This window comes from Lolium rigidum, chromosome 1, assembly GCF_022539505.1.
Source record: "Lolium rigidum isolate FL_2022 chromosome 1, APGP_CSIRO_Lrig_0.1, whole genome shotgun sequence".
Taxonomy (NCBI): Eukaryota; Viridiplantae; Streptophyta; class Magnoliopsida; order Poales; family Poaceae; genus Lolium; species Lolium rigidum.
In genome coordinates this window covers 43,762,508-43,834,596 of record NC_061508.1, presented here as the reverse complement: position 1 = coordinate 43,834,596, position 72,089 = coordinate 43,762,508, and the positions used below count along the sequence as shown (strand labels likewise).

The 72,089-nt window shown below is 45.3% G+C and overlaps 2 protein-coding genes across 2 annotated transcripts; one reads left to right on the top strand and one right to left on the bottom strand.

Moving 5' to 3' along the window:
• Window positions 1-16,187: 16,187 nt before the first annotated feature.
• LOC124685261 (probable inorganic phosphate transporter 1-4) lies at window positions 16,188-20,079 on the top strand. Its single transcript, XM_047219595.1, has 2 exons — window positions 16,188-16,323; window positions 18,115-20,079. Exon 2 carries the CDS (start codon window positions 18,173-18,175, stop codon window positions 19,772-19,774), a length of 1,602 nt encoding a protein of 533 aa, XP_047075551.1. The 5' UTR covers window positions 16,188-16,323; window positions 18,115-18,172; the 3' UTR covers window positions 19,775-20,079.
• Window positions 20,080-35,208: 15,129 nt separating this feature from the next.
• Window positions 35,209-40,229, bottom strand: LOC124685260 (nicalin-like). Its single transcript, XM_047219594.1, has 14 exons — window positions 39,962-40,229; window positions 39,121-39,275; window positions 38,543-38,646; window positions 38,350-38,416; window positions 38,045-38,137; window positions 37,803-37,967; window positions 37,567-37,707; window positions 37,404-37,481; window positions 37,136-37,248; window positions 36,986-37,046; window positions 36,165-36,332; window positions 35,989-36,090; window positions 35,727-35,816; window positions 35,209-35,643 (listed from the first exon to the last, which is right to left on the bottom strand). The coding sequence occupies exons 1-14, from the start codon at window positions 40,227-40,229 to the stop codon at window positions 35,581-35,583; spliced, it is 1,668 nt and encodes a 555-aa protein (XP_047075550.1). The 3' UTR covers window positions 35,209-35,580.
• Window positions 40,230-72,089: the final 31,860 nt, after the last annotated feature.

The window sequence follows — 72,089 nt, the reverse complement described above, 5'->3', positions numbered from 1 at the left end:
CCATAAGGCCAAGGTGTTATATCTTTACAAATGTAAACTAGATTATTGACTCTAGTGCAAGTGGGAGACCGAAGGAGATATGCCCTAGAGGCAATAATAAAGTGGTTATTATTTATATCTTTATGTTTATGATAAATGTTTATATATCATGCTATAATTGTATTAACCGAAACATTAGTACATGTGTGATATGTAGACAAACAAAGAGTCCCTAGTATGCCTCTTAACTAGCTTGTTGATTAATGGATGATTAGTTTCATAATCATGAACATTGGATGTTATTAATAACAAGGTTATATCATTGTATGAATGATGTAATGGACACACCCAATTAAGCGTAGCATAAGATCTCGTCATTAAGTTATTTGCTATAAACTTTCAATACATAGTTACCTAGTCCTTATGACCATGAGATCATGTAAATCACTTATACCGGAAAGGTACTTTGATTACACCAAACGCCACTGCGTAAATGGGTGGTTATAAAGGTGGGATTAAGTATCCGGAAAGTATGAGTTGAGGCATATGGATCAACGAGTGGGATTTGTCCATCCCGATGACGGATAGATATACTCTGGGCCCTCTCGGTGGAATGTCGTCTAATGTCTTGCAAGCATATGAATAAGTTCATAAGAGACCACATACCACGGTACGAGTAAAGAGTACTTGTCGGAGACGAGGTTGAACAAGGTATAGAGTGATACCGAAGATCAAACCTCGGACAAGTAAAATATCGCGTGACAAAGGGAATTGGTATTGTATGTGAATGGTTCATTCGATCACTAAAGTCATCGTTGAATATGTGGGAGCCATTATGGATATCCGGATCCCGCTATTGGTTATTGGTCGGAGTAAGTACTCAACCATGTCCGCATAGTTCACGAACCGTAGGGTGACACACTTAAAGTTGGATGTTGAAATGGTAGTACTTGAATATGGAATGGAGTTCGAATATTTGTTCGGAGTCCCGGATGAGATCCAGGACATCACGAGGAGTTCCGGAATGGTCCGGAGAATAAGATTCATATATAGGATGTCATTTTATGTGAATTAAAATGTCGCGGAAGGTTCTATGGAAGGTTATAGAAGGTTCTAGAAAAGTTCGGAAGAAACCACCAAGGAAGGTGGAGTCCACATGGGACTCCACCTCCATGGCCGGCCAACCCTAGTGGGGGAGGAGTCCCAAGTGGACTCCCCCTTAGGGGGCCGGCCACCCCCATATGGGAGGTGGAACTCTCACCTCTAGTGGGAGTCCTAGCTTGGCTAGGTTTCCCCTCCATATGGAAGGTTTTTGGTTCGGGTCTTATTCGAAGACTTGGAGACCAACTCTTGGGGTTCCACCTATATAATGAGGGCCAAGGGGAGGGGGCCGGCCACCTCAAACACCACCAAGGTGGCCGCACCCCATAGTGGCCGGCGCCCCCTCTCCCCAAACCCTAGCCGCCCCGCTCCTCCACTTCCCGCACGCTTAGCGAAGCTCCGCCGGACTTCTCCACCACCACCGACACCACGCCGTCGTGCCTGTCGGATTCAAGAGGAGCTACTACTTCCGCTGCCCGCTCGGAACGGGGAGGTGGACGTCGTCTTCATCAACAACCGAACGTGTGACCGAGTACGGAGGTGCTGCCCGTTCGTGGCGCCGGAACCGATCGTGATCAAGATCTTCTACGCGCTTTCGCAAGCGGCAAGTGAACGTCTACCGCAGCAACAAGAGCCTCATCTTGTAGGCTTTGGAATCTCTTCAAGGGTGAGACTCGATACCCCCTCGTTGCTACCGTCTTCTAGATTGCATCTTGGCTTGGATTGCGTGTTCGCGGTAGGAAAATTTTTGTTTTCTATGCAACGTTATCCTACATGTCCTCGCTGCATATAAGGACCTGTTGCGGTCAGAAACCCACCGGCGGGCAGCGACTGGCAACACCGTAGAGCCGGGAACAACTAGGGCTGCGGCTGGCCCCAGTCCCTCAGAGCGACGGCCCGCAAAGCCTTCTGGTCACACGTCCGATGCTGTCGCAAGGGCGTGCCACCTGACCTATACCTGGTCGGGAAGGTGTTGGATGATGCCTCGCTTAGTTTCTCGCATGGCATACACGTAAACGTTAAATACGAGCCTCGATCGGCTCTCAGGTTGTCTCGTGAATCGGCTCAAAGAGCCGATTCACCCATGATTCGTACGGGGTGTACGAATATATGGTGGTCCTGCTTGATCAAGATAAAGCTAAAGCGATCTACGACGATTTAGGGTTTTCACCGCATAATCGGATCATCCTACTCACGATTGGGCTCGGCGCTCGCGTATGGTGACCGTAAGCCGATCCTAGACAGGGCCTAAAAACCAACACGAGGTTGATCCCCGAACATCCTGTCTAGGGCTAGCAAACTCCACCCTACACGCCGCTGGATCCTCCAACCCTTTGTAAGGCCTAACTATTGCGGATATTAAACTAATCCTTGAAGAACAAGGATGCAACCGTAACGGATCGGATCTACTAAACAATGATCAAGCGGGGTGCCGCCCCTACACCTAAGATAGGTGTAAGGGCGGCTAGATGTATAAGGGTTGCACTACGACAGCATATGATACGAAGAACAATGCTAACCCTAACACATCTAAGATAACTACGTTGCTCGCCATCAAAAAGGCTTCAGCACGAGCAACGCATGAACAACGTGCATAAGCTTATGCTGCCTAGATCGCAAGATGCGATCTAGGCAGCATGGTGCTTACCGGAGAAACCATCGAGACGAAGGAGTTGGCGATGCGCCGAGATTGATTGTGTTGAACGTTGGTTGTTCTTTATTTCATAAACCCTAGATACATATTTATAGTCCAAGGGACTTTCTAATTCAGGCGTGCATCTAACCGTGCACGGTTAAAACTATAACTTCTAAATCGACACGTAATCTAATATGTTACAGATACAGGGCAAACTAGCCCAAACTTTGCATATAAGGCCGATTCACGTATATTCTTCCATGTATAATCTTCAAGTCCATCTTGATCGCGGCCCACTTCTGATCCGGTCAAATTCTGGTGATAACACATGCCCCCCTGGTTTTGGAAATGACATTTCCAAAATCATTATGCTTTCTTTCGTCGGGTCATGTCGTGGCAGAGCAGAAACCGCCGCAGAATCCTTCATCATGATGCCTTGCCCCTTCCACTTCTCCACGTGGCCTGCAAAATTTTTCTGTTGGGCATCATCTCCTCGGAAACTGCTGTGGCATTGAATCTCCCTCATATCCCTTTTATTTAACCGTTCTAAACAGCTTGCTCCTCCTTCGTCCTCCTCGCATTAGCACCCAAAAAACCCTCCTGCGCCACCATGTCTTCTGCCTCCTCTTCCTCTTCCAGCCTCTCCTATGGGTCTTCCTCCTCCCGCGAGACGCCGGAGGACATCCGCGCACCAGAAGAATGGGACCAGGAAGACCACGCCTCCTCCATCTGGTCCGAGGACGACAAGTCCTTGACCAGTGGGGACGAAGATCTCCAGTTCCTCGCCGACGGGGAACTGGAATCGGAGAGCGAGGATGACCAGTTCCCCTGGGACGGCTGTCCCTCATCCGAAGAAGAGGAAGAGGAAGACGATGACGACGACGACGACTCCCTCGAGGGCTACCCGCCGGCGAAACGCCTCCGCATGTGGTGGGACGACGACAGCAGCGACGACGAAGAGGAGGATGAAGCTCCCGTAGAGGGCTACGGGAGCAGCGACGAGGAGCCCATCGGCAGTAGTGCCGATGAGAGCTCCGAGGATGACGACGAGGGCAGCGATGGCCCGTAGATTAGGATCTACTAGTATAGGCCTAGCAGTAGTAGATTGGTCAATAGACCCTTCTTTTGTTCTTCCTCCTTTGAGCAATCGGCTCTTTCTTTGTAAGAAATCCTGTTCATTAATGAAGAAGTTTCCCCAATTTGATCTTGCCGATTTCTTTTAAACCGATTCTCAATGAGCCGATGGCAATGCATCGGTTTCTCATAATCCGCCCTTCATCTCTTCGACCACGGGTGACTGTAATCTTGGTCAAAACTCAATAAGCCGATGGCCACCCAATCGGCTTTCAAAAACAGAGCATCCACCAGGCCAGCTGCCCCCCGAGTCTCAGTCAAGGCGAAACAGAGACGAGGGCACGCCATTCAGACAAATGGATCTGGGCTAAATCATGTCTGAGAGAACTATCATGCAGAGCCAGCCAAAGCCGATCACCCCTCCTCCATCGAAAGTCGATATTGCAGATGATCACACAACGGCTCAGAAGTAGAACTCCTCTGACACAGAGTTAGAGATCCTTGTGTCTTGCACATGCTAAGCTAGAGTCGATGGCTGTGTATATATATATATATATTTTTTACGGGCCGATTTTTCTATCGGCCCCCAATATCTCACTGCACATGTATCGCACATGCTCATCTGATTAGGTGCCTCCCGAGCTGATTCTGCCAGGTAACTGCTGAAATCGGCTTCTGTGATTAGCCAAGGTTTTACTGCGCATGTTCATCCATCAATGTTTGCTTTGTTACACGGTCAAACCGGTGGATAAAACCAGCCTAACCCCGTTCTTTGTCACGTCGATGCGCTCGCAGTCGTCCAAATTGATGCCTGAGAGTGGCTCTTGGCCTGATGTCTCCCAAACGTCCATGCCAGCCATCGAAATCTCGGCTGAATCATCTGCGTGGACGACTTCTACTTCATCTCCATCCCACTGTATTAGGCATTGGTGCATCGTGGATGGAATGCAACAGTTGGCGTGGATCCAATCTCTCCCGGTAGGACAGCATAGGAGCTCTTGCTCGTCGACAATAAAGAACGTCGTAGGGACAGTTTTCCTTCCTACGGTCGGATCCACATTCGGAACACCTTGTGCGTCGGATGCTTGGCCGTTGAAATCGCTCAGTGTTACATTGGTCTTGATTAGATCCGAGCTGGAGCGTCCCAACCGACGTAGCATGGAGTATGGCATAATGTTAACTGCCGCTCCGGTGTCCACCAACATCTTGTTGACAGGCTGCCCATTGATGTATCCTCGCAAGTACAGGGCCTTCAGATGCCTGTAACTTCTTTCTCGTGGCTTCTCAAAGATGATCGGCCGTGGGCCGCAGTCCAGTTGTGCCACAGGTGCTTCGTTTAATCCTGGAGCGCTAAACTCCGTTGGAAGGATGAACACCATATTTGTGCCAGCCGATGTTTCATCATCGGCTTTCCTTTGCTTGGGGCGCCACTCTTTTCTTTGTGGCCGACCTTCTTCGTCCAGGGTTCGCTGAATTTTGGCGGCCAGATCAGGCCGTGCCTTCCTCAACGTGTGCAGGTACAACCTTTCAGCTTCTTCCAACCCACGTAGACGCTGAACCCTTCGTTTTTGGGAACGGCTGAGTCCATTAGGTCACCACCTTGGCCGGTGGTATCTGTCTTCTTCTTCTTCTCCCTCGTCTTTCAAATCCTCAAGATCTTCCATCCGAGGGGGCTCAGCACGTTTGCTTCGAGGCGGGAGAGGCCCTAGGCGTTTGAACACAGACACGTTAGCTGCATCCTTCTTCTTCTGTTTGCATTCTGGGCAGTTGCCGATTGTTGGCAATCGGCTCATTCCTGAATCCCAGCAGTGTCTGAAGAAGGGGCAGTCCCAGTGCCTATCCTCGTCGTCTTGTTCCCTGGACCTTTCCTTGGCGTGGCGCTCATATCGCTCCTCGTCGTGATCATGCCGACGACGTCTCCTGTCGTCCCTAGCCAGACGATCTTTTTCATCATCGTCGTTGTGTCGCCGGCGTTGGTCGTGTTGACCCACATACTTGTTGAGGAGGTGATCAGAGAGAGGTCGTTGATATCTTATGTTCTTCACTTCTCCCTCTGTGACGTAGCGCTTGCCGTCGTGGCGGGGCCGATCGCGTGGAGCGGCTTCCTCTGTGTCTTTGCTATGAGAGCAGCTGCCCTCATCTCCGTCCTTACCAGAGTGGTGCCCAGGTCCCACCATGTTGATATTGCACGAGAAATCTGGCTGGCACCCTCCATGGTAAGTATACTCCACCATGTTAATGGCGGGGAAGGGGTGTGTGTCGACCTTCATGGCGTACTGGTTGAAAATTAATCGCCCTTTCTCTATCGCCATTTGGATCTGCTGACGCCACACCCTGCAGTCGTTAGTGGTGTGGGTGAACGTGTTATGCCACTTGCGGTATGGCTTTCCGTTCAGCTCCTGCACCGTAGGGATTTTGTGGCCTTCGGGTACCTTTATATGCTTCTCCGTGAGTAAGATATCGAAAATCTGCTCGGTTTTGGTCACGTCGAAGTCGAACCCTTTTGGAGGGCCTTGTGGCTTAACCCATTTGCGGGACACGGGGCCTGCCGCTCGAGTCCATTCAGCCATCTGCTACCTCTCGATCTCCCGCAGCACCTTCATCCTCGTCGTGATCCACCGGGGCCCACTGCACGCTTGAATTTGTCCCGGTAAACATCCGGGTGGCGCTGTTCATATGCCGACGGCTTCACGCACCATGTGCGCCAATGAAGGGTAGTATCGCTTGGGAGGCCACGTCCTTGATCGATGATGAGAGACCCACCACCGCCAACTCGACTTGCTTCTTTTCACTTACGTGAAACGAATAGCATCGGTTCCTCACGGTCCTGAAGCGCTGGATGTATTCTGACACTGTTTCCCCGCGCTTCTGTCGTACTTGTGCTAGATCGGCAATGCCAGCCTCGGAAGCCTCTGAGTGATACTGCTCATGGAATTGCTCTTCCAACTGCTTCCAAGTCCGGATTGAGTTCGGTGGCAGCGATGTGTACCATCCGAAAGCCGATCCTGTGAGGGACTGTGCGAAGAACTTCACACGCAGCTCGTCTGATGCTGAGATCGTGCCCAGCTGTGCCAAATATCGGCTCACATGCTCGATGGAGCTGGAACCATCTGATCCACTAAACTTTGTAAAGTCCGGGAGACGATATTTGGGTGGTAGCGGGATCAATTCGTACTCGTTAGGGTACGGCTTGGTGTAGCCGAACGTCTTCCTTTTCGGCATCATGCCGAACTGATCTTTCAGAATTGTACAAATCTGATCCGCGGTGATGGCTGAAGGTGTCGAACCCTGAAGATTCGCCGGGGTGGCATACTTAGCCAGCCATGCTTGCTTTTCCGGTTCTGAGTCAACTGCAGGAGCTGGGCTCTGGAGGTTTGTCGGAGTGGCGTACTTAGCTAACCATGTTTGCTTCTCAAGATCTGCTCCCGACGCTCCCCCTGCTGTTCCAGAGGCCCCTGCTGTTGCGATCTGGTTTGAGAGTGCCCAGTGCTGCAGATCGCGGTACGTATGCGCACGTGTATCCGTGCGGGATCTCCTTGGGCGCCTCAGGTAGGAATTGGTAGTCACTAGGATCACCACCAATCTTGTAGACGACGTATGCCGATGAGTTCGGCACTTCTGGTGCTGCTAACGCGAACGGCAGCGATGGACGGGACTGGAGTGGCATCTCTCCTTTGTAATTCCCAGAGCTGGTCCCGACGAAGAATACTGATGGCTCATGATTTCCTGGATCACGCGCAGAGCGACACGCTCCAAAGTGTTCACCAGGCTCTCAGAGTGGCGGTGCAGCGAATGAGCCACCATGGAGTTGATCTCCTGACGCAGCGACCTGGTGCGTTCTTCTGACGGGGCGGACAAGTCCACTCCATCGAGCGCGCCTTCAGGTGAGAAACCCTTCCATCTGATGCCATGGGAGCGGGTTCTGTGGAAAGAGCCGATGAGTTCGGCTTCGAGGACTGCCTTGATCTCGTCATGCTTCTTCTTGAGCTCGTCAGTCAGATCCTCGTACTTGACCGGAGTGCTTTCCGCTGTAACGGCCCCGGGTAGTACCCCTAATAGATTTTGCTTGTTCTTTTTCTTTTGTGCATCATCATGTCATATGCATCATCACATCCATGTTTTCAATAAAATAAAACTATTTTATAAACCCAAATATATTTTTGTTCTCCCTCTCATATGGTTTTTATAATAAACCTACCCTTTTCTATCCTTTAACAAAACCCTAAAATAAAAAGATTTATATCTTATTATAAACCTTTGGATCTTATTTTTACCTTATCTCCAACCTGTATTCAAATTCAAACTCTTGTTGTTGTGGTTCAAATCTGTCTACTAAAACAGGTTTCTAAAAATAAAATAAAGGAGAGAAGTTTTTAAAAGAAAAAAAATCAATCCCTAACTCCTCTAACAGGCCGCAGCCCCCTCTGGCCCTTTTCCCTTCTCCCCAGCGGCCCGTCTCCTTCTCCCCTCTTCCGGCCCAGCCCAACACCACCCGGCCCGTACCTTTTCGCTCTTCTTTTCCACGACGTTGTCGTCTTCTTCGTCCCAGCACGCACGGCGCGTGAGGCCGTGGTCCTCCCGACGCCACCTCCACACTCAACCACTCCCCCCTCCCTTTTTGATCCCCACCGAGGCTCTCCTGAAACCCAAGTTTCCTTTTCTCCCCTCTCGCACCGCCGCCACTTTCCTCTCCCTTCTCTCTGTGAAGAACGGAGGCACCACCGCCTCGGGTTCACCATGGTGCCGCCATCTCCGACCACCCCCTTCCAATCTAAGACCACCACGAGCTTCGCCTCCCTCTCCTCGTTCTCCTCGTGCAAGGAATCGCCGCAGGACCCCCTCAATCGACGCTAGTTTCGCCGTTTCTGCGCCACGGCCGCCGCACTCCGGCGATGATTCCGGCCGCGTTGGACCTCCTCCGTCCCTTCGAGCGCACCACCGGGCTCTGGTGAGCTCGCCTTCCTCCTGGACATCCTCCCTGCCCCGTTGCTTCCCCGTTTCCCCTATCGTCCCCGATGCCGGCCGCTCCTCCGCAGATCCTCGATGCCGGCGGCCTTCCGACGACCATCCCCGGCGGCGCCGCCCTCCCCGAGGTCCACGTAGACGAGGGCGCCGAACGCCCGCACCCGCGCTCCCTGGGAACCTCTGCAACGCCGGCGCGCGCGACGCCCCGCCCGCGGTGACCGCCTCCCTGGGAACGCGAGCGGCATTCCTTTGCAGCCAAGCTTCTCCACGTCAGCTCCGCCACGTCGCCCGCCGGGTCCCACCTATCAGCGGCCGCGGGTCAAACCATACCCGGTGAGAAACCCCACCCTCAGATCCAGATCTGCAAATCTTGCATCTAGGCCCCTGCAAGTTTTCCATGCTCAACCCGCCGTCCCTAGCGCCTGCTCTTTACACCATAACCCCCTGTAACTTTCAGTAATAAAGCCGGGGTCCTTCCCCTTTTTCGAAAATTGTTTCTGGGTCCTTCCCATTTAAAATAAATCTGTTTAATTACTTTTTAAATAACAAATACCAATCTGCTAATAACTTTTAAATGATAATTCATATGAAAATGTTTTCTACATGAAAATTGATCAGAAAAATGTGCTGAACATGAATATGCCATCCATTCATCTGTTTGCATCTTGCATCATGTCACGCGTTGATAGTTATGCATGTCCACCTTACATATATGCGGAGTATTTCGGACACCGACTAGGGTTTTCCCCGCTCCGCTTAAATTTGAAGTAGTGCACCCCTGCCATGATATGCCATGCTAATCAACATTTAACTTTGGCGGTAGAAATGCAACTCCAACTATAAATTGTTTGTCCGGGGTTCTGACTCCGATTAATTTGGATAAGTGCATCGTCATCCTTGCCATGTCATGCATGCATATCTGGAGCATGCCGATTCTTCTCCGTAGTTGTAAGAATTGCATCCGTTGTTTGTTGTAGCACTTTGCTTCTTCCCGGATAGGATCACGAAGTGGTGTGTGAGATACGACGAGTTCTCCGACAAGTTCTTCTGCAGCTTTTCACAGGCGAGCCCTCTCTCTTCACCTATTTTACTCTCCCCCACGCACTGCTATCCTTATGTTGCGGTTCTTTATCGAGTCACGTGTCCTATTCCACTTGTTAACCATAATAATCCTATATGTATCATTCCTTACCCACAGCCGTTGCTTGATGTTTGAGCCTTGCGAGTCGTAGGCGTGTTTAGGTTCTGTTGTTTATCTCGATCTGTTATCGGGATATGTTGGGTTGTTGGGAGGTTATCACATGCTATATCAGTTGTTGGAGATACACATGCTTTACTTAATTGTTAACAACTAAAATTGTAAGCGAGAGGCATCCGTGAGCCCCTTTGCGAAAGCATCGGAACTTTGACTTGCTAATGTCCCCTAGGACCCGAGTTACGGTTATCCGTTCCGAGATTGAGCGCTCTACCCATGCGTGGGGACGATTATTGGGACCCCCCTCACCCATTACCTTTTCTCAAGTCAGTTGAAAAGGGGGCCACAACCTTGGTTTTATTTGCCTATGCCATGTATGCCATGCTTTACTTACTGTTGCCTTCGGGTGTTTACTTCCTGTTGCCTTCGGGTGTTTATATTATGTACTGTACCTTGCGGGACGTTTAGCGAAGCGTGTGGTTTGCACGCCTAGCCGCCGGCGCAAACCTCTGAGTCCGCTTCGGAGTACGGCCGGACTTCGTTACGGGTAGCTTAGGCGGGTGGCCCCCCTAGACTTTCTTGTTGAACTGGGAACGGTCTTGCTGTGAGACATCGCCTGTAAGAAGCGGGTCGAGCATGCGTATGGTTACATTTGGGCAACCCCTGCAGGGTGTACATCTTATCGATAAGCCGTGTCCGCGGTTATGGACGACTTGGAATTGTATAGCTTGATCATAGAACAACTTACACCTTATACTTGTTGTTAATAATTTGCTAATAACTTGCGTAGTAATATAGCATTACTACAACCGATACCTAATAAAACTTGTCCACCGTTGAGTGCCTTTTACATTGCCTCTTCGCAATTGTTGGAGGGGATATGTGTATTTGGCTGGGTTATGTTTGTGTAGTATTTATCTGTTACCTTATGCGCTCTCTTATCTTATCTGAGTAGACGGACGTTGTAGCGTGTCTCTATTGGTTATAGTTTTGCTGCCGCTAAACCTACCATATAGCCCCAGGCGATATATATTTATACTCGCTCGGCGAGCATAGCCATTTCTAGTCTCGCTAAGTACGTGCCGGAGTTCGTTCCTTGGTACTTACTCTCGCCTTTTCCCTTTCTCTTTTGCTTCCTCCCTCTTGTCGGCAACCGATGGCCCGACTTTGACAGGTACGAGATGACGACGTTAGCAAGGTTACCCTTCCGGCTTGGCCTGGGCAGGGTTATGGACGCCACTGGTTATCTTCAGGACTCTTAGTCCAATTTGTATCTTGTCCGTACTCGGACGTATTTGATCTTCTGTATGATTCGGATCTTTGTATTGTATATTTGTATCTTGACTCGTTGGAGTCGTTGTTGTAATATATCTGTTTCTTGTGGGCTCTATTGTAATCCTGTTGTAATGTTATCGCTCGTGTTAATTCCTCTGGCATCACGTGTGTGATTCGTCGCGCACGTCGTGTCGGAGGGCGTCTCTGAATCGATATCGTGCGGATTTCGGCGGGTTCGCTGGGATCCTCATGGTACCGGTTCCGGGGCGTCACATCCGCCATCTCGGATGTAGATGGCGATGCGGTGGATGTCGAAGACCGCAACCCACCGGGCGTGCCAGAATGTGTTGCGGTCAGAAACCCACCGGCGGGCAGCGACTGGCAACACCGTAGAGCCGGGAACAACTAGGGCTGCGGCTGGCCCCAGTCCCTCAGATCGACGGTCCGCAAAGCCTTCTGGTCACACGTCCGATGTTGTCGCAAGGGCGTGCCACCTGACCTATACCTGGTCAGGAAGGTGTTGGATGATGCCTCGCTTAGTTTCCTGCATGGCATACACGTAAACGTTAAATACGAGCCTCGATCGGCTCTCAGATTGTCCTGTGAATCGGCTCAAAGAGCCGATTCACCCATGATTCGTACGGGGTGTACGAATATATGGTGGTCCTGCTTGATCAAGATAAAGCTAAAGCGATCTACGACGATTTAGGGTTTTCACCGCATAATCGGATCATCCTACTCACGATTGGGCCTCGCGCTCGCGTACGGTGACCGTAAGCCGATCCTAGACAGGGCCTAAAAACCAACACGAGGTTGATCCCAGGAACCTCCTGTCTAGGGCTAGCAAACTCCACCCTACACGCCGCTGGATCCTCCAACCCTTTGTAAGGCCTAACTATTGCGGATATTAAACTAATCCTTGAAGAACAAGGATGCAACCGTAACGGATCGGATCTACTAAACAATGATCAAGAGGGGTGCCGCCCCTACACCTAAGATAGGTGTAAGGGCGGCTAGATGTATAAGGGTTGCACTACGACGAGCATATGATACGAAGAACAATGCTAACCCTAACACATCTAAGATAACTACGTTGCTCGCCATCAAAAAGGCTTCGACACGAGCAACGCATGAACAACGTGCATAAGCTTATGTCTGCCTAGATCGCAAGATGCGATCTAGGCAGCATGGTGCTTACCGGAGAAACCCTCGAGACGAAGGAGTTGGCGATGCGCCGAGATTGATTGTGTTGAACGTTGGTTGTTCTTTATTTCATAAACCCTAGATACATATTTATAGTCCAAGGGACTTTCTAATTCAGGCGTGCATTCAATCGTGCACGGGTAAAACTCTAACTTCTAAATCGACACGTAATCTAATATGTTACAGATACAGGGCAAACTAGCCCAAACTTTGCATATAAGGCCGATTCACGTATATTCTTCCATGTATAATCTTCAAGTCCATCTTGATCGCGGCCCACTTCTGATCCGGTCAAATTCTGGTGATAACAGGACCGCACCCACTCCCCGCTTGCAAGCGTCTGTTTCCACGGTGAATGGAAATTGAAAATCTGGTAGTGCCAGTACTGGGGCCTCCTGTAAGAGTTTCTTCAAGTGTTCAAAGGCAGCCTGATGAGTTTGTGTCCATTGGAATAAGGTGTCCTTTTTCAGTAAATCTGAGAGTGTGCGACTGATCAGGCTGTACCCTTGGATGAACTTCCTGTAATACCCTGTGAGTCCATGGAACCCACGAACTTGTTTCGTGTTTGTTGGTGTAGGCCATTGTTGGACAGCTTGCACCTTGCTGGGGTCAGTGGCTACCCCTTGGTTGCTGATTATGTGCCCCAGATACTCCAGTTTCTGTTGCGCAAAGGAGCATTTACTCTGCTTGACCGATAATTGATGTTGCTGCAGAAGCGAGAACACTTGTTGCAGATGCTTCAGGTGATCACCCAAGCTAGGACTGTATATCAGGATGTCATCCATGAATACGAGGATGCATCTGCGTAGCAGAGTAGCAAAGATGGAATTCATTGCCGGCTGAAACGTCGCAGGAGCGTTTGTAAGCCCAAATGGCATGACTTTGAACTCATACAGCCCAAGATGAGTTTTAAAAGCCGTTTTGTGTTCATCTGGGGGTACCAGCCGAATCTGATGGTATCCCGCTCGAAGATCTGTCTTCGTGAACCATTGAGAGCCTGCCAATTCATCAAGGAGTTCATCTACTATTGGCATGGGGTATTTGTTTTTGACTGTCAACCTGTTGAGTCCCCTATAAAGCTGGACTTGCACATGAAGCTGGACTTGCGCTGGGCACTTATGGCCAGGAGCATATTTCTCCCCACACTTGAAGCATTCCCCTCTAGCACGGCGTTGAGCACGCAGAGAGTCAAACTTGCTGACAGTTGCAACGGCTGGTTTATCTCCTGCTTTCTTTTCTTCAGGAGGAGCCCCCAAAAATCCCGACAGTTGCCCATGCTATTTGAATTTGACCCGTAGGGCATCTCGCTGAGTGTATTTGTTTGAACTTGGAGTCGTATCTTCCACCAATAGAGTTTCATGCGTTTGAGCCAAGGAATACGCCAGATCAACAGTTCCAGGATTTTGCAAAGCAATAGCTCTACGAATGTCATGTTTAAGACCAGCGATGAACCTTCTCACAAAGAAAGTCTCATCATAAGAGTGGTTATATATCAGAATCTTGTGCATCAACTCCTCAAATTTGTGTGCATATTCATCTACTGAACCCGTTTGTTTATGTGCAAAGAATAAATCCATGAATTTGGCATACTTGTCCCTATTGAATTTTGAAAAGACCCCTACACATAACTCTGGCCAAGTGCCAACACTATGCAAAGCCTCATAGGTTTGTAGCCATAATGCAGCGTTACCTCTAAAGTGCATATTAGCAAAATCTACCCACAAATTACTTTGCACATGATAAAGCTTAAAGTATTTTTCGCAACTCTTTTTCCACCATTTTGGGTTATCTCCATCAAACTGTGGAAAATCTGACCTAAGCAGCCTAGGACCTGAGTGACTACGGTGATGTGGTGTGTATGTGTTCTCAGTTTCAGCGATTTCATCATCTTCATCGGACACCACATAATTTTCAGGGTTTGTACCAGTGAGCTCACCCCTGACCAAGGCACGACTGGAGGTGCGATCCTCTCCAGTACAAGCACCCTGGTGATTGTGTTGTTGATGGCGCCGTTCCGGCCGAAGCGAGCCCGGTCCAAATCGATGGTGCCCGGGGTCGAGAGCGTAGTCCTCGCCTTCTCCATGATGTCGAGGCGCGACGCCACCAGCTCCATCGACTGCTTCAAGTCGACGACGGAGCGATCCAGGGCTGTGTTGGCCTGAATCACCCGGTCCAGAGTTATGTCGACCTTGGTGGTGTTGCGGACGATCTCCTGTTGGGAGAGCGCCAACTTGTCGAGCACGGCGTTGATGTCGGAGATGCGGGCGGCGTTGGTTGCCCCGCTTCCGCCGTCGCCTTATTGGCTTCCGCCGTCGCCGCAATCAGTTGCCGAAGATCGGCGACCGACAGCTCCGCCATCTCCACTCGGTCCGTGAGGTTCAATCGACCGGATCTCGTCGTCGTGACTCACTCGACTCCCGTCGGACCGATCTAGGGTACACCAAAGGTGTTTTGCGCGAATTCACAAGGAATCCACACCCGTCGTTCGGATTTATCAACAGAGAATCAGCGAATTCGCGATTTGGGAAAAAATTTCCGGGATCGAAACTGCTCTAGATACCACTTGCTATGTACTAGATCGCGGACCTCGCGTCACGCACAGGTATCAGGATCATAGTCTCGAATTCGATTACACTTTGGAAGAGTTTGTGCGGAAGAGGAGATCTAAGGAGGAAGGGAAGGAGCGAGTCTGCTCAGTACATTCAACGATCCTCTCTCGTGTCGATCCTCAGGCAGAGATAACGTGCTATGCCGTTGTGTCGTTAGCAGGCTGGGCTTGTTCTCCCTTGGGCCTTGCCTTGTGCTCCTGGGCCCGCCTGATGTCCCGTTAACGATGTCTCCTACGGTCTGGTGTCGTAGCAAAATTGGTCTATTTTCACCTGATGCATAGTTTCTCGGCGAAGTGTGATGCGTTCCGCATGCAATTCGCTCTTCTCAAGTGTGTGCAGATTGCAAGGCGCATTTGATGCATTTTTAATCTTGAGTTCTACAGTACCGACCCTTTTTTTTTTTGAAAAAGAACTCTCCAATGATGTACTTCCTCTGTCCGTATTAGGTGTCGCTGATTTGGTATAGTAGCGGCCTTTCCAAAAAATAATAACTTTCTAGTGATGTACTCCACCGGTTTGTCACTGATTTAATAAAAATTTATACTAAATCGTACGTGTAACAGAAGGAGAGGTTAAGATTGGTGTGTTCATAACCTCGGTACAGAGGCAAGGCCGTTGTATCTACAACATCCGTTTTAAATAAGTGTCTTAGTTTTATCTAAAAGATACTACAATTTAGTTGTAGATACATCTGTAAGTAAAGGAGTAGATACATCCGTTCTAAAAACTGAGACACTTAGTTTAGAATGAAGAAAATATCAAATATGCAAGGGAAGAAGTAGTTAAGATTGATGTGTTCATAATCTCAATACAAAGGCGCGGTCGTCGTACCTATCTTGAACCATTTGATATAGAGACGGGACAGGAGTTGAAGAGTGGACGCCGGTGACCGGAGGAGTGGACTCGAGAGCCTTATTAATTGGTAGCCGGGACCAAATTTCCGGCCACATACGGCGCCTAGGAAGCTACCTAGCTAGTCATCGTCGTCGTCGTCGTAGTTGACTGCTAATACAACGGGAATAGCGAGCGAATATTCCGGTATACGTGTACATGTGCCAATGTACTTCAACGACTCCTATCATACGCGATGTGGGCCATGTAGCTCCTCTACTTGCTCTCCTTCTCTTAAGATAAATAGAGGCTTCCCGCCAGCAAGCATCCTCATAGCAATCCGGAGTAGCATGATCATAGTCTTCTTCTTCCTCTAGCTCGCTGCAACTCCTAACAAAGCTCTTCTTCTCCATTGCTCCCTTCATGCAAGCTACTACTAGCTTTTCTCCCGCTTGGTGAGTCCTCAATAGACTTAATGTTTTATCTCTCAATATTTGACGTTTACTTTTGCAAATCTCCATGCAAATCATGATATTGATTTCAATAATTACCTGTTGGTGTATGCTTTGCGGCCGATCAACTTTCCTCTTTCGCGATAGGGTATATATGTGATAATTACTCATCAACTAGTCATGCGGTACTATTACTCACCATTTACCCACAAGACGGAAAGTGTTTTTGGCTCCGGAGCTGCGGTAAGGTCGTTATGTCTGAAATTCAAAAAACGTGATTTTATATCTCAAAAACCATTGTCTGGTATGTACAACCAAATTTACATCGAAATATCTTTATATGTGGTATATGAATAAAAAGGAGTCAATAGCATAAATCCGGTGCTCTCCCATTTTTTATTTTTCATATTTTTATTTATTTTTATTTTGGCCTGATATGTGGGACCTAGCTCCACATCAGCAAGTTCACTAATTGTGATGCCACCTCAGCCCTGGCAATGTGCCCCACCCGCAAGATCTACTGTCAATTCGTTTTAAATCGACGTTTAGCGCAGTCCGTAAAAAACCTGGCAAAATCTGGTGGTTTTTTGTTCCGCGAACGTAAAGTGGTGGTACATGGTAAATTTCACCATCAAAGTGGTGGTTTTATGTTATTGACTCAATAAAAAGACAAATATTTAAAGCAAAATAGACTCTTTTTTTTTTTGCCTTTTCCCAGCCACAATTTTGTGATCTCCGTGTAGCAAAAAAAAAATGTAATGTATTATTTAGCAAAATTGCGCAAACAGGTAGAGAACATGTGCATGTTGTATCCACAAAACTTATTTTTCAGAATCTTTTGAAATTTTAAATATCATTTTCAAATTTTTATAGATACCAAGTTCACCGAGGTCGGGAGAATTCACGCCAGGGGTCCCATTTGATTTGTACTAAATGGCATCACATGACGAGCCAGATGGCCAGGCAAATCCAAAAGAATCTTCCAAATTTAGCCTTTCTCTTTAGCTGTAGGAGTTTGTGTGAGTGGAGGCGGTATCCCAAACTAAAAAAGGCGCATGAGATCGACGAAACCTATGATTTTGATTTGCTCACCCATCCTCTCCTCATGTAACAAGTCGCATCTGTCCCCACCATCGCCAAGCATCACGGAACTGTTTCGCGAAAAAAGAAAAATAAAAAACATCACGGAACTCGATTTCCATGGAGCTTTTTTGTTTTCTTTTGGGAGGTCTTGACTACATTGTCACTGTCGCCTCCCCAACTAACGGAGACCTGCGTGTCTCCTTGATGGTGACACCTTTGTTTCCTCGTTTCACAACTTTTTTTAAAAAATTCTTTCCTCGTTTTACAACTAACCTCAATAATAACTGCACAAGATTTTTCTCACGATTGAATCGTATGCGTAAGAAACTACTCCCGGAACGAATACAAAAGAATATCCTCTCGGAATATTTTTAAGAGTGTGGAAATATTTTTAAGGCACTATTACTCGAAATTATGAATTGCATGCGATATTATGAATACAAAAGAATATCCTCCCGGGATATTTTCTATCTCAACCCAATGTAAACGAAAAAGAGCTGGCGCCTTTTAAACCTTGCCATTAAATCGGAACAAATACGCGTACTAGTAAACGGTTTATTCTCTTCTTCTTTCAAAGATGTAAACGGTTTATTCTCCATGAGCAGTCAACAACCTGGAGCCTATTTATCCTGCCTCTTAACTCACGGCTCGATCCATCGGGCTACCCCAAACAAAATCTCATCTTTAACCGACCCCTCGTCCTCTCAGCAGAAACCACCAGTAGGAGCTCTCGACCGATCTCGGGGACGACACCCGGCCGCCGGCAGCCATGGCGCGGGAGCAGCTGGAGGTGCTGTCGGCCCTGGACACGGCCAAGACGCAGTGGTACCACTTCACGGCGATCGTGATCGCCGGCATGGGCTTCTTCACCGACGCCTACGACCTCTTCTGCATCTCCCTCGTCACCAAGCTCCTCGGCCGCGTCTACTACTACCGCGCCGGCTCCCTCGACCCAGGCTCCCTGCCGCCCAACGTCGCCGCCGCCGTCAACGGGGTCGCCTTCTGCGGCACGCTCTCCGGCCAGCTCTTCTTCGGCTGGCTCGGCGACCGGATGGGACGCAAGAAGGTCTACGGCATGACCCTCATGTGCATGGTGCTCTGCTCCCTCGCGTCCGGGCTGTCCTTCGGGTCCACGCCCGCCAGCGTCATGGCCACGCTCTGCTTCTTCCGCTTCTGGCTCGGCTTCGGCATCGGCGGCGACTACCCGCTCTCCGCCACCATCATGTCCGAGTACGCCAACAAGAAGACCCGCGGCGCCTTCATCGCCGCGGTGTTCGCCATGCAGGGGTTCGGGATCCTCACGGGCGGGGTGGTCACGCTCATCGTCTCCGCCGCCTTCCGCGCCGCGTTCGACGCGCCCGCGTACCAGGACGGCGCCGTCGCATCCACCCCGCCTCAGGCCGACTACGTGTGGCGCATCATCCTCATGTTCGGCGCCATCCCGGCGCTGCTCACCTACTACTGGCGGATGAAGATGCCCGAGACGGCGCGCTACACGGCGCTCGTCGCCAAGAACGCCAAGCAGGCCGCCGCCGACATGTCCAAGGTCCTCCAGGTCGACATCGCCGCCGACTCCAAGGACCCCGCCGACGACGGCAGCCCGGACCGCAACTCGTTCGGCCTCTTCTCCAGCGAGTTCCTGCACCGCCACGGCCTCCACCTGCTCGGCACCGCCACCTGCTGGTTCCTCCTCGACATCGCCTTCTACTCGCAGAACCTCTTCCAGAAGGACATCTTCACGGCCATCCACTGGATTCCCAAGGCCAAGACCATGAGCGCCCTCGAGGAGGTGCACCGCATCGCGCGCGCGCAGACCCTCATCGCGCTCTGCGGCACGGTCCCGGGGTACTGGTTCACGGTGGCGCTCATCGACCGGATCGGCCGCTTCTGGATCCAGCTCGGCGGCTTCTTCTTCATGGCCGTCTTCATGCTGGGCCTCGCCTTCCCGTACCACCACTGGACCACACCGGGCAACCACATCGGCTTCGTCGTCCTCTACGGCCTCACCTTCTTCTTCGCCAACTTCGGGCCCAACTCCACCACCTTCATCGTCCCCGCCGAGATATTCCCGGCCAGGCTCCGCTCCACGTGCCACGGCATCTCCGCCGCGGCCGGCAAGCTCGGCGCCATCATCGGCTCCTTCGGGTTCCTCTACCTCGCGCAGAACCAGGATCAGAAGCTCGTGGACCATGGCTACAAGGCCGGGATCGGGGTCAGGAACTCGCTATTCATCCTCGCGGCCTGCAACTTCCTCGGGATGGGCTTCACCTTCCTCGCGCCCGAGTCCAACGGCATCTCGCTCGAGGAGCTCTCCGGCGAGAACGACGACGAGACGACGGCGCCGGCGCACGCCAGGACGGTGCCCGTGTGATCAGAGAAGATCACTTCGGAATCAGTTGCGTATCTGTTCGGATGGATGGTTGTATCGGCGGGCTACACGTGTACGCGTACACGTAGGAGTCCAACGAAGGTTACAATAATTTTCCATGTTAATTAAGCTAGAGTCGGTAATAGCCCATCAAGATGCGATGGATCCATGCTGCCAGTCTATACTCTATAGTAGTAGTAGTACACTTGTGTTAGACAGAATGAGTTGAGTGGGTGGTGATATGTTTACAGTCAAGGACGTGATTTTGTATCGACATGAAGAACAAATATATTACTCCCAGATCTACCCGACCCGGAGGATTGGAACCTGGGTACGCGCGCACCCATTTACGAAAAGTTCAAAAAAATGCTATTTAAAAGTTTCCAAAAAATGTGAAGTAAAATTTTGCATGTACATATTATATTGATACTTACTCGTGTGAGTTTTCACGAAAAATTACCATTGTGTGTGGCCTGTATAAAAATGACAAAATGTCCAAATGAGAATAGTGAACAGGAATTTGTACTATTCACAGGAATAGGAATTTGCATTTTGTCATTTTTGTGTAGGTCACACACAATGGTATTTTTCCGTGAAAACACACATGAGTAAGTATCAACATAATATCTACATGCAAAAATTTACTTCACATTTTTTGAAAACTTTTAAATAGCAATTTTTTGAACTTTTCGTAAATGGGTGCGCGCGCACCCAGGTTCCATTCACCATTTTCGCAGATCTACCTACCTATCTTCCGACTATGATTTTTTTAAAATTTTTTGCTGCATGTCATCTCTCATTGCAAGTAATAAAATATATAAATAATACATTGGACCATCTAACGATGACTACAAGCACTACAATACGATGCCATGGTCATCCTTCTATCACTGGAGCCGGTTAAACCTTGGCGTACTAGAGCTGGTTGTATTAAACAGAAGTGAAGTCATCTTGCTAAGAGTTTAAAGGACAAGGTTGTATTAAACAGAAGTGAAGTTATCTTGCTAAGAGTTTAAAGGATCAACACACCGGAGCAACAATCATCATAAGATTTGTCGGACACACAACTCCATGTACCATTCGTTGACGCTAGACACACACCAGTGGAGCGAGGATAGGACGGTAGGAACCTTATGTTGATTTTAGGATGTTGCCGCCGTCTCACCATTTCAAAGAAAACACTAAAACTGCAAAAAAAAAAAACTTCATCTGGGCTGGGACGAGGCCGAGCACGCCAACGAGCACCATCTGCTTGTCAATTAGAAAATGGTGTCCAAACCAAAGGCGTCCAACGGCCTCATAATGCCTAATCTAGAAAGACAAGGTCATGCTCTTAGGCTGCGTTGGCCTTGGCTTCAGTGGGCGGACCTTCAGCTCTCTTGGGTGGGCTCCAAGCTGCTCCATGAAGAAGCATACATGGCCCTTTTCAGAGTCTCCACAAAGATGCCTCCCGGCAATGGGGAATCGACATATTTTTGGCATGAGAGTTGGTGTGATTGTGGCCCCCTTTTGTCTATGGGCATCGAACCTCTTCAAAATCTCGTTGCCAGGGAAAACCGTTGCGTCGCAAGATGATACATGGATTATTTCCATCGCCATACTTACCATGCATGTACAACTTTCATAGTATATTGAGATATGGGACATCGTGACGACCTACTAGTCGACCCCTGATCTTCCGGACTACATCGCCTGGTCTTTGACCTTGAATGGGCCCTATTGCGTCATCTCGCATATCATGTTCAATTCCTTGGTAGCCACCGCAGCACCGCCTCGAAGATCCGGAACACCCACATCGAGCCTAAACGCAAGCTCTCCGCTTGGCCCAAACTTCATGGGAAACTGTTGATGGTTGACGTGCTCGCCATTAGAGGATGGCTCCATGATCCTATTTGGCCCCTTTGCTCTATGCCCCGAAAACGGCAAGCCACCTCTGCAAAGACTTCCCTTTCACCTCCGCGATTTGGAATCATGTCCAATCATGGGACAACCAGAGTGCTAGAGCCCCCGGCCATAATTTCCCCACCATCCCCGAGGGTTGGGATGACCTCTTTGCTGGAAAGCCGATAAAAGAGTGATGAAGCACAAATGGTTGGCTCATATACGTTCTCGAGAATGCATGGAACGAACGGAACCGTAGAATCTTCACTGGATGGCTTCTAACCTACCTGGGGACTGGAGGTCGCTTCTATTGCTAGAGAGGACATTCTTCAAAGATAACACACTTTCGTTGTGTCCGCACTGCAATCCCGGCCAAGCCAGACTCGGTTTTTTCCTTTCTCTTTTAATTTGTTTGCGTGCTTTATATCATATTCCCTCCCTAATATAAACATGCCATTCTTGTGCAGTGTTCGTGATTTTTCCTCTTCTATATGAAAAGCTAGTCCTCCTGCCGATTGCTCAAAAAAAAAGTTAACAGCAAAAAAACAAGGATAAAATCCCTCTTGCTAGAGAGGGGTAGTTCGCCGCAGCTCCAACACTCCGAAGGGCCGCCGGAAGCACAACAGACCAACGGCGTTGCCAACGAGAGGAGTGGAAAACCTAGATCGTCTCCTCTCTCTCTCTCTCTCCCTATAGGGCTGTATTGGTCCGTACGTCATCTCTATCACTGTCGAGCATAGTTTTAAAAATCAGACTGATTAGGCGCACAAGATATTATATATATTGTTTTTTTTCCTACATGCACATGTGTCGTGTATACAGCTGATACATGAAAACAAAAGAGAAAAAAATCTATCGATGCGGAGGCCCGGATCGTTCCCCTTTTCTTAAAAAAATGAACATTGGAGCTCGCCTTTTCTACATCGATCACAAGATATATAGACTGGTCTCTGCTGTCAAAGAAAAAAAAGATGGACTGGTCTCGTGGCGGACGGATCACGGGAAATTCGAGAGTGAGAGTGAGAGAGACCGATGATGTTTGAAAAATCACGGGAGCTGCTCGATTTCCTCCCTGCCGCTCTGCTGCCACACAAGGAACGGAACAGCGTACTAGCTGCGACGCTGCTGACAAGTGACTGCCTACTACTGAGCGAAACGTATCGGAGAAAAAACGAGCTGAATATACTAACCAGATCGTGATAGCTTCTCTCTCTCTCTCTCTCTCTCTCTCTCTCTCAAAAACAAAAGATCGTAATAGCTAGGATCAGAATTTCCGAATGGAAGGACGAACCACTGGTTGGCGAGGCCTAGACTAATTGCGCGACGTATCAGCGGCGGATCGGCCGGAGTCCACATGCACTTGCCCATCACACCGGGGTACGACGGCGACGCCGGCTTGTCGGCCTACCAATGTTGAACACTTGAATTACAGCTCCATCGGCTGCTGCTGCTGCTGCCGGCGGCCGGTCAAACTCACACACATTGCTCCCTCTCTGTCTTTCTCGTGCTGAGCTGGGCTGATGCGTGCGTGACTGGGCTACACTGGAGTAGTACGATGATGGCTCAGTCAGGTACAGTACTGGTACACAAGTTGCCGACTGGCCACAGCCGCATAAATACATGAGAGAAACAACCGAGTGAGTCCATCAGATATGTACCGCAGATATGTACTGTGTATTAGTAGTCGTTGATTTAGTGCAACTTCAGCAACGGAAGGAAAATTACGTGCTCTCACTTGTAAATAATCTAGTAGCAGTACAATTCACTCGGCTACTAAAGACCGTGAACTCTCTCTAGTCTGGATATACTAGCACTGAACAAACACAATCGATTTCTCTAGCAAGCATAAAAGTACTGCTGCATCTGCATGCCAAGAACCGAGAGGTGCAGATGTGGTCAACTTGCTTGCCACCTGTGTAAACAGGGTAGGGCTTAACTCTGCTTCCTGTACACGCGTGCACTTGTGCCCTGTGGTCAACCCTTTTTTTTTTGTACAAACAATAACATACCGAGTAATATCTTTACTATTAAATGTGAGTTGGTCGTTTGACACTCAACGCACTTTGGTGGTCGTCATTGAAAAGATCCTGGCCATCCAATCAATCTCACGGTCTGTGTTTCGTCCGATCTAATTAGGAAACAATCTCACGCGCGATATCAATCTGTTGGCACAAGCATTAAAATACTTGCCGAAAAATCATTTAACGCTTCACCAATCTCCACCGTACATTATGAAAAATGTTTTAACGGGCATTCAACACATTTGCACGGTACAATTGCTCTAAAAACGCTAACTAAACATTGAAGGAATTGACACCGTTCGATTGGACTGTGCCAGTTTAGGAAGGAAGCAATCAGGAAATCGAGCGCACTATTCTCTACCCAAACACTAATATCCCTACCAAATTGCCGCTCTCTTTCCTACGGTAGCAAACATATATTTGATTTCTTTCCTTGTTAGCTGTAATCTAGCTTCCAAATTCATTAGAAAAATCCATCTGATTTATATATTTGATTTCTTTCCTTGTTAGCTGTAATCTAGCTTCCAAATTCATTAGAAAAATCCATCTGATTTCCATTGCATCTCCAACCAACACGTTCGACTCTTCAGTCTCCCACGATGGCTCGACGCTGCTAGCGACTGGTGGCGGCTGCAATGGTACCCTCCCCCTTCATCTTTCTCTCCATGTGCAGGCCTCCCTCCTCGCTCTACCTCGGTGCACAACGCAAGGTTCATCCCTCATCTATCTCTCCGTGCGACAGGGAAAGACGATCTAACCTGCGCCCACGGCTTGGACTGGTACACGTCGGCTGGGAGCCGGATGCGCAGCACACGGGCACTGGCCTCCTTTATACTCACGCTCTTTGTCTCTTCATCCCTCTCTCTATCCTATCTCTTACCGGAATGCCTCTCATATTTGCAGATCCCGTGGTTGATGTCTACGGGAGCTTCTATTCTTGTAGACAGTGTTGGGCCTCCAAGAGCAGAGGTTTGTAGAACAGCAGCAAGTTTCCCTTAAGTGACTCACCCAAGGTTTATCGAACTCAGGGAGGAAGAAGTCAAAGATATCCCTCTCAAGCAACCCTGCAACCACAAAGCAAGAAGTCTCTTGTGTCCCCAACACACCTAATAGGTGCACTAGTTCGGCGAAGAGATAGTGAAATACAGGTGGTATGAATATATATGAGCAGTAGCAACGGTGCCAGAAAATAGCTTGCTGGCGTGTAGTTGATGGTGGTAGTATTGCAGCAGTAGTAACACAGTAAAAACAGTAAACAAGCAGCGATAGCAGTATTTAGGAACAAGGCCTAGGGATCTGATGAAGCACGAACTAGAGAACGGTAGAATTCGTGCGAAAAGGCGGCCCGATCTTTCACGGTACTCAAAGAAATAGCAAGAACTCGATGAACAATCGCCGTAATAGCAGCAGTATACGTAGTAGTAGTAAATCGGATCTTCGGATCAAGAAAATTACAAGAAGGCCGAAGAACAAAACTCGAGCAAGAGATCGATAAGATCAATCCCACGCACAGCAGCAACAATTCCCTCAAGGATAAGCAGAAAACACATGTATTTTGGTGCCTCCCGACATGAGGCTTTTCTCTGTATATTTCTTAATCTCACAAAATATTCGACCCCCTATTACATTGCCATATGGCCTTTATTTAAAGGGCACGCAGACCCCAAACCGACTTAAAACACTTCAATATTTCCTACCAGATCCTGACTCTTAGTTTTAAGGAATAACAAACTACGTAAGAAAAGTTTAACTAACAAAGACAAAACGTGTAGATGCAGGAAAGCTATTTCTGTATGGACACATAGACTCTGACGCAAATAAAATATCTCACGATGCATGCTTGAAACATAACAAGCTTTAGACTGTACTAGGTATCATTTTTTATGCAATGCATATAGGAAGCGAGCCAATATTAATCCATCTTGGAGGCGTCCTGAAGTTTGGCTTGATCTCCATCGGCTTGGGATCAGACGACGGAATACGAAGCTGTATTTTACCGATCATAAGATACTCCTCTAGCTTAGATTTGACTGTTGGTTCTGTCACCAGTATTTTCTCATGAACTGATTTTACACGAGTAATTTCCTGATGCGAACAAATGGCGTTGATGGCCACATCAGGATCATACTTTCACTAGTGGACAATCTCAACATTGATCACATAACAGAATAGATAAATGCATACTCTACACTTTTATTGGATGATGAACACATTGCGTAGGATTACACGAACCCTCAATGCCGGAGTTAACAAGCTCCACAATAATGCTCATATTTTAGTAACCTTTAGTGTAAGATAGATCAAAAGACTAAACCAAGTACTAGCCTAGCATGCACACTGTCACCTTCATGCATATGTAGGAGGAATAGATCACATCAATATTATCATAGCAATAGTTAACTTCATAATCTACAAGAGATCATAATCATAGCATAAACCAAGTACTAACACGGTGCACACACTCGTCACCTTTACACACGTGCGGGAGGAATAGAACTACTTTAATAACTTTGCTAGAGTAGCACATAGATAAATTGTGATACAAACACATTGCAATCATAAAGAGATATAAATAAGCACCTCACTATGCCATTCATCGGTGAATAAGTATTCTGTGAAATATAGCCTAAGAGACCCACATGGTGCACACACTTGTCACCTTTACACACGTGGGACAAGGAGTCTCCGGAGATCACATAGGTAAAACTCACTTGACTAGCATAATGACATCTAGATTACAAGCATCATCATATGAATCTCAATCATGTAAGGCAGCTCATGAGATTATTGTATTGAAGCACATAGGAGAGAGATGAACCACATAGCTACCGGTACAGCCCCGAGCCTCGATGGAGAACTACTCCCTCCTCATGGGAGCAGCAGCGGTGATGAAGATGGCGGTGGAGATGGCAGCGGTGTCGATGGAGAAGCCTTCAGGGGGCACTTCCCCGCTCCGGCAGGGTGCCGGAACAGAGACTCCTGTCCCCCAGATCTTGGCTTCGCGATGGCGGCGGCTCTGGAAGATTTTCCGTATCGTGGTTTTTCGCCTCAGGGTTTTCGCGATGGAGGCTTTAAATAGGCGGAAGGGCAGCCTCGGAGGGGGCCTGGGGGGCCCACACCATAGGGCGGCGCGGCCCCCTCTGGCCGCGCCAGGGTGTGGTGTGGGGCCCCCGTGGCTTCCCTCCGGCGGCTCTCGGGTGTTCTGGATGGTTCCGGGAAAAATAGGAACCCGGGTCTTGATTTCGTCCGATTCCGAGAATATTTCGTTACTAGGATTTCTGAAACCAAAAACAGCGAGAAAACAGGAACCGGCACTTCGGCATCTTGTTAATAGGTTAGTTCCAGAAAACGCACGAATATGACATAAAGTGTGCATAAAACATGTAGATAACATCAATAATGTGGCATGGAACATAAGAAATTATCGATACGTCGGAGACGTATCAGCATCCCCAAGCTTAGTTCTGCTCGTCCCGAGCAGGTAAAACGATAACAAAGATAATTTCTGAAGTGACATGCCATCATAACCTTGATCATACTGTTTGTAAACATATGTAGTGGATGCAGCGATCAAAAACAATGGTAATGACATGAGTAAACAAGTGAATCATAAAGCAAAGACTTTTCATGAATAGTACTTCAAGACAAGTATTAATAAGTCTTGCATAAGAGTTAACTCATAAAACAATAAATCAAAGTAAAGGTATTGAAGCAACACAAAGGAAGATTAAGTTTCAGCGGTTGCTTTCAACTTGTAACATGTATATCTCATGGACAATTGTCAACATAGAGTAATATAACAAGTACAATATGCAAGTATGTAGGAATCAATGCACATTTCACACAAGTGTTTGCTTCTTGAGGTGGAGAGAGATATGTGAACTGACTCAACATAAAAGTAAAGAGAATGGTCCTTCAAAGAGGAAAGAATCGATTGCTATATTTGTGCTAGAGCTTTTATTTTGAAAACATGAAACAATTTTGTCAACGGTAGTAATAAAGCATATGAGTTATGAAAATTATATCTTACAAGTTGCAAGCCTCATGCATAGTATACTAATAGTGCCCGCACCTTGTCCTAATTAGCTTGGACTACCGGATCTTTGCAATGCACATGTTTTAACCAAGTGTCACAATGGGGTACCTCCATGCTGCCTGTACAAAGGTCTAAGGAGAAAGCTCGCATTTTGAATTTCTCGCTTTTGATTATTCTCAACTTAGACATCCATACCGGGACAACATGGACAACAGATAATGGACTCCTCTTTAATGCATAACCATGTGGCAACAATTATTATTCTCATATGAGATTGAGGATGAATGTCCAAAACTGAAACTTCCACCATGAATCATGGCTTTAGTTAGCGGCCCAAAGTTCTTCTCTAACAATATGCATGCTCCAACCATAAAGGTGGTAGATCTCTCTTACTTCAGACAAGACGGACATGCATAGCAACTCACATGATATTCAACAAAGAATAGTTGATGGCGTCCCCGAAACATGGTTATCGCACAACAAGCAACTTAATAAGAGATAAAGTGCATAAGTACATATTCAATACCACAATAGTTTTTAGGCTATTTGTCCCATGAGCTATATATTGCAAAGGTGAATGATGGAATTTTAAAGGTAGCACTCAAGCAATTTACTTTGAAATGACGGATAAATACCATGTAGTAGGTAGGTATGGTGGACAGAAATGGCATAGTGGTTGGCTCAAGGATTTTGGATGCATGAGAAGTATTCCCTCTCGATACAAGGTTTAGGCTAGCAAGGTTATTTGAAACAAACACAAGGATGAACGGTACAACAAAACTCACATAAAAGACATATTGTAAACATTATAAGACTCCATACCGTCTTCCTTGTTGTTCAAAACTCAATACTAGATGTTATCTAGACTCTAGAGAAACCAAATATGCAAACCAAATTAGCAAGCTCTAAGTATTTCTTCATTAATGGGTGCAAAGTATATGATGCAAGAGCTTAAACATGAGCACGACAATTTCCAAGTATCAAATTATCCAAGACATTTTAGAATTACTACATGTAGCATTTCCCAATTCCAACCATATAACAATTTAACGAAGAAGAAACTTCGCCATGAATACTATGAGTAGAGCCTAAGGACATACTTGTCCATATGCTACAGCGGAGCGTGTCTCTCTCCCACAAAGTGAATGCTAGGATCCATTTTATTCAAATAAAACAAAAACAAAAACAAACCGACGCTCCAAGCAAAGTACATAAGATGTGACGGAATAAAAATATAGTTTCAGGGGAGGAACCTGATAATGTTGTCGATGAAGAAGGGGATGCCCTGGGCATCCCCAAGCTTAGACGCTTGAGTCTTCTTAGAATATGCAGGGGTGAACCACCGGGGCATCCCCAAGCTTAGAGCTTTCACTCTCCTTGATCATATTGCATCATACTCCTCTCTTGATCCTTGAAAACTTCCTCCACACCAAACTCGAAACAACTCATTAGAGGGTTAGTGCATAATAAAAATTCACATGTTCAGAGGTGACACAATCATTCTTAATACTTCTGGACATTGCATAAAGCTACTGGACATTAATGGATCAAAGAAATTCATCCAACATAGCAAAAGAGGCAATGCAAAATAAAAGACAGAATCTGTCAAAACAGAACAGTCCGTAAAGATGGATTTTATTAGGCCACCAGACTTGCTCAAATGAAAATGCTCAAATTGAATGAAAGTTGCGTACATATCTGAGGATCATGCACGTAAATTGGCTTAATTTTCTGAGCTACCTACAGGGAGGTAGACCCAGATTCGTGACAGCAAAGAAATCTGGAACTGCGCAGTAATCCAAATCTAGTATTCACTTTACTATCAAAGACTTTACTTGGCACAACAAAACACAAAACTAAGATAAGGAGAGGTTGCTACAGTAGTAAACAACTTCCAAGATACAAATATAAAATAAAGTACTGTAGCAAAATAACACATGGGTTATCTCCCAAGAAGTTCTTTCTTTATAGCCGTTAAGATGGGCTCAACAGTTTTAATGATGCACTCGCAAAAGATAGTATGTGAAGCAAAAGAGAGCATCAAGAGGCAAATTCAAAACATATTTAAGTCTAACATGCTTCCTATGCATAGGAATCTTGTAAATAAACAAGTTCAAGAAGCATAACGCAACAAGCATAGAAAAACTAGACAAGCTCAACTTCAAGATTTTAAGCATATAGAGAGGTGTTTTAGTAACATGAAAATTTCTACTACCATATTTTCCTCTCTCATAATAACTTTCAGTAGTGTCATGAGAAAACTCAACAATATAACTATCACATAAAGCATTCTTATCATGAGTCTCATGCATAAAATTATTACTCTCCACATAGGCATAATCAATTTTATTAGTAATAGTGGGAGCAAATTCAACAAAGTAGCTATCATTATTATTCTCATCAAGTGTAGGAGGCATAGTATAATCACAATAAAATTCACTCTCCATAGTAGGTTGTACCAAAAGACCACTATTATAATCATCATAAATAGGAGGCAAAGTATCATCAAAGAAAATTTTCTCCTCAATGCTTGGGGGACTAAAAAGATCATGAAAACCAGCTTCCCCAAGCTTAGAACTTTCTATATCATTATCAACAATGGTGTTCAAAGCGTTCATACTAATATTACTACCGAGCATGCAAATAAGATTTCATAGGTTTTTTAATTTTCGCATCAAACAATCCATGTTTTAAATCAGGAAATAGAATAAGAAGCTCATTGTTGTCCATTATGCCAAACTAGTGTAAACAAGAAACAAAAAGATGCAATTGCAGGATCTAAAGGAAATAGCTTCGAGCACAAACACAATGGCGCCGGAAAAGTACTGTTACCTGGAACCGGAGTATGAGTGCCTTTTACCTTTCCTCCCCGGCAACGGCGCCAGAAAAGTGCTTGATGTCTACGGGAGCTTCTATTCTTGTAGACAGTGTTGGGCCTCCAAGAGCAGAGGTTTGTAGAACAACAGCAAGTTTCCCTTAAGTGGATCACCCATGGTTTATCGAACTCAGGGAGGAAGAGGTCAAAGATATCCCTCTCAAGCAACCCTGCAACCACAAAGCAAGAAGTCTCTTCTGTCCCCAACACACCTAATAGGTGCACTAGTTCGGCGAAGAGATAGTGAAATACGAGGTGGTATGAATATATATGAGCAGTAGCAACGGTGCCAGAAAATAGCTTGCTGGCGTGTAGTTGATGGTGGTAGTATTGCAGCAGTAGTAACACAGTAAAAACAGTAAACAAGCAGCGATAGCAATATTTAGGAACAAGGCCTAGGGATCATACTTTCACTAGTGGACACTCTCAACATTGATCACATAACAGAATAGATAAATGCATACTCTACACTTTTGTTGGATGATGAACACATTGCGTAGGATTACACGAACCCTCAATGCCGGAGTTAACAAGCTCCACAATAATGCTCATATTTTAGTAACCTTTAGTGTAAGATAGATCAAAAGACTAAACCAAGTACTAGCATAGCATGCACACTGTCACCTTCATGCATATGTAGGAGGAATAGATCACATCAATATTATCATAGCAATAGTTAACTTCATAATCTACAAGAGATCATAATCATAGCATAAACCAAGTACTAACACTGTGCACACACTTGTCACCTTTACACACGTGCGGGAGGAATAGAACTACTTTAATAACTTTGCTAGAGTAGCACATAGATAAATTGTGATACAAACACATTGCAATCATAAAGAGATATAAATAAGCACCTCACTATGCCATTCATCGGTGAATAAGTATTCTGTGAAATATAGCCTAAGAGACCCACATGGTGCACACACTCGTCACCTTTACACACGTGGGACAAGGAGTCTCCGGAGATCACATAGGTAAAACTCACTTGACTAGCATAATGACATCTAGATTACAAGCATCATCATATGAATCTCAATCATGTAAGGCAGCTCATGAGATTATTGTATTGAAGCACATAGGAGAGAGATGAACCACATAGCTACCGGTACAGCCCCGAGCCTCGATGGAGAACTACTCCCTCCTCATGGGAGCAGCAGCGGTGATGAAGATGGCGGTGGAGATGGCAGCGGTGTCGATGGAGAAGCCTTCCGGGGCACTTCCCCGCTCCGGCGGGGTGCCGGAACAGAGACTCCTGTCCCCCGGATCTTGGCTTCGCGATGGCGGCGGCTCCGGAAGGTTTTCCGTATCGTGGTTTTTCGCCTCAGGGTTTTCGCGACGGAGGCTTTAAATAGGCGGAAGGGCAGCCTCGGAGGGGGCCTGGGGGCCCACACCATAGGGCGGCGCGGCCCCCCTCCGGCCGCGCCGGGGCGTGGTGTGGGGCCCCCGGGGCTTCCCTCCGGCGGCTCTCGGGTGTTCGGATGGTTCCGGGAAAAATAGGAACCTGTGTCTTGATTTCGTCCGATTCGAGAATATTTCGTTACTAGGATTTACTGAAACCAAAAACAGCAGAAAACGGAAGCGGCACTTCGGCATCTTGTTAATAGGTTAGTTCCAGAAAACGCACGAATATGACATAAAGTGTGCATAAAACATGTAGATAACATCAATAATGTGGCATGGAACATAAGAAATTATCGATACGTCGGAGACGTATCAGTGGCCAATGATTTATGTAGGAGGGACAAACATGATAGGAGAGGAGCTATTCCCCGTCGGAGGGGACAAGAAAGACTAGACCAAATAGATAGGAATCTCGCAATTTTGGTAAATAGCACGACCAGCGGAGGAGCTTAGCCACCAGTGACATGATCCTTGCGAGAAGACAATCTTTAGTGATCGATGCATTTTTCTTTCTCTTTTGCCGTTTATGTTAGCTAATTATTTCTTTTCATCTTGCTTGCATAATATGGACAAGCAAATCCATAGGTTTGTGTTTATCTTTTTGAGGTATATTCTGTACCTCTTGATGCATCAGCTGTTTACTGCATTCATATATTGGTACACCAAGGCAGGAACAAATAAAGGGAGTAAGGTAAATTCGTTGTGAAGCCCAAATGTTCCACTCTGTATTTAAATTATGATTCATGAATGATTATACTTGTAATGTCGCGTAATAGTCCTAATTAAATTAACCATCTGAAAAAAACTAAGGCATTGAATTTAGTGCATTTGTTAGTCCATAATATTTTTTCGAAAGATATGTTGCTATTAATACTTCTTAGATAAAAATGCTTATGCATTTCTTACTGATTACGAGATGCAAATTTTGCCGATTGATGGCGTTTTTAGTGTTTTGAAAAACGAAATGCACGGTTACTTGTTATGAATTATTTATGAATTATTTTCAAGATAACGCAAAAGAATTTATGTTTCATTGATTGGAAACAAGACATTAGGGGTACAACCTCCACGGGAGGACACACAAAATACGCATGCACACGTCCGCACGCACACGCACGCACACACACACATACATACATACACACACACAAAGTCGTGCCCTCAAGGACGACACTAAGATGCCTCAGCTGACCAGTCCGGCAATGTAGACCTAGGGTTTTCCCTTGTGCTCGAGGAGGGAGTCCAGTCAGTGTCATGACAACGCCTCAAAGGAGGTAACGACGTCCTCGAGCGTCGTCGTTGACAACACAGGTCATTGCCGCGCGAGTATTTCGCCACGACCTAAGTTATTTCGGGATGTAGGGAGTATTCTTTTTACATATGTTTACGTCCCGAGGAATTATTTCTTTGGTACGCCTACTTATCTACCATTAAAATAAAGTTGGCGAAATATACGAAACATATACCAGCATCGATGCGGGACATGTTCGTGTATGAGTTTGACAACCTGACTTTGGCGGGCGGCGGAGGAAGTTGCGGATGGCGGTTGAGCTGCAGTGTCAACACCCTCTTAGAGGAGGAGTGGCGGGTCGTCCCCGATGCGAAGAAAGATGAATATTTGAATCGGATATGTTTTCAAAACATTCAGAATTAAGAAGTTTTTTTTTTTGTAAAAATGAATTACTATACATGTTAGACATGTTATTTCAGGACCTAGAGAGTATTTTTTTACTGGATTTTTACGAGCCGAGGAAGAACATTTGGTACGTTTGTTTAAGTACTATGACAATGAAGTAGAAAAAATATATGTAACATATATCTAAGGAGCATCGAAGAATATATACTTATTCATATAAAAAAATAGTCGAGTGTTTATTGCATATTCAAAGATGTCAATTATATTGTTATCAAAATATATTTTAAACGATGTAGATCTTATAGTCTCTTAGTTTGTTACAAAAGAAGATGCTCAAGTCAAGTTTTTCTAAATACCGCTAGACATATTTTCAGTGTGTAGCTACATCCATATCTAGAAAAAATTATGTAGCTTAGTTTTAGAACAAAGGAAGTAAGTTCTTTAAATATATTGTGGCGGTTTTCATGCACGTAATTTTTACAGGTATTGTATTGACATGCTCCGAGGAAATATATAGTAGCCGTAGCAACGCACGGGCATTCAACTAGTATTTATAGTAGGGAAGATATATCAGTTGACTCTGGCGCTTACGAGTATAGAAGAAACGGAGAACCAACCTATGATTGGATGGTTATAAGGGTAGTGGCACCCCAAACCACTAGAGTTGAAATCTCGAATTTGACACTTTGGTGTCTCATAAAGGCGGAGTATTCTTCAGTGGGAGGCGACGTTTCCGTCGACAGCGAGGCGTCTGTGGTGATTCGTCAATCTCAAGACCCGTTGAATCAGATCTTCGACACAGTCTCTCGAAGGTGCTCATAGGGGTAGGATATGCGTGCGTTCATAGGGGTGAGTGTGTGCGCGTATGTGTGAGCGTCTTTAATTGTACTGTGTTTCGCAAAAAAAAAGTATAGAAAAAACAAGGAAATCTTTAAAGTCTTCAAACTCTTTTTTCAAAACACTGTCTTGTAATACTTTTCTAAATTAAGGCACCCCTAGAAAAGTGACATAGATACCAAATCACATAGCAACGAGGGCTCTCCCAGAATTTTGTGCACCAATAGAAGTAATCAAGCACATACTAACACCAAAGCCTGGTCGACGTCGTTGGGGAGTCGAAAGTACGAATCACCATTGCCAGGATAAATATTGCAAAGGCAATCATCCTTATCGGTAACCATGAGAAAAAAAACTCCAAAACCAATCTAAGTAAGCATGATCTCGAAGACCACCACATCAAGAAGCTCTCATCATCCAATGAAAGACAGCTACCAAAACTCTAACCTAATCTACTAAAAACACTACTTTTATTAAAATCTTCATGCATAGATCAGATTCTCACACCCCTGCGACCTCAAAAAGACCAGCCATACGAGAGGGAACTAACGAACGGAGGAAGCAGAGGTAGAGTATGTCGCTATCTGGTTTACCTGAGAGTCATGACTACACAAACATGACCAAGATCAGCAGAAGATATTTATTAATCAAATCTCGAGTAATAATAGCACAGGACGTGACGTTTTTTTGTGGTGGAACAACAATCTCATGTCCACAGCAGTTGTGCTTTGACAGTATTCAAAAGATACCTTTCACTGTGTCCAAGTACATGCTTACGAGTACAGCGTTGGTGTTTTATCCATACATAACACGGCAAGACACTGTCATGATGATTGTTCTTGTGCAGATAGGCCTTCAACTTCACAGTAGCCAAAACTGCTAGAACCACGAAAATAGAAAAAATATAACACACAGCAAAATTCCTCGTGTGCAAAAGAAATAATGTTTTTTGCCTAGCAGAATCTGAAGCCACTCACATTGGCTAGAGAACAACAGTAAAATTTTGAAATTATAGGTCTATCTGCTGTGAAAGCTAGCTTGTCATCCTGGGGTGTCTAGCTCTTCTAACTAGGCCTGCGATCCTCCTCGTTACTAGTACACGAAAACCAATCTATCCTACGCTCCCTTGACTTTACGTGATGGAGGCCGTCTGAATATGTTAATGAGATCATCGAGGCCCTGATCAAGAGAAAAATGTGATCTCAGTTACATAGGGAAAGGAAAGCTTCAGATTACGTATAGAGAAATTAATCGAACCATACCCGTGTAGTGATTACAAGGAAACTGAAGAGAACGATTAGATAGGAACCAAGCACCAGAAGGAACAACAGATCAAAAGTAACACTTGCAACCTGTATATTGAATAATCAGAAACTGAATGAGGTAACTTCAATGCAGTACATATCTCGAAAGCAACTTATAAAGTGAGATAAAACATAAAAACTGAAGCAAGTAATCAGTGATTAACCAGTGAAATGACACATCACAAGACATGAAGAAGTGACATGAGGCTTACACCCTTACCTGATATACATTTAAAGTTGATTTTGTTGCATCGTAGAAAGTGAACATGCCATCAAGGACGTCATTTTGAACATGCACATCAGCAGTATGCTCCGATAGTTCCTGCACCAAAACATGGTGTCATGGATCCAATAAAACTGTGAACAAAGTGAACTAGATGGAAGCAGGTATGCAACCTTTTTAAGTGCTGCGATAAAGGGATCATTCTTCTGAAGAAAAGGTGCAACTCGTGGTGTCCGTGAAAACAGATCCAGCCAGGATCGGATGTAGTGAGGACTGATAGCTAAGCTGCTGTCCTCAGCGAAAACATCAATGTTCCTTCCTCTCAATCCATAGATGTGTCTCTGCAGAGAGGTACTATTAGTATATTAGACTTCATAATTATAGAAGTACTGGTTCAGAAAGAGCAAGAGGCAACAAGTAACTTTAGTTCTTCCAATCACTCATCATGGCAGCATTTTGTATACCTAATGTTTTTTTTGCATCCCATTCAAACTGCTAGCTAAATAATATGAAACCATTGTAACATGGATAAATAGCAGAATCTCCTAAAGTGGCATCTCTACTCAGTTAGACAATTGAGTGTAACTGATGCACCAATACAATTACATGAACTTTTCTGTTGGCATATTTCACAACGCTACACCTAAAAATAAAAGCTTCATGCTAAGTGAAAAATCAGTTGAACAGTTATATCAACATACAGGCTACTGCTGTCAATATTTAAACCAAATTTGTAACCAAGCTAAAAAATTAATTGGTCTGTACTTACACCTTTTCCTAGACAAATAAATATTAAATGAATATTTTTTGAAGCATTGAGAATACATGTATAACGGATGTGACCACTTGCCAGCTTTGAAGATTCTTACATGCAACAGACAAATTATACGAAACATCAACACATCCAACTCTGAAGAAACCATTACTTCATCAACATTATCTAACTAGTGTATAAAAAAGTAATAATAATTTCCAGCGTAGATGATGAGCTTACCGCGAGACTCTCAGAAACTAATCTGACAGTCTTCATTACTGACTCAACATCAGCTGATTCTCTGTGACAACAAAACATACAAGTAAAACATTAAAAGCTAGGACGGAGAAAAGAGAATTAGGATGCATGAGAACTTGAGAAGTAACTTGCCTAGTGTCAGCCAGACCACCAGTGCTTTCTAAAAATTCAGGAGGGGTAGACAATTCTGAAAGTGTTAGTGCAGTCACCCTAAACCTCGAGAATTGCTCATGTTCCCATGCTACCTGTAAGATTAGCATGCAGTTTCAGCAATAAATATACGAAATACCATAATGCTAGTGCAGATGATAGGTTGATGTCAGATTGATTATCTGAAATACTAATGGGATACAAAACTACTCATGGATGGTATACAATCCTTCTAAAAGCAAGAACATACTCTAGAGTTTGACACATTAATCTTCTTGTGCTTGATGCCAACTGAAATGCCCATTTCCTTGGAGACATCTGAAAAATCCTGAAAGCAAACAAATTCGGAGTTGTAAATGAAATTTGCAGAGAGCTGAGGTTATGGACCAAAAAGCTTGGAAAAGGCATCATACCTCAAAGATTTGCTTGATGTAAGGATTCTCTGGAGGCTTTGATACATGCATCCAGAGATCACTGCTCCAAGAACCAACACTATTCAAGCAAATTGCATAGTCGATGCTCTCGCGCACACGCTGATCGAAACTTCTAAGCCACTGTAACCAATTCAAAAAACATAGAGCTCTGTGAGTTGAGTAATTGGCGAAGAATATGCAAAAGATTTCCATCATGGCACAAGATGAGCACTAACCTTGCTAGTCCCATTGTAATTGTAGGGTCCACCAGATGTTAAGCCAAAGAGAAGATTAAACTTGCCTCTGGTCTTAGGATTTGAATAGAGGCGTGAAAAAATTCGTGAAATTTCCAGGAGAGCCACTGCTCCACTTCCATTGCTGTCGCTTCCCACAGAAAGTGCCTGAGAAAATATGTATTATAAAAAATATATAACAGAATATCAAAGAAGATTCTCAAAACATTTTTTGGGTGACATACAGGTGCAGCACCAAAAGTATCATAGTTTGCAACTATGGCAATAGTTGGAAGCTGTTCAGCATCACCCTCTCCTTTCAATCCAGGTAACCATCCCTGCAACTCAAAGATACTCAACTCAGGCATGTTGACATCTCATGAAACAGCACGGCACACACTACTAATTTGCTAAATCAGGTAAAGTGTAACAATCACTTCCAGCATATAGCAGCCAATTGTCGTGGTGTATATTGTTTCACAAAGTATCTATGTTACAGTGGATTATAAATAGATTCTGAAGTAGACAGTAAATTTCACATACAGTTTACCTGGATATTTGAAATGGTTGGAGATGACACCTTTTTAGGTTCCGCCGATGGTACTATAAGCTTGTATCTACAAGTCACATGAAGACAATTAAGACCATGCAGGAGGTGGACAATTTAAGTCAACTGTTACAATGCTTATAGTGCAACATGCTGGAAACTCGAGAGTATGATCAGTTTCTATTTCAAGTATTACCCTCCTGTCGATGCAGAGGCCGGCTGGCCAGAAGAGGCAATTTTACGGATATCTGCCAATAGGTCATCCATATTGTCGTCATGGAAAGCGAAATACACTGGAAACTGCATGGAGTAATGCACATGATTTAGGGAAAATATTATATCATATTACAGAAGTAGATCACTGAACAAAGAGGGGGACAGGACATATTTCGACTGGAAACAACAAATAGCAGGAGCAAATCTGAAAGAAAAATGAGGAAACATTATATAATATAAATGAGAGCAAAGCTTCTGATGATGTACCAGTAGCAAGTTAAAGGGTGCATGTTCCAAAACAAAGGATAAATTTGGTTAACAGCTAAGAGTATACTACTCAAGAATTCAAATGCAATACATTTATGTTGAACGACGTAGCCAATTGTCATATAGATTGCAGAAGCTGTATGCACATTTATTGTGTTAAAGCTGACTGTTTGCACTTTGAAGTGCTATATCTGTGGAGCTATATGATATAACTAACTAGCTATTGTAACGGATCATATAAAAATTTCAAGCAAAGGTAGAGACATAGACGGTGAGAAATTCACGACTTACTGGGACTTCTGCATGCACGAGCAGTTTTTCCAGCTCAGCCAGCACGCTCTTTGGTTGCCCCTTGTCATCGCCGTTTACGTCAGCATTCTTAGCGCCGAGGTTTGTCGGGAGCAGAATGAGCAACCCTCCAAGATGCTTTTTCTCCGCCAGGTACTCTGAGAAGTAGGTAATGAAAACGACAATCCGTCAGCAGTACAGACAGAAACCGTGCTATTAATTCAAGCAATTTCCACGTGGCAAACAATTAATACCGTAGGCCAACAATTGAATAAACGTGCTATTTTTTCAGGTGGCTAATAATGAGCATGACGGAACACCATCGTTGACTCATGGCTGCTGCTGTTTAGATGTCACGATTCGACAATTGTAATGCCGCACGAGCGAGTGCTTAAAATTTGGCGAGAGTATGTAACAAGCAAGCCAGGTGATATAACTTAAGGCATACTCCTTGAAGATGATCCGGCGATTGTGATGGCACATGAGTTAGTGCGTAAAATTTGGCATGAGTAAGTAGCAAGCAAGGCAGATCATTACTTAAGGAATGCTTGAAGGGTAAGCATAGAGCTTATCCTGGATATCGTCGAGTTGCTGTAACTAAACAAGCAGAATGTAGCAGCATGGTACAAACCAAAATGCGCCAATACACACCGGCATCTTACGTACGAGATCGGAAAGGACATCGGCAACACTTAGTACGCATCTCGATCCAGCAGGTAGGTATCTAGGCAATGCGAAGCGGCGGCGCGTAGATCGCGCGCAATTCTAGCTAGAGCAGGGCAGAGCTCGTCCGCTACAGCGTTGCTGGTACGACGAGGGGGAGTCGGGGAGTAGGGTTGGGTACCTCGGAGGAAGGAGAGCGGGAGGTCGAGCAGCGGCGCGACGAGCGCGGAGCGGGAGAGGTCGGCGCCGGCGGGGAGCGGGAGCGCGGCGGCGTGGTGGTTGAGCGCGGCGGCGCGCGAGCCGAGCGGGGCGCCGGCGAGGTCGTACTGGATGAGGCGGTAGACGCCGACGGCGGCGGCGGCGTCGCCGAGCTCGACGCAGGCGAGGAGGAGGAGCAGCACGGCGAGCGCGGAGGAGACGGAGGCGAGCACCTCGCCGGAGGGAGGCATGGCCGGCGGCCGGCGGCGGTGGGGTTCTGGAGTCGGGGGCGGAGATGCAGATGCAGCCCGCTGCCGCTGCTGCGTGCTGCCGATCTGATTGGTGTCAGACTCGTCAATCAAACCAAGTCCTCTTCGAGACCTCACCTCTCGACTGGTAGCAGAGGTGGCGGCGTGGGCTGCCTTGGTATTTTGTTTCGCTTCTGGGGGTCGTTTGCATAAAATTTACCATGTGCGATCTGATCGTGGATTTGTATTGATGACATTTTGCATACAACATGTGCGGGTTGCCATAGTTTTTTCTGAAACCGGTTGCCATAGTTGTGATGCGGTGCTTCAACTAATTATTATGGCCGATCTCATGGAACCATATCATGGAGTAACTTAATTTGTAATGTTATTGTCATACTCTCTAATCATGGATGTATCTATATATTAAATCGCGTCTAAATACATTTAAATTTAGTTAAAATTAAGATATCTTGTGTTGGACGCAGAGAGTAGTATCATTTTTTACGCTGATCAAGAGGCATATATTTGTGAGGCCAAATCCAAACGGGAGGATCAAATTCTGAATTCTACGGAAGCGCTAGAAGTCCATAGCGGCACAAAGCATATTATCTAGGCCGTGCCTAATTGTAGTCGAGGTGTCCATCAACTCGTTGGCTTCTCATTATCACCACTACTCTATCTTTACGCAGGATGTATTCTAATCCAAGCGGAGTTATGGGTATTATCCGTCTCGAAGCGAACGCGGGAAAATTGTGCCTAACAATTCACGGTGAGTCGGTGACCCAAGCGTACATCCACAACCAAACAAAGCACGTACAAACATGATGCCATTAAATTCATATTATTAATTTTGCAAGATTAGAACATATCTCGGCCAAAAGTGCTTTTCTAGTTGCAACATTGTTGCTAGGCATAAGTAAATTTTGTAATGCAATATCTTCTTTTCCATGAACTTTTTTTAGATATTTGAATGGCCGATCTCGCATAATTCACGGTATTTTTGTCATTCACTCCTAAACCACCTCCTCCCCTCCCTCGAAAGACCAGAGCTAAGCACCGGATTTTTGGATTCGTATGGGAGGTGATGGATTGGAGGCACGCGAGGCGGCGGCAAAGACATCGAGGATGGAGATGAGGGGGAGAATACAAAGGCCACAATTTGATCAAAGGGTACAAGCGGGAAGGATGAATTTGGTGGGCGTTCGAATCATGAATACTTAGGCAAAGAGATAGTAGCATCTTAGAGTAATGGATGCATGTTCTATGGTGTGACTTTGTGGAGGTCGAGCACTCTTGTAATCGAAAAAAGAGGGCTTTCGTCTCCCAAGATATCTATGTGTTCACATCGTGATGGTGTGTGTTTGCATAAGATCTTATGCAACTATAGATAATAATGCATAAAACTAAACTAGTTAGCAATTACTCTTTTGGATTGAGCATATTTTGGCAGATCTTTTGGGGTTCAATCTATTTAAATTCCCATATAGATGATGGTGGTTCAAGGTAACAAGACTATTAAAGAATAAATAAAGTATTGAACTACACTATAATTTCTAGAGGGAGGTTTATGACATGTATGTACTATTAATTCTCTACATAAAATATTTTATCTTTTTTGCAAAAATAATAATTTTATTGTAGCAAAATAAACTTCTACTACTAGTCGTTGTATTCTTTCGCGAAAAGGATGTCATTAAAAGAAACATCGAACAATACAAAACACCTCAACAAAAACAAAAATTACAATAAAATTCTTAAGATGTCCTTCATCTTCAACCTCCAAACCGTGTCCATGGCACGTCGTCGTTGCCGCTCCTACTGAGCCATCCTGGCATTGTTGGTCGCGGACGAGAAGTAGCCGAACAGGTCAAGAAGACCACATCCGTCCCGAAGACAAATAAGAAGAAACATCTGTCGATGAAGCTCCTTGACGACCTTGAGATCCCCACAGCCATAAGAAGTCCTTGAGAACCACACCACTCCCACATGCTTCTCGACGTCGCCACCGAGATGAGGCTGAAGCTAGGACACTTTATTGGAGAAGACGTCACCGTCACCACCTAAGCGCCACCCCACCAAACTTAAACCCTTAAACCAGGAGAAAGGGGCCCTCGATCTCGCCTCCATGGCCTGAATGCCACACACGAATTACTAGTTAGTGTATTTTGATTTCGTTGGATTCATAGTTAAAAATATATTGTCATTGTTCATGTGTTTATACAGAGGTGTGCTCCGGTGTCCCCCTTCGACTAATCAAGTTGATAGAATAAATAAGTTCATAAAAGAAGATCTTGACTAAGGATGGCAATTTTACCCACGGGTACGGGTACCCGCGGGTACCGTACCCGCATGTGAAGGTCATGGGTACACTTTTATGCCCATGGGTAGTACCCATATCCTACTAGTTCAGTCGAGGGTAGGGTACGGGTATAGCCTCATACCAGCAAGTATATTTATACCCTGTCAGTTTCCTGTCAATTTCTTACGTGACACGTGGTACCCAATGGGTACGGTTATCTGTCGGGTATGGGTAAAATTTTATACCCATGGGCACTGGCGGAGCTATGTAGGGGCCGAACTGGGCCACGGCCCGCCCAGGATTTTGGCGAAAAAAATATTAACTATTATGAACGATAGGCCCAGCCCACCAGAACACCCCATCTGCTCTGGTAGTTGCCTATGTTCTTCCTCGCACGAGTCGTTCTTGGTCGACAAAGAGTGCCGCCAGACAAGCTGAATCCATGGAGGCGCCCCCTGCTAGGTTTAGGAATTTAGGAAGGGAAACTGGGGGAAGAAGAAGAGGCGAAGCAGGGCAGCACAGCAGCAGCTCGCGGCCAAGGGTCGCCGGCTCGCCGCAGCCCGCAAACATGGCCGCAACCGGGCACATACCGGCGGTGCTGTCCGGAGGTCCAACAGCCGACGCTGGGACGGCTACCAAATCAAGCACGTTCTCTTCCCTAATGTCTCCATCCAGCATGTCCCTAGATTTAGCAATTTCACAATTTTATAGTGTGGATTCATATTGGAATGTTAAATTTGATTTCAGTTTTACAAATTGCCATGGGGAAAGCCACAAGAAAACGATATTTCTTAAAAAGAAAAGGAGATGATAAAGTGAAGTTAGTCAATCAGATCATTAAACAATGAAAACAAAAGATTTGAGTAACACTAATGTTTAGTGGGGTGGTATGTTTGAGAATGATTTTTTTGTGTTCTCTTCTAACCTGGCCCGTCCAAGAATTTCTTCGTAGCTCCACCACTACCCATGGGTACGGGTATGGGCAGAAGTTTGTACCGTTAAATATGATATTACTCTATCATGTTCATATCCTATCCATTGCCATCGTCAATCCTGACCATCAGTTAAGTAGGCTAAAGTTTGAAGAGGAAGGGCACGGAAGCAAACGGCTCTCTTGTTCTTGAGAGCAACACTGGTAGAAAAAGAGGCTTCCGTCCAGCCCCATTAGTCGCGAAAATATAGGAACCGCGACTAATGGAGTCTTTAGTCGCGGTTCGGGAGGCGAACCGCTACCAAAGGCCTGGGCCCAGGGCGCTCGGTGGCCAGCTGGTGCACGTGAGGGGCTTTAGTCGCGGTTGGCCACGCCAACCGCGACTAAAGGTTCCCGAAGGCCTTTAGTCGCGGTTGGCCAGGCCAACCGCGACTAAAGCCCAACCCCTGCATATACCGTTCAGCCCACTGCACTTAGCCATTTGGTGCCACTTCTCTTCACAAACTTCACAAGGGGGTGTTAGGTTTGCTTTTGGCTCCTCTTATGCACACAAAGTGTTTGATGAAATGCCCCAAGAGCATGAAACAAACATGATATGAAGTGTCGGAGCCACACTTGAGCTTCCTCATTTATTTTTTCCTCCTCGATCGCGGTTAGCAACTTGAACCTTTCATATGTGTCATTGATAAAATATGCATGTGTGTAGTTCATTGTTTAATTTCTATTGTTTGTAGCTAGTTAGTTTAACAAATGCATGATGGTTAATTATATATTTTATATTATAATAATGCAGATGAATCGGCAATGGATGTACGGTAACCGACTCTCCGGCGAGTTCACTACGGGTTTGAAAGATTTCCTCGTAGTGGCTAATGCGAACAAGCGAAGGGTTTTGTTATCTGTCCATGTGTTGATCGTAAGAATCGAAGGGTTACTCTTCCTCAAGAGAAGTTCACCTACACCTGCTTCGGCACGGTTTCATGCCAAGCTATAATTATTGGACCAAGCATGGAGAAAGAGGGGTTATAATGGAAGAAGATGAAGAAGGGGATGATTTCATCGATGAAAACTATCTTGATCATTTCGGTGATACTTTCATGGAGGATGCTGAAGGTGAAGGGGAAGGTGAAGGGGAAGAAGAGGCACGTGATGAGCCCGTTGATGATCTTGGTCGGACCATTGCTGATGCACGGAGACGTTGCGAAACTGAAAAGGAGAGGGAGAATTTGGATCGCATGTTAGAGGATCACAAAAAGTCGATGTACCCCGGATACGATAATGGTCTGAAAAAGCTGGGCTGCACACTGGATTTGCTGAAATGGAAGGCACGAGCGGGTGTAGCTGACTCGGCATTTGAAAACTTGCTGAAAATGTTGAAGAATATGTTTCCAAAGAATAACGAGTTGTCCGCTAGTACGTACGAAGCAAAAAGGTTGTCCGCCCTCTAGGTTTAGAGGTTCCGAAGATACATGCATGCATCAACGATCGCATCCTCTACCGCGGTGAATACGAGAATTTGAATGAATGTCCGGTATGCACCGCATTGCGTTATAAGATCGTAGGCGATGACCCTGGTGACAATGTTGAGGGCGAGAAACCCGGGAAGAGGGTTCCCGCCAAGGTGATGTGGTATGCTCCTATAATACCACGGTTGAAACGTCCGTTCGGGAACAAAGAGCATGCCAAGTTGTTGCGATGGCACAAAGAGGACCGTAAGTCGGACGGGGAGTTGAGACACCCCGCGGATGGAACGCAATGGAGAAAGATCGACGAGAGAGTTCAAAGATTTTGCAGCCGACGCAAGGAACATAAGATTTGGTCTAAGTATAGATGGCATGAATCCTTTTGGTGAGCAGAGCTCCAGCCATAGCACCTGGCCCGTGACTCTATGCATCTACAACCTTCCTCCTTGGTTGTGCATGAAGCGGAAGTTCATTATGATGCCAGTGCTCATCCAAGGTCCGAAGCAACCCGGCAACGACATCGATGTGTACCTAAGGCCATTAGTTGATGAACTTTTACAGTTGTGGGGCAGACCTGGTGTCCGTGTGTGGGATGAGCACAAAGAAGAGGAATTTGACCTACGAGCGTTGCTTTTCGTAACCATCAATGATTGGCCTGCTCTTAGTAACCTTTCGGGACTGTCAAATAAAGGATACAATGCATGCACGCATTGCTTACATGAGACTGAAAGTGTACATTTGCCAAATTGTAAGAAGAACGTGTACCTTGGGCATCGTCGATTTCTTCCGAAAATTCATCCAGTAAGAAAGAAAGGCAAGCATTACAACGGCAAGGCGGATCACCGGCCGAAGCCTGCGGAACGCACTCGGTGCTGAGGTATTTGATATGGTCAAGGATTTGAAAGTCATCTTTGGAAAGGGTCCCGGCGGACAATCGGTTCCGAAGGGAGCCGACGAGCACGCAGCCATGTGGAAGAAGAAATCTATATTCGGGAGCTAGAATATTGGGAAGTCCTAGATGTCCGCTCCGCAATCGACGTGATGCATGTTACGAAGAATATTTGCGTGAACCTCCTAAGCTTCTTGGGCGTGTATGGGAAGACAAATGATACAAAGGAAGCACGGCGAGGACCGAGCAACGTTTGAAAGACCACGATGACCGGCATCCGGAATGGTTTCAAGGTCGTGCGAGCTACGCTCCGACCAAAGAAGAGAAGGTCATCTTTTTTGAATGCCCGAGCGAGTATGAAGGTCCCGTCCGGATTCTCGTCCAATATAAAGGGAATAATAAACATGGCGGAGAAAAAGTTCCAAAACCCGAAGTCTCACGACCGCCACGTGATTATGACGCAATTGCTTCCGATTGCTTTGAGGGGCTCCTGCCGGAAAATGTTCGAGTAGCCATTGTGAAGCTATGTGCATTCCTCAATGCAATCTCTCAGAAGGTAATCAATCCAGAAGTTCTACCACGGTTACAGAACGATGTGGTCCAATGTCTTGTGAGTTTCGAGTTGGTGTTCCCGCCATCCTTCTTCAATATTATGACGCACCTCCTGGTTCACCTAGTCGAAGAGATTTCCATTCTCGGTCCTGTATTTCTACACAATATGTTCCCCTTCGAGAGGTTCATGGGAGTATTAAAGAAATATGTTCGTAACCGTGCTTGGGCCGGAAGGAAGCATCGCCAAGGGCTATGGAAATGAGGAGGTAATTGAGTTTTGTGTTGACTTTGTTCCTGACCTTAAGCCGATTGGTCTTCCTCGATCGCGGCACGAGGGGAGACTAAGTGGAAAAGGCACGATCGGAAGGAAATCAACGATATGTATGGACGGCCATTCTATGACTGAAGCACACCACACAGTTCGACCAATTCCAGCTTGGTGGCTCCGTACTTTGAGAAACACAAGAATATTTTACGCTCGGACAACCCGGGGAAGCCTGAATCCTGGATTAGGAAGGCCCACATGGAGACTTTCGGCAGTTGGTTGAGAAAACATTTAATGAATGACAATGATGTTGTACATCAGTTGTACATGTTCGCCAAGACACCATCTTCGACTATAACGACTTTCCAAGGGTACGAGATAAGTGGGAATACATTTTACACGATCGCCCAAGATAAAAAGAGCACCAACCAAAACAGTGGTGTCCGCTTTGATGCAGCAACCGAGAATGGGCAAAAGGTCACATATTATGGTTACATAGAGGAGATATGGGAACTTGACTATGGACCCTCCTTTAAGGTCCCTTTGTTCCGGTGCAAATGGTTCAAGCTAACAGGAGGTGGGGTAAAGGTGGACCAGCAATACGGAATGACAATGGTGGATTTCAACAATCTTGGTTACCTTGACGAACCATTCGTCCTAGCCAAAGATGTCGCTCGGGTTTTCTATGTGAAGGACATGAGTAGCAAACCGAGGAAACGGAAAGATAAGAAAACGATCGAGTACATCATGCGATGATCCAAATTGCCACATTGTTCTTTCGGGGAAAAGAAACATCGTGGGAGTGGAGGACAAGACGGACATGTCGGAAGATTATAATATGTTTGCTGAAATTCCGCACTTCAAAGTGAACACCGACCCAAGCATTAAGTTAAATGATGAGGATGCTCCATGGATACGGCACAATCGTAAGCAAGCGGGGACACAAGGGAAGAAATGATGTGTAATAATTTATTGTACCAAACTTTATTGAATGGATCATGTGAATTATATTACCCGTGATGTGTTTGGTGTCCATTTTCGAATGATTCGATTGATTCCAGAAACCACACTGATGATACATGAAATTTGGAGTGATTTAGTCATACTCATGCCTAGGCGTATAATATGCATACTCGTAGTCTTCATAGCCGCCGCCGTTGTCCTGGTAGTCGTCGCCTTCTAAGTTGCTGCCGTCGTCGTCGTCTGCTTGTCGTCGGCCGTCGTCGGGCGGTGCTCGTGGCTCGAACCGAGGGTAGCGCAGGCGGGGGATATCGCCGGCCGTGATGTAGTCCATGACGCTCTGCAGAGTCCGGCCGTACCACCACGGCCCGACGGCCGGCCTCGTGGAAGTTCCCGGGAGGCGGACCGTCCTCCTCATACCCGGCGAGCGCCCTCTCACGCCGATTGATGAAGAAGGCGTCCCAAGTATGCTGGTTATCGGGATGCCGGCGGGGATTCATCCGCTCGCTCCGGCGTGAGGTCGAGGTAGTAGTGGTTCGTGATGGCCGCCCGGCGCGCGGTACCACGAGGGACGGGAGGGACCGGCACGCCGCCGGCGCTAGGCTCCGGCCCGGCGGGGACGCGGTAGCCCGGTGGGCAAGGGTAGTTCGAGGCGCAAAGCTCCTCCACCTGCTGGTAGGTTAGAGTGGGTGCGGTGGAAGCCATGAGAGAGTGCTGAGAGATTGTAGAGATGTGATAATGCTGGCCAAGCCGGGCTACATATATGTAGTGAGAAATGGCGGGAAAAATGGGAACGGGAAGACAGGAGGCGGGAAGAAAGTGGCGAGAAGAAAGAGGCGGGAAGAAAGTGGCGGGAAGAAAGAGGCGGGAAGAAAGAGGCGGGAAGAAAAAGGCGGGAAGAGGGGGCCGGCGGAAAGACAGAGGCGGCCGGGAAGAACTGGTGGGAAGAGGGAGGCAGAAAGATTTTGATATATTAATTGCATTTTTTACATTTTTAAATGAATTAGTTTTATTTTTCTGAATTTTTTGATATATTAATTGCATTTTTAACATTTTTAAATGAATTAGTTTTATTTTTCTGAATTTTTTGATATATTAATTGCATTTTTAACATTTTTTAATGAATTAGTTTCATTTTTCTGAATTTTTTAATATATTATTTGTATTTTTAAGATTTTTAAATGAATTAGTTTTATTTTTCTGAATTTTTTAATATATTATTTGAATTTTTAAGATTTTGAAATGAATTAGTTTTATTTTTCTAAATTTTTTGATATATTAATTGCATTTTTAACATTCAGAAATTAAAAGAATTTTGAAAAAATACCTTTAGTCGCGGTTGGGCTGGCCTACTGCGACTAAAGGGTGTTTTCGACGGAACCGCCGGAATGGGGCGAAAATACCTTTGGTCGCGGTTGGTGATACCAACCGCGACTAGAGGTACCTTTAGTCGCGGTTGGTATCACCAACCGCGACCAAAGGTCTCCACCTATAAATTTCGCGGCGCGGAACCGCCGCGCGCATTCTCTTCTCCATCGCAGACGACAGACCCGCCGCGCGCCGAAGACACCGCCGTCAGGCTGCCCTGCCGCCCGCCGCCGTCCCTCGCCGCCCTCGCATCGATCAACGCCGATGCCCGTCGTCGTAGAGGTCTCTCCTTCGCCCGCCGCCGTCCCTCGCCGGCCGCCCTCTCGCATCGATGAACCGCCGGCCGCATGCCGCGCGCTCGCGCTCGCCGTCCCTGCGCCGCCGCCGGCCGCCATCCTTTTCATCCGACCGCATCGCGCCGTCGCGCGTGCCTCGCCGCGCCGACCCCCGGCACCCGCGTCGATCGGCCGGCTCCGGTGGCCCCGGCCTCGCGCGTGCGCTGCCGCGCGTGAGAAGACGAAGAGAGAGAGAGCAGAGGAGGGAGAGAGAAGGGTCAGGGGGCGCTAGCCGTCCCACTTTTTTTTTGTTTTTTTTAATTTGTAACTATAAGTACGTAACAAAAAATTACTTAACAAAAAAAGTACTTGACAAAAAAAGTACTTAACAAAAAAAGTACTTAACAAAAAAAGTACTTAACAAAAACAAAAAATGTACGTACCGCCGGGGAGGGAAATAGAGAGAGGGAGAGGAGAGAGATATCGAGGGGGCGGCGAGGGGGCGGCGCCACCGCCACCGCCGCCCCCCTTTCGCCACCGCCACCGCCCTCTCTCCTTTTGCCACCGCCGCCCCCCTTTCTGTAGGGATACGATGCATAGAAAACAAAAAATTTCCTACCGCGAACATGCAATCCAAGCCAAGATGCAATCTAGAAGACGGTAGCAACGAGGGGATGATCGAGACTCACCCTTGAAGATTTCCAAAGCCTACAAGATGAGGCTCTTGTTGCTGCGGTAGACGTTCACTTGCCGCTTGCAAAAGTGCGTAGAAGATCTTGATCACGGCGCCACGAACGGGCAGCACCTCCGTACTCGGTCACACGTTCGGTGTTGATGAAGTCGACGTCCACCTCCCCGTTCCAGCGGGCAGCGGAAGTAGTAGATCCTCTTGAATCCGGCAGCACGACGGCGTGGTGGCGGTGGTGGTGGAGAACTCCGGCGGAGCTTCGCTAAGCGTGCGAGAGAGAAGGAGGAGTGGGGCGGCTAGGATTTGGGGAGAGGGGGGCGCCGGCCACTTAAGGGGTGCGGCCACCTTGTGGTGTTGGGGTGGCCGGCCCCCTCCCCTTGGCCCTCATTATATAGGTGGAACACCCAAGAGTTGGTCTACAAGTTTTCGAATAAGACCCCAAACCAAAACCTTCCATATGACATGAAACCTACCCAAGCTAGGACTCCCACTAGAGGTGGGATTCCCACCTTCCCTTGGGAGGGGGTGGCCGGCCACCTTAGGTGGAGTCCACCTGGGACTCCACCCCCTAGGGTTGGCCGGCCATGGTGGTGGAGTTCCTTCGGGACTCCATGATGGCGTGTAACTCACACGTTCGTTGGGAACCCCAAGAGGAAGGTATGATGCGCACAGCAGCAAGTTTTCCCTCAGAAAGAAACCAAGGTTTATCGAACCAGGAGGAGCCAATAAGCACGTTGAAGGTTGATGGCGGCGGGATGTAGTGCGACGCAACACCAGGGATTCCGGCGCCAACGTGGAACCTGCACAACACAACCAAAGTACTTTGCCCCAACGAAACAGTGAGGTTGTCAATCTCACCGGCTTGCTGTAACAAAGGATTAGATGTATAGTGTGGATGATGATTGTTTGCAGAAAACAGTAGAACAAGTATTGCAGATTGTATTCGATGTAAAAGAATAGGACCGGGGTCCACAGTTCACTAGAGGTGTCTCTCCCATAAGATAAATAGCATGTTGGGTGAACAAATTACAGTCGGGCAATTGACAAATAGAGAGGGCATGACAATGCACATACATGATATGATGAATATTGTGAGATTTAATTGGGCATTACGACAAAGTACATAGACCGCTATCCAACATGCATCTATGCCTAAAAAGTCCACCTTGAGGTTATCATCCGAACCCCTTCCAGTATTAAGTTGTAAAACAACAGACAATTGCATTAAGTATGGTGCGTAATGTAATCAATAACTACATCCTCGGGCATAGCATCAATGTTTTATCCCTAGTGGCAACAAGCACATCCACAACCTTAGAACTTTCTGTCATCGTCCCGGATTTAATGGAGGCATGAACCCACTATCGAGCATAAATACTCCCTCTTGGAGTTAAGAGCAAAAACTTGGCCGAGCCTCTACTAATAACGGAGAGCATGCAAGATCATAAACAACACATAGGTAATAGATTGATAATCAACATAACATAGTATTCTCTATCCATCGGATCCCGACAAATACAACATATAGAATTACAGATAGATGATCTTGATCATGTTAGGCAGCTCACAAGATCCGAAAATGAAGCACATGAGGAGAAGACAACCATCTAGCTACTGCTATGGACCCATAGTCCAGGGGTGAACTACTCACTCATCACTCCGGAGGCGACCATGGCGGTGAAGAGTCCTCCGGGAGATGATTCCCCTCTCCGGCAGGGTGCCGGAGGCGATCTCCGGAATCCCCCGAGATGGGATTGGCGGCGGCGGCGTCTCGGTAAGGTTTTCCGTATCCGGCTCTCGATGCGGGGGTTTCGCGACGAAGGCTTTAAGTAGGCGGAAGGGCAACGCGGGGGGCCACACGAGGGCCCCACACGCCAGGGCCGCGCGGCCAGGGCATGGGCCGCGCCGCCCTGTTGTGGCGGCGCCTCGTGGCCCCACTTCCTTTCCCCCTCGGTCTTTTGGAAGCTTCGTGCAAAAATAGGACCCTGGGTGTTGATTTCGTCCAATTCCGAGAATATTTCCTTTGTAGGATTTCTGAAACCAAAAACAGCAGAAAATAGCAACTGGCTCTTCGGCATCTCGTTAATAGGTTAGTGCCGGAAAATGCATAAATACGACATATAATGTGTATAAAACATGTAGATATCATCAATAATGTGGCATGGAACATAAGAAATTATCGATACGTCGGAGACGTATCGGCATCCCCAAGCTTAGTTCTGCTCGTCCCGAGCAGGTAAACGATAACAAAGATAATTTACGGAGTGACATGCCATCATAACCTTGATCATACTATTGTAAGCATATGTAATGAATGCAGCGATCAAAACAATGGTAATGACATGAGTAAACAAATGAATCATAAAGCAAAGACTTTTCATGAATAGTACTTCAAGACAAGCATCAATAAGTCTTGCATAAGAGTTAACTCATAAAGCAATAAATCAAAGTAAAGGTATTGAAGCAACACAAAGGAAGATTAAGTTTCAGCGGTTGCTTTCAACTTGTAACATGTGTATCTCATGGATATTGTCAACATAGAGTAATATAACAAGTGCAATATGCAAGTATGTAGGAATCAATGCACGAGTTCACACAAGTGTTTGCTTCTTGAGGTGGAGAGAAATAGGTGAACTGACTCAACATTAAAAGTAAAAGAAAGGTCCTTCAAAGAGGAAAGCATCGATTGCTATATTTGTGCTAGAGCTTTTATTTTGAAAACAAGAAACAATTTTGTCAACGGTAGTAATAAAGCATATGTATCATGTAAATTATATCTTACAAGTTGCAAGCCTCATGCATAGTATACTAATAGTGCCCGCCCCTTGTCCTAATTAGCTTGGACTACCGGGATCATCGCAATACACATGTTTTAACCAAGTGTCACAAAGGGGTACCTCCATGCCGCCTGTACAAAGGTCTAAGGAGAAAGCTCGCATTTTGGATTTCTCGCTTTTGATTATTCTCAACTTAGACATCCATACCGGGAAAACATGGACAACAGATAATGGACTCCTCTTTAATGCATAAGCATGTAGCAACAATTAGTGTTCTCATATGAGATTGAAGATATATGTCCAAAACTGAAACTTCCACCATGATTCATGGCTTTAGTTAGCGGCCCAATGGTCTTCTCTAACAATATGCATGCTCTAACCAATAAAGTGGTAGCTATCCCTTACTTCAGACAAGACGGACATGCATAGCAACTCACATGATATTCAACAAAGAGTAGTTGATGGCGTCCCCAGAAAACATGGTTATCGCGCAACAAGCAACTTAATAAGAGATAAAGTGCATAAGTACATATTCAATACCACAATAGTTTTTAAGCTATTTGTCCCATGAGCTATATATTGTAAAGGTAAAGAATGGAAATTTTAAAGGTAGCACTCAAGCAATTTACTTTGGAATGGCGGAGAAATACCATGTAGTAGGTAGGTATGGTGGACACAAATGGCATAGTGGTTGGCTCAAGGATTTTGGATGCATGAGAAGTATTCCCTCTCGATACAAGGTTTAGGCTAGCAAGGTTATTTGAAACAAACACAAGGATGAACCGGTGCAGCAAAACTCACATAAAAGACATATTGTAAACATTATAAGACTCTACACCGTCTTCCTTGTTGTTCAAACTCAATACTAGAAATTATCTAGACTTTAGAGAGACCAAATATGCAAACCAAATTTTAGCAAGCTCTATGTATTTCTTCATTAATAGATGCAAAGTATATGATGCAAGAGCTTAAACATGAGCACAACAATTTCCAAGTATCAAATTATTCAAGACATTTTAGAATTACTACATGTAGCATTTCCCGATTCCAACCATATAACAATTTAACGAAGAAGATTCAACCTTCGCCATGAATACTATGAGTAAAGCCTAAGGACATATTTGTCCATATGCAACAACGGAGCGTGTCTCTCTCCCACACAATGAATGCTAGGATCCATTTTATTCAAACAAAAACAAAAACAAAAACAAACCGACGCTCCAAGCAAAGTACATAAGATGTGATGGAATAAAAATATAGTTTCAGTGGAGGAACTCGATAATGTTGTTGATGAAGAAGGGGATGCCTTGGGCATCCCCAAGCTTAAATGCTTGAGTCTTCTTGAAATATGCAGGGATGAACCACGGGGCATCCCCAAGCTTAGAGCTTTCACTCTTCTTGATCATATTGCATCATTTCCCGCTCTTGATCCTTGAAAACTTCCTCCACACCAAACTCGAAACAACTCATTAGAGGGTTAGTGTACAATAAAAATTAACATGTTCAGAGGTGACACAATCATTCTTAACACTTCGGACATTGCATAAAGCTACTGGACATTAATGGATCAAAGAAATTCATCCAACATAGCAAAAGAGGCAATGCGAAATAAAAGGCAGAATCTGTCAAAACGAACAGTCCGTAAAGATGGATTTTATTGAGGCACCAGACTTGCTCAAATGAAAATGCCCAAATTTAATGAAAGTTGCGTACATATCTGAGGATCACGCACGTAAATTGGCATATTTTTCTGAGCTACCTACAGAGAGGCAGGTCGAAATTCGTGACAGCAAAGAACTGCGCACTAATCCAAATCTAGTATGAACCTTACTATCAAAGACTTTACTTGGCACAACAAAGCACAAAACTAAGATAAGGAGAGGTTGCTACAGTAGAAACAACTTCCAAGCCTCAAATATAAAACAAAAATACTGTAGTAAAAACATGGGTTGTCTCCCATAAGCGCTTTTCTTTAACGCCTTTCAGCTAGGCGCAGAAAGTGTATATCAAGTGTTATCAAGAGATGGAGCATCGATATCATAAGCTCCCCCATCTGTAGTGGTACTAAGAGCTTTGTCAATTTTAGGCCTATAATAATATTTTTTTGGTTTAGGCACTTTAGAGGCATACATAAACTTTTGCTCCTTACCCACATAAGCTTTCTCCTTATATTTAAGAGAAGAAAAAGTTGAACCCAAGGTTCCCATAGCTTTTTCAAGTTCACTAATCCTTTGGGTTCGATTATCATAGTTAGCACAAGATTCTAAGATGGTGATTCTCTCATTCATTCCACCTAGAGATTTATCAAGTTTATCAGTGCTATCAAGTAGTGCTCCCACAGTAGTATCAATACTTGGAAGGTTTTGCTCTATGGTTTCCAACTTTTTCATGACATCTTCAAGAGAGGTTTCAATTTTAACTTCATTAACAGGTGGTGTTCCAAATAGACTCTCAATAATGCAACTAGCTTCTAAAGCGAGGAGCGCCTAGGAAGTTACCTCCTGCGAGACAATCAAGAACATACCTATTCCAGCTAGAGATACCAACATAAAAATTCCTGAGTAGGATAGTGGTGGAGTGTTTCTTAGTGCACCTATTATGGGCATCACTAATTCTATACCAAGCATATTTTAAACATTCTCTCCCTTGTTGCTTAAACGAACGAACTTCAACTTCAGGATTACTCATTTTAGCAGTAGTAAATAAAACAAACTAGATAAAATAAATGCAAGTAACTAATTTTTTTGTGTTTTTAATATAGAGTGCAAGACAGTAAATAAAGTAAAACTAGCAACTAATTTTTTTGTATTTTGATATAATGCAGCAAACAAAGTAGTAAATAAAATAAAGCAAGACAAAAACAAAGTAAAGAGATTGGATTGTGGAGACTCCCCTTGCAGCGCGTCTTCATCTCCCCGGCAACGGCGCCAGAAAATATGCTTGATGGCGTGTAACTCACACGTTCGTTGGGAACCCCAAGAGGAAGGTATGATGCGCACGGCAGCAAGTTTTCCCTCGAAAAGAAACCAAGGTTTATCGAACCGGGAGGAGCCAAGAAGCACGTTGAAGGTTGATGGCGGCGGGATGTAGTGCGGCGCAACACCGGGGATTCGGCGCCAACGTGGAACCTGCACAACACAACCAAAGTACTTTGCCCCAACGAAACGAGTGAGGTTGTCAATCTCACCGGCTTGCTGTAACAAAGGATTAGATGTATAGTGTGGATGATGATTGTTTGCGAGAAAACGAGTAGAACAAGTATTGCAGATTGTATTCGATGTAAAAGAATAGGATCGGGGTCCACAGTTCACTAGAGGTGTCTCTCCCATAAGATAAATAGCATGTTGGGTGAACAAATTACAGTCGGGCAATTGACAAATAGAGAGGGCATGACAATGCACATACATGATATGATGAATATTGTGAGATTTAATTGGGCATTACGACAAAGTACATAGACCGCTATCCGGCATGCATCTATGCCTAAAAGTCCACCTTCGGGTTATCATCCGAACCCCTTCCAGTATTAAGTTGTAAAACAACAGACAATTGCATTAAGTATGGTGCGTAATGTAATCAATAACTACATCCTCGGACATGGCATCAATGTTTTATCCCTAGTGGCAACAGCACATCCACAACCTTAGAACTTTCTGTCACTGTCCCAGATTTAATGGAGGCATGAACCCACTATCGAGCATAAATACTCCCTCTTGGAGTTAAGAGCAAAAACTTGGCCGAGCCTCTACTAATAACGGAGAGCATGCAAGATCATAAACAACACATAGGTAATAGATTGATAATCAACATAACATAGTATTCTCTATCCATCGGATCCCGACAAACACAACATATAGAATTACGGATAGATGATCTTGATCATGTTAGGCAGCTCACAAGATCCGACAATGAAGCACATGAGGAGAAGACAACCATCTAGCTACTGCTATGGACCCATAGTCCGAGGGTGAACTACTCACTCATCACTCCGGAGCGACCATGGCGGTGAAGAGTCCTCCGGGAGATGATTCCCCTCTCCCGGCAGGGTGCGGGAGGTGATCTCTAGAATCCCCCGAGATGGGATTGGCGGCGGCGACGTCTCGGTAGGGTTTTCCGTATCGTGGCTCTCGGTGCGGGGGTTTCGCGACGAAGGCTTTAAGTAGGCGGAAGGGCAACGCGGGGGCCACACGAGGGACCCACACGCCGGGGCCGCGCGGCCGGGGCATGGGCCGCGCCGCCCGTTGTGGCGGCGCCTCGTGGCCCCACTTCCTTTCCCCTCGGTCTTCCGGAAGCTTCGTGCAAAAATAGGACCCCGGGCGTTGATTTCGTCCAATTCCGATAATATTTCCTTTGTAGGATTTCTGAAACCAAAAACAGCGAGAAAACGACAAGCGGCTCTTCGTCATCTCGTTAATAGGTTAGTGCCGGAAATGCATAAATACGACATATAATGTGTATAAAACATGTAGATATCATCAATAATGTGGCATGGAACATAAGAAATTATCGATACGTCGGAGACGTATCACTCCGCCTTCCAAAGTGACTTTCTTCCGGAATATTCTAGAACCTTCCATAAATGCACCGGATCATTTTCAAACTTATAAAATGACTTCCTATATATGAATCTTATTCTCCGGACCATTCCGGAACTCCTCGTGATGTCCGGGATCTCATCCGGGACTTCGAACAAATCTTCAAACTCCATTCCATATTCAAGTTCTACCATTTCAAAATCAAACCTTAAGCGTGTCACCCTACGGTTCGTGAACTATGCGAACATGGTTGAGTACTCTCTCCGACCAATAACCAATAGCGGGATCTGGAGATCCATAATGGCTCCCACATATTCAACGATGACTTAGTGATCGAATGAACCATTCACATGCGATACCAATTCCCTTTGTCACGCGATATTTTACTTGTCCGAGGTTTGATCATCGGTATCACTCTATACCTTGTTCAACCTCGTCTCCTGATAAGTACTATTTACTCGTACCGTGGTATGTGGTCTCTTATGAACTTATTCATATGCTTGCAAGACATTAGACGACATTCCACCGAGAGGGCCCAGAGTATATCTATCCGTCATCAGGATGAACAAATCCCTTCGTTGATCCATATGCCTCAACTCATACTTTCCGGATACTTAATCCCACCTTTATAACCACCCATTTACGCGAGTGGCGTTTGATGTAATCAAAGTACCTTTCCAATATAAGTGATTTACATGATCTCATGGTCATAAGGACTAGGTAACTATGTATCGAAAGCTTATAGCAAATAACTTAATGACGTGATCTTATGCTACGCTTAATTGGGTGTGTCCATTACATCATTCATATAATGATATAACCTTGTTATTAATAACATCCAATGTTCATGATTATGAAACTAATCATCTATTAATCAACAAGCTAGTAAGAGGCATACTAGGGACTCTTTGTTGTTTACATATCACACATGTATCAATGTTTCGGTTAATACAATTATAGCATGGTATATAAACATTTATCATAAACATAAAGATATATAATAACCACTTTTATTATTGCCTCTTGGGCATATCTCCAATGAGTCTCCCACTTGCACTAGAGTCAATAATCTAGATTACATTGTAAGGTACCTAACACCCATGGCATTCTGGTGTTGGTCATGCTTTTCCCTAGGGAGAGCTTTAGTCAACGGATCTGCTACATTCAGATCAGTGTGTACTTTGCAAATCTTTACTTCTCCATCTTCGATGTACTCGTGAATCGAATGATGACGCAGCTTGATATGCTTCAGCCTCTTGTGTGACCTTGGTTCTTGTGCATTGGCGATGGCACCCATGTTGTCACAGTAGATGACTAGTGGGTCCAATGCACTAGGAACCACACCGAGCTCTACAATGAACCTCTTCATCCATATCGCTTCGATGAAGCCTCGCGAAGCCGCTATGTACTCCGATTCCGTTGAAGACTTCGCCACCGTGCACCGCTTCGAGCTTGCCCGGCTCTTTGCAGCACCATTCAATATAAACACGTACCCAGACTGTGACTTAGAGTCATCAGGATCAGTGTTCCAACTTGCATCGGTGTAACTTGTTACAACGAGCTCTCGGTCACCTCCATAACAAAGAAACATATCCTTAGTTCTTTTCAAGTACTTCAGGATATTCTTGACCGCTGTCCAGTGTTCCATTCCGGGATCACTTTGATATCTGCTAGTTAAACTAACAGCATGTGCTATATCCGGTCTTGTACATAGCATGGCATACATGATAGAGCCTACTGCCGAAGCATAGGGGATCTGACTCATCCTTTCTCTTTCTTCTGCCGTAGCCGGACCTTGAGTCTTACTCAAGACCTTGCCCAGTAACATAGGTAAGAATCCTTTCTTACTTTCGTCCATTCTAAACTTCTTTAGAATCTTGTCCGAGTATGTACTTTGTGATAGCCCTATTAGGCGTCTTGATCTATCTCTATAAATCTTGATGCCTAATATATACGATGCTTCACCAAGGTCTTTCATTGAAAAACTATTATTCAAATAACCTTTTACCTGTTGCTTAATAGTTCTATATCATTCCCAATCAGTAATATGTCATCTACATATAATATCAGGAATGCTACATAGCTCCCACTCACTTTCTTGTAAATACATGCCTCTCCATGACACTGTATAAACCCAAAGTCTTTGATCACCTTATCAAAGCATCGGTTCCAACTTCTCGATGCTTGCTTCAGTCCATAAATTGAACGCTGCAGTTTGCATACTTTGTCAGCATTTTTAGGATCGACAAAACCTTTGGGTTGTACCATATACAACTCTTCCTCAATGTCTCCATTAAGGAACGCTGTTTTGACATCCATCTGCCAAATCTCATAATCGAAAAATGCAGCTATTGCTAACAAAATCCTCACAGATTTCAGCTTCGCTACAGGTGAGAAAGTCTCATCGTAGTCAACTCCTTGAATTTGTCGGAAACCCTTTGCGACAAGTCGAGCTTTATAGACGGTAATATTACCATCAGCATCTGTTTTTCTTTTGAAGATCCATTTATTCTCGACAGACCTTGCGGCTATCGGGTAAGTCTTCCAAAGTCCACACTTTGTTATCATACATGGATCCCATTTCGGATTTCATGGCTTCTTGCCATTTGTTGGAATCCGGGCTCATCATCGCTTCTTCATACGTCGCGGGGTCTTCATCATTGTTGTCCACAATCATAACATTTAGACAAGGATCATACCAATCGGGAGTGGCACGTTCCCTTGTCGATCTGCGAGGTTCGATAGTTTCCTCGTTCAAAGTTTCATGATCATTATCATTAGCTTCCTCTCGTTACCGGTGTAGGTGGCACGGGAACAGTTTCGGTCTTGCGCTACTGCGATCAACGAGTAAACATTCATCAATCTCATCGAGTTCTACTTTTCTTCCGGTCACTTCTTTAGTGAGAAATTCTTTCTCAAGAAAGGTTCCGTTCTTAGCAACAAAGATTTTGCCTTCGGATCTGTGATAGAAAGTGTACCCTATAGTTTCCTTAGGGTATCCTATGAAGACGCATTTCTCCGCTTTGGGTTCTAGCTTGTCCGGTTGTAACTTTTTTACATAGGCTTCGCAACCCCAAACTTTTAGGAACGACGGCTTAGGTTTCTTATTAAACCATAATTCATACGGTGTCGTTGATACGTCTCCGACGTATCGATAATTTCTTATGTTCCATGCCACATTATTGATGATATCTACATGTTTTATGCATACTTTATGTCGTATTTATGCATTTTCCGGCACTAACCTATTAACGAGATGCCGAAGAGCCGGTTGCTATTTTACTTTCTTTTTTGGTTTCGAAAATGGCAACTGGGCTCTTCAACTCTCGTTAATGGAACAGTGTAATACAGCAAACACGACATCAAATATGCGTAAAACAGCCAGATATCATCAGCAATGGCATCAGGTACATAAAAAGTATCATTGCGTCGGGACATCGGCTGCGCCGTATCAATTGTGGTTTTGATAAGAGGCCTGAAAGCTGATAAGGATTCGTTGCGAACTATGTGAAAGTTGCAACCGGTGAAACTAGAACCCAGAAAGTGATAACGTCTTCATAGGATACCTAAAGTATAAATTTTCGCTTTCATCGATCACGAAGAGCAAAATGCTGTTTATAGGCGAACCTTTCTTGAGAAAATTTCTCGCTAATGAAAAAGTAGAACTTTCGATAGTTAATGAATTTTTACTCGTTGATCGAGTAGCGACCGCGGCTGTACCGTACTACGCCGATTAACGAAGGAAGTAATGATAGTGATCGTAAGGCTTCCGAGCGAAGCTCGAACCTCGCGAATCGACTTGAGAGCGTGCCATACTGTTTGGTGTGATGCTTGTCTACAATGTGCATGGTTAGTGAGTTAACAATGATTGAGGAACCTGCTGACGTGATGGCGACGATGAAGCCGGGCCTAACAAATGGCAAGCAATCCGAGAATGGGATCCATGTATGACATCAAGTGCGAACTTTGGAATGATTTCCTGATGCTGCTAGACTTCGACGAAGAGTAAATGGATCTTCAGAAAAGCAGAATGTGACGTGATATTACTGTACTGCAAAGCCATCTCGTGAAGCTTGCCGCAGTGACGCTGTTAAACTCAGGAGTTGACTGCGGTGGCGCTTTCTCGCATGCAAAGCCGAAGCCTGATTTGTTCAGCAGGCTATTACCATTTTCGATTGTGAATTTGGCAGATAGTGTCAAAGCGGCGTTCGCTAACTGGGGCATTGAGAGGAGTTGTATATGGTACAACCCGGGAGTTCTGCCGATCTAAAATGGCGACGAAAATATGCAGGCTTCGGCGTTCAATCTATGGTTTGAAGCTAACATCGAAAGTTGAAAATAACGCTTTGATAGGTGATCAAGACTTTCGGGTTATCGATGTCATGGAACTGTCTAGAAAGTGATGGGAGCTGTAGTAGCATTCTGAATATATGTAGATGACATGTGTGATTGGGAATGATATAAATTATTAGCGATGTAAGAGTTATTTGAATAGTTTTTCAATGAAAGACAGCTGGTGGCATGCATACTATATTAGACATCAAGCTTTATAGAGATAGATCAGGAACATAATAGGACTATCACGGGGTACACGGACAAATTCTAAGAAGTTTAGGAAATGGACAATGAAAGATTTTACCTGTGTTACGAGGCAGGATATTGAGTGAGACTCAGGGCGTCATGCGGCGAGAAGAGAAATTGAGTCAGATCCCCTACTCTTTTCGGCGGTACGGCTACTATCATGCCATGCTATGTCGAGACGATATCGCACATCTTCAATGGTTGACTAGCGGAATATCAAAGTGATCCGAAGATGGGTAGCTGAACAGCGATCAAAATCGAAGTGCCGAAAGAACAGGGATGTTTCTTTGTTATGGAGTGACGAGAAGCGTTACGTTGTAACAAGTACAGCCGATACAGGCAGAACAGCGATCTGACCGATTCAGCATCGGAGATGCATGTTGTATGATGAATAGCGACTAATTGCCATGAAGCGGCTTGCAACTGGCGTCAGCGATCATTGCTATCAGCGACGACTGAACTCGGCATGAATGAAGGTTCATTGTAGGCCGGTCTGATTGTGACTTGCTGGACCACTGATCGTCTGCTGTGACGACATGGGTGCCATATACACGAGACAGGTCACGAAGGCGGCATATCAGGCATACCATCGTGCGATCCAGCATCGAGATGAACGGATGCTGCAAGTGCAAGCGTGCGAGATGTAGCGGTCTAAGAACAAAGCTCTCCTACAGAAGAAAGATGACCCGCGAATATACATAGTGTTAGGCTACTGACAATGTAATCTAGATTATTGACTCTGAGTACAGGATGAAGAGCTGATGAGTGATGCCTGGGTAATAAAGTGGTGTCATATATCTTTATGTTTATGATAAATGTTTATATACCATGCTTATTAGCAGATATTAGCGAAGACATAATACATAGTGATATATAGTAAGAATCTAACTATGGCTAGCTGGTTGATTAATGGATGATTAGTTTCATAATCATGAACGTTGGATATTATTAATAACAGGTTATATCATTGTATGAATGATGTAATGAATACACCCATATTAGGCGTAGCATAAGATCTACGTCATTAAGTTATTTGCTATAAGCACTTTACCGATACCTGATTAGTCACCTATGTTCGTGAGGTCATAGTCAAATCGCGATAGTGAGAAGGCGCTTTGATTGCAGCATGCTAGCGTAAATGTGAGTGATTGCAAGGTGGGATCAGCATCAGGAAAGGCCTGAGTTGAGGCATAGCAGATCAGCGATGATCCATCCCGATGGCGAGATAGACACTCTGCAGACCCTCTCCGATTGGGTGTCGATCTAATAATGCTGCCTTTTCATGAGCGAGTTCATAAGAGACCGCATGCCGCGCGATGCCGGTAAAGAGTATGCCCCGTCGAGGAGGCGAAGGTTGAACAGGCAGCAAAGTGATACCGATGATCGGAAACCGGACGCAAGCTAAAATATCGTGTTCAAGAGAATGGCTATCGCGCAACAATTAGATCGCCTCGTCATGCGTTATGTGAGGTATTATGAATCTCGATCCACATCTATTGGTGGCCCAGTGGGAAACTCAATAATGTTATAGTCAGCTAAACAAACATTGCACAAATTTGTTTGAGAATGTCAGAACAGTATGGAATGAGTTTGAAAGACTATTCCGAGTGAATCAGCTCCCCTTGAAGGGTTCGGAGATGATAAGACTAAACATATGGAAGTCATTTTATGAGTTTGAAGATGCAAATATTCGAAGCTGAAGGCGAGGTAATAAGTCTCCGGCGTATCGACATTTCTTATGTTCAATATACATTAATATTCATGTTTTTATACACATTATATAATAAAATGTTATACCATTTAAAACACTAACTATTAGCGAAGATGACGAAAACGGATGTGTTTAACATTTGAACCGAAAATCCTGAAGAAATATTATCGGAATTGGACGAGGTAATGAAAATTATTTTGCCGAAAGCTTCCAGAAGCGAGAAAGGAGTGAGGCAATTTGTCGCCTGGCGGCGTGCCCTGACATTCTGGCGTGAGTCGATATTGACTACTAAACGCCGTCATGAGCCGATAAGTGCGATGAAAGACCTGCGGGCATTAAACATCCCTCATCTAGAGATCACCTCGCGGCACCCTGCGGAAGAAGATCGCCTCTGCGGAGGGACAGCATGTGCGCCTCCCGGTAGTAGTTCACCCTGGTTATGGAATAGTAGACAACAATCAGTTGTCTTTCATGATAACTTCATTAATAAGTCTTGTATTCACTGCTCAAGATACATACGTAATTCTATATGTGTGTTTGTGAGATCCCGACTAATACCTATGTGTTGTTGCTCGATCTTGCATGCTTTCTAGATGTGTGAAATCTAATAAGTTTGCTCTTAACTCAGAGGAAGCTATTTATGCCGATAATTAGTTCTATCGTAAATCTGGGGCGACAATTCTGGGATGTGCTGTTGCCACTGACGTACCATGTCGAAGGATGTAGTGCGCGCCGCACTTAATGCAGTGTCTGTTATTTTTAACTGGAAGAAGTCAGATAACCTGAAGACACAGGCATAGATAATATTTGAATGTAATGTAATGCTAATTAAATCTCTGAATATTCGTCATATCGTATCAATGCGTATGCATGCCTCTCTGTTGTCAGTGCCCGACGAGCTGTTCGCAACATGCTATTTGCATGGGAGGACACCTCTAGTGAACGTTCTTTACATCGACCTGTCTACCCAATGCCATTCTTCGACCTCTGCAAACAATCATCATCCATATACATCTAATCGCTGTTACGACAAGCGGTGAATTGTTAACCTCAATATTCATTGAGACAAAGTACTTTGGTATGTTGTCGCGAGGAGTTTGCGTTAGCCGATCCTAGTGTTAACGCGCCGCTATCCGTGGCCATCAGCCTCAGCGATAGCTGGCAACTTCCTCCTGGTTGATGCTGGTTCTTGCGAGGAAAACTTCTGCTGGGGATTCCTGACGGGATATTATCATCAACGTATTTCTGAAGCCATTACAAATGACGGCATACGAGAATACTCCGCAATCAATCTCTTTGCTTTGTTTTTGTCTTTAACTTATTTTATATTTGCTGCTTTATTGCTGGCGTTACTATCGAAACGCAAAAGAACCAGTTGCTAGCTACTTTACATTCTTGTCTTGCGCTCTATCAATGAAGCGCAAAAAAATTGGTTACTGCATTATTTTATCTCCGGTTCGCTGACTTGCTACTGCTAAAATGGTGATCTTTGAGTTGGTCGTTACCGTTTAAGCTGACTGAGAGAGAATGTTTAAAAAGATGCTTGATATAAGTTACAGTGATGCCCAGCAATAACGAGTGCGCTAAGAAACGCTCCGCCATCTACTCGAGGGGCTGCATGTTGACATCTCCCGGCTGGAGATAGTATGTTCTTGATTGTCTGGGAGGTAACTGCCTAGAACTCTGCAGCTCTGCTGCGTGACCGGTGTGAGTCTGTGGGAGCGCCACTGTTGATGAAGTTGCGTGAAGACCTCTCGTGAATGTCGTGAAAAGTTGGAAACCATGGAGCAAGGCACCTTCCAGTGATACCTGCCTGTGGTGTGCTGACAATACGCGATAGATCTCTGGAATTGGGACAGATTGAGGAGAATCGATCGTAAATCTAATGTGTGACTCATGATAAGAGGATCCGGCAGAAAATTGAGTGACTGGCTAAGAGGCTTAGTTCAGCTTTTCTTCTGCTTAAATATGAGGAAACATGTGGTGAAGAGCAAGATCTTATGTCTGTCTCTAGAGATAGCACAAACCAAAGAAGCTAGACTAAGTTGACGAGACTCTATAGTACCGGTCAGGGGAATGATATCGATAACTCCATCTCTTGATAACATGATATACACTTTGCGCGTCCATGAAAGGCGTTAAACGCGGAACATTGTGTTGCTACCTATGTGTAACTTTTATTTATATTTGAGTCTTGGAAGATTGTTACTAGCTCAAACTGTCACTAGTTTTGATACATTGATTAATGGTAATGTAAAGACTGGATTGATGATAGGTTCATCTGAGCGATTTGCGTTATCTACATCTCATCGTGACTACCGACGAGACTATCAGTTTGAGTGAGTCTCGAATTTGATGCTAATTTCAATGTGATTCGCAGATAAGTGCCTCAGCAAGATCTCATCTTCTGAGCAGTCTGTTATGACAGTGCATTCTGACGCTTTGGTCCCGCATTGCCTCTTTTGCTATGTTGGATAATTTCTTTGTTCCATTAATGTCAGTAACTATGCAATGTCCAGAAGTGTTAAGTGCACCTATGTATGTGGTATCATTATTGTGTCACCTAACCTCTAATGGTTGTTTCGAGATTGATGTAGTGGAGATTTTCAGGGTCAGAGGAGTGATGCAATATGATCAGGAAGTGAGAATTCTAAGCAGGGATGCCTGGTGATCTCCTGCCATATCTCAAGAGACTCAAGCGTCTGAGGGATGCCCAGGCATCCCTTCTTCATCATTTCCGTGCATCATCGGTTTCTCACTAAACTATATTTTATTCCATCACATCTTATCTTTGTGAAAGCGTCATTTGTTTTTGTTTTGTTTTTGTTTGAATAAAATGGATCTAGCATTCATTGTGTGGGAGAGAAGCGCTCGCTGTACATATGGACAAGTATGTCCTGAAACTACTCATAGTATTCATGGCGAAGGACAATCTTCTTCGTTAAATTATTATGTAGTTGGAATCGAAAATGCTACATGTAGTAATTCTAAAATATCTTGAATAATTTGATACTTGGCAATTGTTGTTAACACATGTTTAAGCTCTTGCATCATATGCGCACCATTAATGAAGATACATAGAGCTGCTAAATTTGGTTTGCATATTTGTCTCTCTAAAGTCTAGATAATTTCTAGTATTGAGTTTTGAACAACAAGGAAGACGGTGTAAATCTTATAATGTTTACAATATGTCTTTTATGTGACTTTGACTTATCCTCGCGTTTGTTTCAAATAACTTGCTGCTAGCCCAACCATACGAATGAGGTCATGCATCCAAACATCCATGAACAACACTATACCATTTGTGTCACCATGCTACACCGTGATTCTACACGCCATTCAAAGTCAAATTGCTTAGTACTACATTCACACTTTACAATATATAGCTCATGGGATCAAACAACATTAGCAATGATATGATACTTATATGCACTTTATCTCTTATTGAGATTGCTGATGGCGATAACATGCTTTACGGAGGCACTATCAATACTCTTGTTGAGCTATCATGTGGTGCATCATGCCGAAGTAAGAAATCTACCGCCTTAATGGACCGACATGCATTGACAGAAGAACATTGAGCGTAACTAAAGCCATGAATCATGGTGGAAGTTTCAGTTTTGGACATATCTCTCACTCATGAGACATTGATGCTGTATATCTTATGCGAAGAAGGAGTCCGTTATCATGTTGTCCATGTTGTCACGTATGAATGTCTAAGGTTGAGAATAATCCAAAAGCGAGAAATCCAAATCGCGACTTCGCCCTTAGACGCTGATGCATGCCTTTGTGACGCCTGAGTCAAAACATGTGTATTGCAGATCAGTCCTCGAGCTAATAGCTAGGACTGAGTGCGCTATTGTACACTATGCATGAGCTTACGGCTTATAGAGCTGTAATTTACATGATACATATGCTTATTGTCTAGCCGTTGACAAAGTTGTTTCTTGTTTTCAAGAATAAGCTCTAGCACAAGCTATAACAATAGTCCTCTACTGAAGGATAACCTTTCTGCACTATGTTGAGTCGAGTTACTGCTCTCTCCACCTCGAAAGCGAACGCTGTTGACGCGTAGGTATTCTGCATACTGCATGTCGCACTGTTATTCATATTACTCTATGTTGACAGTATCATGAGATTATGCACAGTTGAAAGCAACAGCTGAAGCTTTAATCTTCCTTTGTATTGCTTCAATACGCTTTACTTTGATTTATTGCTATGAGATAACTCTTATGCAAGACTTGATTGATAGCGTATATTGAAGCTATTCATGAAGTCTTTGCTTATGATTCATTTGTTGCTCATGTCATTACCATTGTTTTGTTGTCATTCATTACATATGCTTACAAATAGTATGATCAAGGTTATGATGGCATGTCACTCGAAATTATCTTTGTTGACCGTTTTACTGCTCGGGGCGAGCAGAGCTTGGGGAGATCTCGGTGCGTCGGCATTCTCGACTAATTTCTTATGTTATGCCATCGGCGTGATGATACCGCGCCATGTTTTATGCACGCTTTATGTCATGTTAATTGTCATTGGAGACATAACCTGATTAGCAGATACTCGAAAAGGATATCTTCTAACGTTTTTGAGTATTCAGGCTGATGGCGGTATTCTGGAGTGAGCAAGAGTCATTTTTGCCCGCAGCACTGGGAAACGGCGAAGAGGAGTAGAGAGTGGACGCGAGGCGCCTGCGCTCAACGGCGGCGCGTGCCCGGGCTGGCAGCAGCGCCGGCGGTGTGGGGCCTCGGGTACGCGACCCACTGCCATGCCCAAAGCCGCCGTCGGCGAAGCTCGATGCCGAAAAGAACAACGATCTGAAGGCCACCTCTAGCCGGGCATGTCTGCCATCCGGCTCTCGGAGAGCTGAGAATGCGCCTCGGCTCCCTGCGGATTCAGTCTCGGAGACTCTTCACCGCGATAGCCTTCCAGTGATGATTCCTGCCTGGACATGGAGTCCGCTTAGCGTAACGCTAGATGATTGTCTTCTCCTGCATATTAGCTTCATTGTTAATTTCTTGTATTCATAGCATATCCGAATCATCATGCATGTCACCATATGTTGTGTATTGTCAGTGGATCGATGAATGAATATACCAATATGTTACGATTATCGGGGTGTACTACGTCGGTGTTTATGACTCTTGCATAACTCTCGCGTGTGTGAGCTGACAAGTTTGCTAACAGTAACTCCAGAGGCAGTATTGTATGCACGGAATGAATGAGTTCATCAGTGATTAAATGCGGGCGGCGGCGAGAGCCCCTAAGGACTGATGGATGTCAGCTGTTACTATAGAGATAAAACATTGATGCCGTACCCGCGAAGAATGCAGTTATTGACCACGATTACGCGCCATGCTTAATGCTGCAATTATCTGTTACCTTCCCAACAGTTTCTGGAAGAAGGTCGAATGAGTGAACAGCAGGCTTAGGCGCATGTTGCGATTGGGCTCAGCGTCTGTCTTACTTTATCGTAAATGATATTGCATCTGGCTCATCATATCATGACATTGTTATGCCCTGTCTATGCTTGTCAATTGCCAGCATTACAATTGTTCACCCAACATGCTATTTATCGTATGGGAGAGAGCACCTCTGGTGGCTGGACAGACCCACGTCTCTATGCATCGAATAATCTGCAATACTGTTCTGCTGTTCCAAGGCTATGTCATCCTCCATCTAATCGCTGTCTGCACTGACAGGCGATCATCGGCCCACTGTCACGTCCAGCCTGGGCTACAGGCGGTGAGATGGCAAGCTCTTCAGCTGGCCTGCTGTGTTGTGCGGAGTTGCGTTGGCAGCGGAGATCCCCGTGCGCATCCATGCATCAGCCTTTCAACGTTGCCAGTAACTCCTCTGGACTGGAGCTCAAACCTTGATTTCTTCCGAGGAAAACTTCCAGCAACGTGCGCATCCTTCTACCTCTCTTGGGAGTTCCCCAGAAACGTGTGATTACAACGCCATCATGGAAGTCCCGAGGAGAACTCACCACCATGGCGACCCGGCTGGGGAATGGCCCAGTGGCTCCACCCTAAAGATGACACGTACCCAAGGAGTCCGCACTCTGATGAGTCCTAACTGGTGAATTTCATATGAAGGTTTCAGTTCAGTTCTTGTCGAAAGGCTATGAATAACTCTTGAGTGTTCCACCTAATGAGGGCCCGGAGGGCGACGCTGGCACACAACAGCCCGGCCTCTCCTTCTCTCTCGCAGCGCTGTAATCGCAGGATTCTCACCACCACCGCCACCCGCGCATTAAAATCTTCTACAGATCAGAGAATCTACCACCGCTGCCCATGAAGGGCGGAAGATGAGCATCATTCATCAACACCCGAGCTGATAATGAAGAGAATAACTTTACTCGACAAACAATAAATCGATCAGATGTTCTAAGCGCTTTGCAGCGTGAATGAATGCTGCGGCGACGACGAAAACCCGCTAAATAGCTGTTCGAAGCTTTAGTCTTCAGTGAGTCTCGATGTCCCGTTGCCCTGGAATATTCTGGGTACGTCTTGGCGAACTGCATGTTAGAAATCCCGTTTTTCATAAATCATCTGAAGAAGCGCGTAAAGAAGGCGATGGCAGTGAGCGGCGGTGGGCCGCTAGCGCCCCACCGTCTGCTCCTGCCCTACTCTCTATTTCCTCCCGGTGCGTACATTTTGTTTTTGTTAAAGTACTTTTGTTAATGCTTTTGTTAAATACTTTTTGTCAGAGTACTTTTTTTGTTAAAGTAATTTTTGTTGCGTACTCAGATACCAAATTAAAAAAACAAAGTAAGGACTGCTTTATTCTCCTCCTCGCTCTCTCTCTCTTCGTCTTCTCATAGCCAAACATTATCTGTGAGGCGAACCCGCGGCTGATCGGCCGAAATCGCCGAGTCGGCAGTGGCGAGATACGCGCGGCAGCGTGATAATCCGGTGAAACAACGCAACTTGCTGTGCTGTTGCCAAATAACAGCGCGAAGAGAAGGAACCTCTGACGTGGCATCAGATATTCGATCTTGGCGAGCTGTACTGACTGTGTCTTAATATGCTTTGCTCTATCAAATCTAACGATGGAGCGTCTTGCCAAGTAGGTGGAGATACTGATGTGATTTGGTGATACCAGCGACTAAAGTACCCTTTAGTCGCGGTTGGTATCACCAGCTGGCGGCAAAAAATATTTTAAGCCCCATTCAGTTTCAGCGAAAACCTGCTAGTCGCGTAGGCCAGCCAACACGATAAAATATTTTTCAAAATTCTTTAATTTCTGAATGTTAAAATACAATTAATATATCAAAGAATTTAAGGAAAATAAAACTTAATTCATTCAAAATCTTAAAAATTCAGGTAATATATTAAAAATTCGAAAAAACAAAACTAATTCATTTAAAGATGTGAAATACAGAATAATGCTATTGAAAAATTCGAAGAATGAAACTAATTCGACAAAAAATATTATAATATATCAAAATTCAGAAAATAAGGCACTAATTCGACCCAAAATGTTAAAAATACAGGTAATATCAAAAATTCAAAATCAAAACTAATTCATTAAAAATAATAAAAGAATGCAGTATATATCAAAATCTTTCTTTCCCCGCCGGGCGACATCTATCTTTCGTAGGCTTTACCTCTTCACTTTCTTCGCCTCTTTCTTCCGCTCTTTCTCACATGCTTTCTTCACAGCGCTCTTTCAACTCTGTGCTCTTTCCGCTCTGTCTTTCCGTTCAGCCATTCACTGCGTATATGGCCGGCGGCGACCGATATCGCGTCTCTACCTGATCTCTGGGCGCTCTCGTGAATCCCGCGCGCCGCTCTAACCACCGGCTGGTGGAGCTTCTTACCGGCTACCCTTCCTTGCCGAGCTACCGCGTCCCGTGGAACTAGCGCGGCCCGTCCTCAGGTTTCCAGGCTCTTGCGTATCTTCCTACCGACCTCGCGGCCAGGCGGATGAATCCCGCTGTACATTCCAGCATACTGACGCCTTCTTCATCAATCGGCGTGCCGAGCCTCGGGCGATGCGCCTCTGACTTTCCGCGGCTATGTAAAAATAAATCAATAAGCCAGGCTGCAATCATGAACTACATCGCGGCGGCGATATCTCCGCTCAGCGCGATTCGAAACCGCAGCTTGCCGCCCGGCGGCGGCTGTGACGGCTGGCAACAGCAGCACAACAGGCGGCATTTCCCGAGTTTAGCGTCGAAAGATGCGGTAATATGATATACGCTAAACATGAGTATAACTAAATCACTCCAAACTCATCATCATCGATGTGAACTACAGATCATCGATCGTCGAAGACATGAAGCATCGCAGCAATATATTCACGTGATCCATTCAGTGAAGTTTGTTACCAACAGAACCAGTACGCATCATTCCCTTGTCGTCACATACAACTACCCGACAATAGCATCCATGGAGCATCCTCATCATTTGGCAATGCTGGTCGATGTTCGCTTTCGAAAGTCGAATTCGACAAACATACGACATCTTTAATCTTAATCTCCCGATGTTCTTTCCTGAAGCGACTAATTCAATGGCTGTTGAAATCGCATGATATGGCGATGGACCTGTATCTTTCG

Excerpts from the sequence above, each read along its gene's own strand:
- LOC124685260 (XM_047219594.1), bottom strand. The coding sequence starts at position 40,229 with ATGCCTCCCTCCGGCGAGGTGCTCGCCTCCGTCTCCTCCGCGCTCGCC. Across the intron at positions 38,417-38,542 it reads GCCTCTGCATCGACAGGAGG|ATACAAGCTTATAGTACCAT; the intron begins GTAATACTTGAA and ends TGTGACTTGTAG. Across the intron at positions 36,091-36,164 it reads TTATCGCAGCACTTAAAAAG|GAACTATCGGAGCATACTGC; the intron begins GTTGCATACCTG and ends GTTTTGGTGCAG.
- LOC124685261 (XM_047219595.1), top strand. The coding sequence starts at position 18,173 with ATGGCGCGGGAGCAGCTGGAGGTGCTGTCGGCCCTGGACACGGCCAAG.